General features: G+C 34.1%; 4 protein-coding genes and 1 pseudogene across 14 annotated transcripts; 3 read left to right on the top strand and 2 right to left on the bottom strand.

Annotated features, from left to right (window-relative positions):
* Positions 1 to 7,049: 7,049 nt before the first annotated feature.
* LOC120068045 (uncharacterized) lies at positions 7,050 to 7,727 on the bottom strand. Its single transcript, XM_039019715.2, has 2 exons — positions 7,427 to 7,727; positions 7,050 to 7,227 (listed from the first exon to the last, which is right to left on the bottom strand). The coding sequence occupies exons 1-2, from the start codon at positions 7,647 to 7,649 to the stop codon at positions 7,202 to 7,204; spliced, it is 249 nt and encodes an 82-aa protein (XP_038875643.1). The 5' UTR covers positions 7,650 to 7,727; the 3' UTR covers positions 7,050 to 7,201.
* Positions 7,728 to 12,719: 4,992 nt separating this feature from the next.
* On the bottom strand, positions 12,720 to 16,586 carry LOC120067630 (putative pentatricopeptide repeat-containing protein At3g05240). 2 transcript variants are annotated; one of them, XM_090307905.1, is made up of 3 exons: positions 14,081 to 16,586; positions 13,171 to 13,272; positions 12,720 to 13,082 (listed from the first exon to the last, which is right to left on the bottom strand). In XM_090307905.1, exon 1 carries the CDS (start codon positions 16,457 to 16,459, stop codon positions 14,183 to 14,185), a length of 2,277 nt encoding a protein of 758 aa, XP_090164031.1. In that variant the 5' UTR covers positions 16,460 to 16,586; the 3' UTR covers positions 12,720 to 13,082; positions 13,171 to 13,272; positions 14,081 to 14,182. The 2 variants fall into 2 exon arrangements, with proteins under 2 accessions (XP_090164031.1, XP_090164030.1); XM_090307904.1 differs by having other exon boundaries at positions 13,171 to 16,586.
* A 2,667-nt stretch (positions 16,587 to 19,253) lies between these two features.
* LOC120068043 (pentatricopeptide repeat-containing protein At4g01570 pseudogene) lies at positions 19,254 to 22,383 on the top strand (annotated as a pseudogene). The gene has a single exon (XR_016525054.1). The product of XR_016525054.1 is annotated as a pentatricopeptide repeat-containing protein At4g01570 pseudogene (transcript).
* Positions 22,027 to 26,812, top strand: LOC150032210 (uncharacterized). 2 transcript variants are annotated; one of them, XM_090307776.1, is made up of 8 exons: positions 22,027 to 22,165; positions 23,464 to 24,195; positions 24,275 to 24,424; positions 24,502 to 25,116; positions 25,194 to 25,520; positions 25,595 to 25,888; positions 25,964 to 26,059; positions 26,150 to 26,812. In XM_090307776.1, the coding sequence occupies exons 2-8, from the start codon at positions 23,476 to 23,478 to the stop codon at positions 26,684 to 26,686; spliced, it is 2,739 nt and encodes a 912-aa protein (XP_090163902.1). In that variant the 5' UTR covers positions 22,027 to 22,165; positions 23,464 to 23,475; the 3' UTR covers positions 26,687 to 26,812. The 2 variants fall into 2 exon arrangements, with proteins under 2 accessions (XP_090163902.1, XP_090163901.1); XM_090307775.1 differs by lacking the exon at positions 22,027 to 22,165 and adding an exon at positions 22,899 to 23,003.
* A 975-nt stretch (positions 26,813 to 27,787) lies between these two features.
* LOC120067622 (pentatricopeptide repeat-containing protein At4g01570-like) lies at positions 27,788 to 35,784 on the top strand. Of its 8 annotated transcripts, XM_090307781.1 has the most exons (4): positions 27,788 to 31,308; positions 32,649 to 32,914; positions 34,065 to 34,237; positions 34,411 to 34,825. In XM_090307781.1, exon 1 carries the CDS (start codon positions 28,529 to 28,531, stop codon positions 30,926 to 30,928), a length of 2,400 nt encoding a protein of 799 aa, XP_090163907.1. In that variant the 5' UTR covers positions 27,788 to 28,528; the 3' UTR covers positions 30,929 to 31,308; positions 32,649 to 32,914; positions 34,065 to 34,237; positions 34,411 to 34,825. The 8 variants fall into 8 exon arrangements, with proteins under 8 accessions (XP_090163907.1, XP_090163910.1, XP_090163908.1 ...); XM_090307784.1 differs by lacking the exons at positions 34,065 to 34,237; positions 34,411 to 34,825 and adding an exon at positions 35,246 to 35,784; XM_090307782.1 differs by lacking the exons at positions 34,065 to 34,237; positions 34,411 to 34,825 and adding an exon at positions 35,236 to 35,784.
* The last annotated feature ends 15,904 nt before the right edge of the window (positions 35,785 to 51,688 follow it).

Genomic DNA, 51,688 nt, shown 5'->3' with positions numbered 1-51,688 from the left:
GTATAGATCCTATTGATAGATACATCTCATTACTCCATGATCTTCCTCTTTCATATGGATATTAACTATTCGTGAAAAGTTAGGCCGAAAATTGTTATGGTCAAGTCTTGAAGGACCATCATAATTTGAGTAACAACAATTATCTTGACTATAGTTTTATTGTGTATTACTACTACTTATGACCATAGTTTTTTAAGGATTTCTTAAAAATGAAAGCTTTGGATGGTAAAAAAAATAATTAAAACTTACATCAATTCAATTTTTGAGGTGAAATAATGTGAAAATTCAATAAAAAATTATTTGAATGAAGTTAACAATAAGTATATATTATTATTATTCTCAATTTTTGTTTCTTGAAAATGAAAGGTAAAAAACTAAAACTTACATCAATTCAAGTTTTGAGATAAAATGATGTGAAAATTCAATAGAAAAAATGTTTGAATAAAGTTTAAAATAAATATATGTTATTATTTCTCTCAATTTTGGTTTTTTGGAAATGAAAGATTTGGAGGGTAAAATACAAAACTTACATCAATTCAAGTTTGAGGTGAAATTATACATTGATGTATGAAACTATACAATTTGTGTAAACAAGATAAGTCTATAAACTTTAAAAACTTCCATTAAGCCTAATTTTTTTAAAAAAAAATCAAAATTTCCATCGAAATTTCGAGTTACTCCCATACTAAAATTTCAAGTTGGTCGAAATCTCAAAATTTCTATTGAAACTTCGAGAATTCAACCGAAATGGGCCTAGGTCTATGAGTTTTTTGTAATAGGTACATATGATTCTTGAGTTTTCTAAATCTATCATTTTAGTAGAAAATATAATAACGAAAATTTGAAAACAATAGACTCAACGAAAACAAAGTTGTATTTTCATATTTAAGTCTTCAAATATGTGTTTGCCGTAGATTCTAATTTAAATATTTGTTTATAATGTGTTTGATACTAAATATTTATAAATCATAAAATATAATTGATAATAGTCTGTTATTAATTGATTCATGAATATGATTTATGTTAAAAAAATTATATCGTTATTATTTTGTAATGTTATATAATTTATAATACATTATGTAATACATATTATATCTTTTTTTTATAAATGAATTGAATTTATAATCTAACATATTATATTTTTAAATGTTTTTATCTTTATTTAATATAATTATGAATTATGAATTCTAAAATTTAAAATTTAAAATTTGAATATTTTGAAAAAAAATAATATATATATATATATATATATATATATATATATATATATTATTTTCAGATTTGTATTGTTTGGATCATAGGGTTCGAAAATAGTTTTTAGAAATAAATTTCAAGTTGTCTTGTCAAACACATACCTATTGAAGTCAATAAATCTAAAAACATAAAACATAATTCATATTCCCTATCAAACATTCTAAATTGTTTAGGATTAAAAGGTCTGAAGTAACTTTCTTTATCATTTTAAATAAATTATATGACATTTTGAATTATAAAAATAAATTTAAAAAATAATTTTAGAGAGACAGAGATAGGTTTTCTTAAATTATTTTCTAATTTAAAATAATAAAAATATTTAATATTGAGACCTTTTAAACCTATTTTTAAAACTTAGAGACTAAAAAGATATATTTTGAAAACTTAGAAACTAAATACACATATTCTAAAAAACTGGAGGATTAAAAATGTATAGTTTGAAAACTTAGGTACCAAATACATATATATTCTTCATAACTCGGGACTAAACATATAAATTTCGTAAATATTAAATTTGGTCTCTTACTAATTTATTAGAAAAATTATTTCAAACGGTAAAACTGTTGAAAATATTTATAAGATAAAAGTAAAATTTTAGAACATATCTATTTTCTTTTCTCTATCTCTCCCTCGGTTAACACAATTCCGTAGAATAGATGAACTCTGATAAAAAGAAAAAAAGAAAAGAAAAGAAAAAAATGAACGTCACATCAGACGAATGACTCGAAAATCCAGATTCGAAAGAGATAAATGATTTGTTCATGTGGACTCAAATCGCAATTGCAACCCGAGAGCAAAAATAAGTAAAAGGAAGCAGAAAAAGAAAAAGCTTCTACAAAAATACGTGCAGAAAAAGAAAAAGCTTCTACAAAAATACGTACATTTATTTGAAATATTCAGACAAGTTGAATGAAAAAATTATCATAAGATGCAATTGGTCAAAAACCAAAAAAAAAAAAAAAAGAAAAAAAAAGAAAAAAGGATTATTTGAGTTTTGTACTCAAATCTAAATTGAAATGTTTCCTACTTTCTTTTTCTCTTCTTGAGTGCAATCTATGGAGTCTGGGGACTATATGTTTCCAATGATTCCACTTTGGTTTCTTTCCATTCCAATTTTCATCCAATTGAAACACACTTGCCAAAACTATTTGTAATTGGACAAAATCAATGCAAAATCAAATTGTGAACCCAATTCATATTTTGATAAGTTAAAATGAAATCATTGCTCAAAGCATAAAATGTTTTCGAAATTCATTCACACATGAATATGCATAAATTTCGAAAATGAGCATTTGTTGGAAAAGAAATTTCGTCCAATCACAAAATATCACGTATCGTCCATTTGGTCATCTGATCACAATAATAGGCTCATCAACTTCAAAAGTGGTAAAGTCTAGACCAATAAATTTGCTGAACAATGACTGGTTAGGCTTTAAATCATAAATGGATCCAAAATTCGACTCAATTCAAATCCACGGTGGAAAATTTGGACCAAAGAAAAGTGACTAGGCTCAAACCTAACTTTGGCTTAGATCTAGAAAGTAGTTGGGCCCAAGTCCAAAAGCAAATGAGGTCCAAATCCACTTAAAATCCACAGAAATCCTCTACAAATAGAGATCTTTCCCTTTCATTTGGAGGGGAAGTTCGGAAGTTTGAAAGCTCTGAAGATCAAAAGCTATGAAGATTGAAGTTCTACAGAATTGAAGTCTGAAGCTTTCAAGTTCTCAAGCTTCAAAGGACTGAAAAAGTTCTCAAGCTCGAAAGACCAAAGCTCTTAAACTCTCAAGTTTTGAAGACTAAAGCTCCCAAGCCCTAAAGATCTAAAAATCGAAGACTTGGAAGACTAAGGCTCCAAGCTCCTAAAGACTTCATAACTGAACTTGTAAGAAGATTTAAATTTATTGTAACGTTTTAGAGAAAGAATCAAAGGAATATATATAATAGATATTGTACTTTTATATACCAAAAATCAATACAAATACAAAGTTCGAATTCAACGAATTGAATTTCTCTGGAAAACTGTCGAACACTAACTTCCAACCTTAAGTGAAGGTGCACATGATAATTTTACTTTAGCCTATTTGAGATATTTTAATATACACATGTATATGAATGCTTAACTTTTTATTCAACTTGTTTTGGTAGGTTTTTTAGCTTAAATATTTTGAATTTTTTAAGGAAGTGAACAACAACAAACTACAAAATAACTTCACGAGACCCAAAAGATCGAACAACTCATGGTATGTATGGAGATAGGAAAAGAATACGAACATGCTTTCCAACGCGTTTCCTCTCATTTTCCTTCCTTGATTTGTGCTAGTTTATTTTGTTTTGTTTTTCATTGATAATACATGTTTTCCAATTCGTAATTAAAATCAATGTAATTATGGTGAGTTTCTATTGATAAATCAATAATAATGGACCTCAATCGTGTAAGTGTAAATGGATAGCTTTTGGTCGCATTACAAACTTAACATGATTACGATTGAGACCCTTTACATTATATTTGAAAGAGAATGAACAATGTAATATTACTAAACGACCTTCTAGGTTTAAAACAATTACGAGAATTGTCATAACATTGTAAAATTGACATTAGAATGATTATGTGCGCATATGGTATTAAACTTTTTTTTTTTTTTTTTGAAAAAAGAGAATATTTTAAGGTAGGTTGAACAACTCTGTACATTTTTAGTATAAATTTTAAAATTTATTTTCTTAAATGTGTTCAGAGTGTGTAAATATAATAAAAATATTTTCACATCACAAAACCAACTCCTTCATTTTTAGTTCCACGTGGGAACTAAAATCATTATTAACTGAAATAACCTCTCTATTTAGTGACATAAAATGCATAAATTTCAAACGACCAAGATTCTCTATCATAACTAGCTTCCTTCGTTTTAGTTCCACGTGGGAAGAGTTTTTCAGTGTCTCACCGGTAGAGACTATCGATACTCAAGGACATGCCATTATATATATTATAAATTATAGATTTTCGACATCTTTAAATTACCATGTTTGTTTGATAAGAATATTTTTTTTTGTAGATATTTAAAAATATTTTGATAACTACATCTGTTTCGTATGATTTCTACGGGAATAACTTAAATTTATATAAAGTTCAAAAAATGTCTTTACGACTATTTATTACTTTATTATTAATTTGATATAATTTGAACTTATATGACATTTTTTTAACGATTTAAATTTCTTTTAAAATTAATCCAATTTATATTATTTTTATATATTATTTTTCTCAACAAAATAATATATCATAATTTAAGATTTTTTTAATAAAATAAATATTAATCTAAATTTAAATTTGAATAGTTGTTAAAAAATAATAAGAATTATGATATAACTAAAAGTATATGATATACATGGTTGACAGTATTTATTTTAATTATATAATGCAGATGAAGATTAGTGTATGTGTGTGTCACGCGCGCGCGCGCGTGCGTGCGTGTGTGTACGCCCATGTTTAGGAGAGATGTCCTCCTTCCGGGCATCTAATCTTCAGATGTTGAGGTATTTCACAATATCGCAAAACAAACACCATAATCCATATGCCCACTCCATAGAAATCTAGAATGTTTGTGAAATAAACGACCTTTAAGGAGTTTATCGTTACAGTTATGAACCACATGTATCGGTAAACAGAAATACAATCTCTTGTATATTTCTAATTCTCAAAACTTTGAAAAGTATACCTCCTGTACATGGGTTTTTGCCCTTTATAAACTACAGGTAGGTGACTAAATTACAACAAATCATACCGTTGATACAAAAGAGTATCAAAGGAAAAAGAATGTAGAGGTCTACAATTGGTTCATAAGGTACCTCTAGAAAAGGAAAGGATGTGAAAATGGCTCACCATGAATAAAAGTGGAAAGTAAAAAGGCTAAAATAAATATTTTTTTAAATACAAAAAAAAAAAGCCAAACAAAAAAGTACAATAACCTAAGTAGTATTTAGTAACTAATCAATTTTAGATTAAAATTAAAAAAAATACTCTTAAAGTTTGTACTTCATTTCAAAATCCCTATACTTTCAAAAGAAAATTATTAATACTCTTAAATTTGAAAAAAAAAAAGTTAAAAAATACTACTAAAGTTAAATTTTGGTCGAAAGCACTACTAGTACATTAGAAAAACTATTATTGAACTTTCAAAAGGTTTATTAATATATTTAAATTTAAGAAAAGTTTAAAAAAATGGTTATTTATATGTGTTATTCAAATAAATTACAAGTATAACATTTCTTAAAATAATTACAAATATAGTATAAATTTCTTTATAATTCATAAACTGTTGCTTTATTTAAGCAATGCAAACTAATATATTAATTTTATTTTAGAGACATTTAAATTACTAAAAAAAACAATATAAATTCTTAAAATTTTACAAAAAAATAGCATAATCTAAGTGAAACTCAAATTCAAAATACAATGTTAAACACAACAAAAAAAAAGTAACTTATTCTCTTAACTTTTTCTAACAAATAAAGATAAGGTGTGAAATTTTAGCTATCTACTGAAATTTTCTTTATATGCTCACTACAAAAATGATCAAACTCTAATTTTTATCATCGATTTGTATACACTTCAAAAAAATAATTTTGAAGCAAAAAACATATTTTTTTAGTACAAATTAGGGGCAGGAGATTTGAACATAATATATATAAATGTCAATTGAACTAAGCTCTTATTAGCAAAAAAAAAAAAAAAAAAATGTAGTTTTTAACCTAACAAGGTTTGATATTTTGCTATTGTGGTCTAATGAAAATAGACAATAACAAATTTTGCTATATCATATAAATATTTTAGTTCATTTTGTTATATTTGAGAATGGATTTTTCTTTATTAAAAAAAGTTAAAAGAGAATTAGGGTTGAGAAGTGATAATGAAAAGTTTGAAATTAAAGTGTTGGAAAGAAAATTAAATTTCATAAATTGATTATAAAAGTAGCGCACGTGAAGCTACATATTATAGTAATATAGTTTAGGTTCCACTTAAAAAGTCTTGCTTCAATATTATTATTATTTTTTTCCTGTTAGTATTAGCCTGTCAACAAGTCACGAGCAAACCTTAATTCTTTTTTCTTTTTGTTTTCTTTTTTACGAGTATAAGTCACAAGCAAGCTATTATAAAATATATTTTATCATTTTTAATTTAATTTTTCATTTACATATATTGGGTCACAATCAAGATCATTTAGGTAGAATGGAGAATCGAATAACTAACTTTGAGATTAATAATATATATTTAATGTAGTTGAATTAATTATGTTATTGCGAGGCCACTTTAAAATGTATCATATATTTTCAAGTATATCATTATAGTATTAGTATTATATTCAAAGTTCAATTATTTCAAGTCCAACATCAATGTATTTATAGTTGATTACAATGATTACCAACTTGATTATTGAGATGATAATATACTTAAAAATAATAATTTTTTTTAAAAAAAAATGAACAAGCAAAATTTTATTGTTCATCTGCGATAAGTATAATAGTTCACGATAGACTACTATTAGTCTAGGTCAACAATTTTATCATTTAAAATAATTTCTAATTTTTCTTTTTTTTTTATTCGGGGTGTAATTACTTTTTTATTTATGGATTAAATATTTTTTTCTTTTTTCTTATGATGCTATGTAGATTATTTACACACCCTATTTTTAGAATTATTGTTAGAAATAGTTGGGAAAAATGACCCTATTTTTGTGTATGTTTTTTTTTCTAAAATTACATTACTTTAAAAAATTCACGAATGACACCAATAGAGGAACTTCATGAACTGAAATTTTCAAATCATATAATAAAATTTATATTGAAAGGAGGCTTATCAAACTCCCTTTCACAAGCTTGATTTTAATAAAGTAATACATATTACTACTTGATCCTCCTCAAGAGCTTCTTCTTTCCTTTAGTTTCTCATTATTCAATGTAATTCGATGTGTAGCTTATCTGTAAACACAAATACACAACAATTTAAATTAATATGTGAAAATAAAATTATACTCTATTAGAAACAAGATTTTCAAAAATATGTAAAAGTGTTTAAATTCGCAAAAAACACCATATTTCAAGAATAGATTTTGTAATTTGCCTTAAATAATTTGACATTGTAGATGTTAGAAGAAAGATAGAGATCAGAAAGTCGTACCAGCTTTTTCTTTTTCATCACAATCTTCATCACATTTAACTTCACAAAAGGTTTGACCACTGCCATTTTCAAGACATTCCTTCTCACAAGTTTCATAGCAAGACTTGTATTTGGCATCAAATTTAGCCTCATATTTGTCCACCTCTTCATTGGCAGTGGCAAATTGCAAAGCAGCCATCACCACAATGCACATAAAAAACACTGCAATCATCTTCTTGGCCATTTTCTTTTTATGTCACTTTTTTTTTTGCCTTTGATGACGCTTTATAATCTCTTTGGATTTAGCGTCTTTTTAAGTGCTCCTTTTATGAGTGGATGAATATTTGAGATGATGAGAAATTCTTTTATAGATTTCTTGTAAAGTTATAAATAGATTGTTTACTTAGAAATTATGGCCGACCTAATAGGTTAACTAACCAAAGAAAAATTATATACCACTCATTTTATAACAAACATTATACATGATATGATCTAGTAATAGTAAAACATATATATATTAGGCAAAACAAAATTTTCTTTTCTCAAATTCTATCTAAGTGCTACTAATTATGATTAAGTATAGGTATCTATTAATAACTTTGAAATTTCAAGGATTAAAAGAGAAATTAATCCAAATATGTTGGTGAAGTGTGTTGATTTTTCAAACTTAAGTGACGAAATTGAAATCAAATTCAAATTTTAAGTACTAAAAATGTAATTTGCTCAAAAGTGTATCAAAATAAACAACTTTCTGTGTTAAATCAGTAGACTTTTTTTTTTTTTTTATAACAAAAATAACATATAGAGTGAGAGAATTTAATTTTTGACCTCGAAATTGCTAAATCAAAAGATTGCATAAGAGTTATAAAGACGAATGAAATAAGGAGAGAAATGTCGTGGAAATTTTTGTTATATTCCTTCATATATTTTGTTAAGGAAATGGTACAATATATAGGCATTGTCCCTGGATTGGGGAGAAAGAATTTGAGAGAATACAAATAATTATAATACAGGTGTACACACATTATTGGTTAGCCAGAATATTCCTTCTAATCGATTTGACTTCTAGAGGAGAAGTGATTGGGCAAATGTTGGTGCTGACTTGTAGGTCCTCTCTGTATACGTGGACTGCTTATTGGACTGCTGACTTGGTGGTTTTCTTTAACATCCCTCCTCAAACGAGAGGGTACATCAAGTACTCCGAATTTGGAGTGAAGAGACTGAAAATGAGAGTGTGTAAGGGGTTTTGTAAGACAGACAGCTAGTTGACTGAATGAGGGAACATATGGAACTTCCAAGGTCTCACGAAGAACATGATCTCTCACAAAATGAGCATCAATCTCTATATGTTTGGTTCTGGCATGAAACACAGAATTGGTGGCAATGGTACCTACACTTAAGTTATCACACCAGATTATAGGTTTGATAGAGGATAGCATCCCAAGCTCCACTAGCAGTTGGTTGAGCCAGATGACTTCAGAGGCAGTATGTGTTAAGGCTCTGTATTCAGACTCGGTGCTTGATCGTGCCACAACTGTCTGCTTCTTAGATGACCAAGAGACGAGATTACTTCCAATAAACACACAATATGCTGCCACAGACTTGCAGTCGTCGATGTTAGATGCCCAATCCGCATCAGAATATGCAGATATTGATAGATCGGAGCTGGGTTGGAACAACAGTCTAAAGTTTTTGGTTGTACTGACATATTGAATAACGCGTTTGATGACCTGCAAGTGAACATCTATGGGTTTTTGAAGAAATTGGCTGAGATGATTTACAATGTATGCAATGTCGGGCCTTGTTATCGTGAGATATTGTAGCGCACCTACTGTGCTTCTGTAAATGAAAGGATCATCAAGTGGAGATCCATCATCATTGGATAGATGTTTGCCAAGAACACTTGGTGAGGGGGAAGGTTTTAGATTGGTAAGCTATAATCTTTGTAGGAGATCATCAACGTATTTCTTCGATCTAAATTTCTGTATAACCCTCAAATGAGCTAAGAATGTCCTATTTATACTTGATAACTACGAAGAAATAGATACAAAATTTTGAAGGATTCAACACACTCTATAGTATAAAACAATAATTCTAGAACATGTGAAGGACTAGGGGCATGGTAAATAACTTGTTCAATTCATTATGTATCTTTTTAATTTTCAATTCTTTTTATATAACCTAAATGTATATATCCTAGACACCCAAAAACTCCTCAACTTCCTGAATTAACAATTCCACGTGTAATCTTCTTAAAGCAACACATCATATTATCAATTTAACTCATCAAAATTCCTTTAACAAGACAATCAGATTATTCACTTATTCTTCACTTTCTCTCTTTCAGACATGCAGAATAGAGGAAGATAAATGAAAATGAAATTCTCACCTTCCTTTTCTGTTACGAGTTATTTATATCAAGACTACAACTAACATCCACGTCAGCGTATAAGGTTTAGTAAGCATCCCGTTAACTCGAAGTTAAGTTAGAAACCATTTAGAAGCATTTAGCAAGTATCTGTTTTGGAACTTCGGAGACCAAATAGACTGAACTTCCAACTTTAGGGATCAAAAATGTATTTAGCCCTTCCTTCACACGTGTAGTAACCATAAATTCTCAAGGTTGTTATTTTTTTTTATAATTTATCTAAAACTAATTATTTATTTTTAATTATTAATAATCATTTATTATTATTATTATTATTATTTTAGTCTTTCATTCCACAATTTTCTTTCTTTTCTTATAAAGTCTGTGGTTCAAATCCACCACCCCTAATTTATATTAAAAAAGAAATCTCTTTCTTTTCTCATAAAGTTTATTTTCCTTTTTTTTAATACTCTTATCAACCAAATTTAATTTCCCACTTGAACGTATAAAAGGAAAGAAGAAATTTAGGTGTTTACATATACTTTCAATAAATCTTAAATATAGTCTACGATCCTAATTTATCGTTGATTTTTTATATAAAGAAAACATTTTTTTATCTACTAGCATTTTTACTATAACTTTTGAAAATATATTAAAAGTACAGAAATCAGTATTGAACAAACTTTAAAATATATGGACCAAAATGAGATTTAAACCTTTATTATACTTTTGATCACTATCCTCTTGGTGTTCTCTATCCAAATTATTTGTTACTCTATTCAAGATATTAATTTAAATTGAAATGTATTTATTTATTCTTAATCTTCTTAATCAAGTTTGACTGGTTCGGTATTGTTTTGGTCTAGTTTTGTTATTGTATTGTTACTTATTAAGATCATTTTTATTTCAATTCTTGTACTTTGAACATTATACTCGTTTCATTATTTCAATGAAAAAGTCTTGTTCCCATAAAAAAAAAAATCACTAAACTATAAAATAAATGGTTATTGAGGCTAAAGTCGCATATGAAGGAAAATACACATACGGGCGACGTATACGGCCAAATGAAATTCAGTTCCGCATGAGTTTAGTTCGGTTGAGGATGGAATAACCTCGCCTAAGATCCGATGAAGCTTCAAAGAGTAAAACAAAAAGTGAATTGGGACTTGAGCATCTCTTAAGGCTGACCATGAACATAGGTGAATCATGGTATCGCACGGTTGAAGAAATAACGACCGTGACATTTGATTGATATCGTGCCAGTTTTGTTCCATTGTTTAGCTTTGTGAGTTAATTAACAAGTGTAATAATTAAGCACAAGTTCAAAGTGATAGGGGGAAAGATGGAAATGAATTTCCATTGACCTTGTTTTCCAACAGAAAACTAATTCCATTTGGTTGGTTAAGAAGCCATAAGCAAATGGGCAGATGATGAGTTCCATCAACATTTTGCAAAGAACACTTTTTCTTTACCTAACAGCTTCCCTTTGGAAACAAGCTGCCTCAACCTTAAGCCTCACATTTATCTCACACCCACCCTTTACTCCAATAAAATTACCAATTATTTATTACCTTCTTTTTATGACATTTTACACTATAAATAAATTTTCAAATTTATAATAATCATGTTTATTTTAATAAACTCTAGCATTACAAAAATAAATTGTATAACAACAAACATAAAACTATTGTAGCCATTCTTTTCTATCTTACGAATTTTGATATTCAAATAATAAAATAACATCAAAGTTAATATAACTCAATTGACATCATTAATTATACTTTATTAGATTAAGAATAAACATATTTAGAGTATATCTTTATTCATCGTTATTCGTGTTGCAAAGTCGAAAGATCGTCATATTTACTCATACTTTTAGTCCTATTGAAAGTTGTTTTAGATTTTTAAACAATTTTATTTTCACATATTTATGTTTAAAATAATTTGAAAATGTCAAAAAAGAAAAGGTGAAAAAAAAAAGACACAGAAGAACTCATTAATTATCTTTGTTTAACCAGTATTAATATGTATTGAGGATCGAGAGATTTGTAGTTCAAATCCTTCTTTCTATTTGTACTTTAAAAAAATTGTTTTTGGCTTAAACCTATCTTTCTCAAATCTTATAACACAATCGCATTTTTCTTACTAAATTTCTCACTATATAAACTTTCGATACTTTGGTTTTTAACTAATCTCTTCCTATAACACATTTTTCTTTTATATACTTTTTCAACTAGCTTCATTTATGCATCTCTCTCTTCATCTCTCCATCCACACTTTCTCTCATTTATTTATTTATTCAATGAAAATTTTATGCCATGTTTGGTAACCATTTTATTTTTAAAAATTAAGTCTATTTTCTAGTAATTTTTTAGAGTAATTTGCATATTTCTTAAATATAAGAGTTGAATTCTTAGCAAGTTTCAAAAATAAAAAACAAATTTTTAAAAACTAACTTTTAAGTTTTCAAAATTTTGGCTAGCGTGAGTGCGAGGGAGTGACAAGGACAAAGAAAGTTCAGTATCATAATTTTATCAGAACACCTGTCTACTGCTCTTTTCATTGTATAATTGAATTTTATCAGTATCAGAACAAAGCACATCCAAAACCAATTATACAACACATCCAGTTGAAAGAACATTCATTGTATAATCTTTGTTTGTTATCCATTTTGTTTCAAGTATGTGTTCTGTAAAAACATTCATTGTATAATTGGTTTTGGATGTGTTCTGCTACTGCTTTTATCAGTATTAGAATTTTATCAGAACATGTAAGTTCAAAGTTCAAAGTTCAATATCAGAATTTTATCAGAACATGCATAATTGAGCTTAGAACATTATATGGTTCAAGGTTCAAAGTTCAAAGATCGAGAGAGTGAGATTATGAGAGAGAGCGAGATTGTAAGAGAGAGCGAATTTGAGAGCAAGATTGTAAGAGAGAGCGAGATTGAGAGAGTATGAATTATCCATTTTGTTACAAGTATGAGGATTGAGAGAGTATGAAGTCATTGTAACAAAATATGGATGTAGTTTGGAAGCTTCTCAAGGAGATTTGCTCGTGATTCTCAAAGCCATCCTAAACACATCATAATTTTAACATCCTACCTATTGTGACATTCAAGTTGATTGAAAACAAAATAATGATCAGAAAACAGACATGAAAGTTTTGATCGGGCAGGTAATAGCTTTACCCCATGAAGTCTCGAATGAATAACACTCGTGGAAGCACAAGACCATTTCCAATCAGGGCAAGAAGCATTGTGAGAGCTGATAAGCCTTTAATGTTCTCAGGATTCAGATAATTAATCCACTGAACAAATAGCATATGATGGTTAGTGGTAAAATAAAGATGAAGATATATACTTTTATCATTCTAAGAGTTCAAACAGGATAAATACCATTTTTGAAACCGGCATCCACATAAAGAGGAGGGTTGTTGTCCATCCTGATAATGCTCCGACAACTTTCACACCTTTCTCAGGAAGTTTTCCTGCTCGTGCCTGTAAATCTTACAAGGACACTTTTAAGGGATGTTGAACTAGATCGGAGTGATAACTTTTTTAGCAACACCATGAGGAAAGATAGTAATCTTGGTTTCAGATCTCAATTTCACACTATCCCATTTAATAACTATATACATCTAAGAAAAGTCGTTGTCCAGAAGAATTTGGTCCAATTTTTACACTGTGAGTTTACCTCCAATGGGTGGTCCCTCCTGTTTAGAACCTTTGGACTTGATTTTTGCCTCCCTAACAAAATTGACGATTGGATGGTTGATGGCCTCGAGTGTAGAGCCTTTGTTGTTGGAGGGAAGGTCATTTGGAGTTGCGCCTTCTAGTTCCCTCTTGTGGTGTATTTGGAAAGAGAGGAATAATAGAAGTTTCGAAGATAAGTCTATTTCTTTTGATTTTTTTTGGACGGTTGTTCAACACACAACTTCTTGGTGGTGCACAAATTACACCAAATTCTTTTGTAATTACAGCCTTTCTATGATTTTTAACAATTGGGAGACCCTTATATCCTAGCTCTTTGGGTGGGGGAACCTCTACCCCTGCCCTAGGTTGTTCTTTTTTTATCTCCACTGTTTGAATATAAGTTTATGTTTCTTATTAAAAAAAATATTTACCACTGAGGAGAAAAATATGTTCATCTGCTAAAGGGATCCTATCTATAGATACTACATACTAGCACGTGCACTTTTTCCTCAGTATCGAGTAACATCAGGCAACCCCATGTCAAGGAATAAGGCCATAAAATGGCTTGAAATCAGCTTGTAAGCAAGTAAGGATCGATTAATCTTTTACTTACCTTCCAAAGATCCAAGAAAGAAACCTCCATGTGGCACGCATCACTGCGCTCAGTTGTAGGAGTTTTTCCGAGCTATTGATTCCACCAAGTGGAAGTCCCCAGTTAACAATGAATTTTTTCCTCAATTAAACTGTGACCAATTTCTCTTATCACTTTTTTTGTCAATGCAATTTCTCTAAGTTTCTTTGAAGTTTCAAAATCTCCAATATCAGAATAGAAGTTTGAAGCCTGCAAAAGAATGGCAGGATCTTCAGCTTCAAGGTCCACCAACGACTTTGCAATTTTCCTTCCGATTGTTTCATTTCCATGGATTCTACAACTTCTTAACATGGAGCTCCAGATTACACCGTTGACCCTTTCAGGCACCTTTTGAATCAACTTTTCAGCCTCATCCAGCAGACCTACACGACCAAGAAGATCGACCATGCATGAATAATGTTTCCATTCTGGTTCAATTCCGTGAAGGGTTTTCATCGACTCAAACACAAATCTTCCTTCTTCGACAAGTCCTGAATGGTTGCACCCTATCAATGCACACAAGAAAGTCACTTTGTCAGGTTTCAGGCCTTTCTGGATCATCGTCTTGAGCATTTCAACACCCTCCTTCCCCAGTCCATTTCGGGCATATCCATTGATGATTGAGGTGAAACAAATGACACCGGGGGAATGGATTTCCTCAAAAATTTTGCAAGAGAGCTCAACTTGACCACACTTTGAATAAGAATCCATTAAAGAACAAGAAACCACGGAATTATATTCAAAGCCTGATTTTATGGCACAACAGTGGAGCAATCTACATCTGGTCAAGTCTGATGGAGAAGACATTGATAGTGCTTTTAATGTCGTGGACAAAGTAACCTCATCAAGTCCAATTCTCTCGTCAACCATCAATCCAAACATCTCGATCGCATCTTCAATGGCACCACAGTGTAGCAAAGATGTCATTAAAGAGTTGCAACACTCCAAAGTTCTCACAGAAATACTTTCATACACGGCCACTGAACTCTCAATATCAAGGCATTTGCCATACATATTTATCAAGGCCGATTGAAGGTGGCTACTCTCATGAGCAAAACCCAGTTTCAGAGCACAAGATTGAATCTGTTTCCCCAACTGGATATTCCTTGTCCGACTAGATAAATTCAAAAGAGCCATTAACGACCGAATTGAGGGCCTTTTCCCCCAAAACTGCATCCGAGAAAACAACTCAAGTGATTCTGACAAGAAACCAGTGTCTGCATAAACTGCAACAATCGAATTCCAGGAAATAACATCGTCTAATGGTATACATTCAAATGCTTTTTTTGCTTCTGTTAAACTTCTGCAACCAGAGTAGAAATCCACCAAAGCATTTGGAACAAAGATATTTGATTCAATAAATCCGATCTTAACAGCACGGGTATGTAGTTGCTTCCCTTCGTCTAAGAGCCTCTCGCTACCAAATCCTCGAAGCAAATAGCAAAACGTAAGACCATTTGGCTCTACGCCTTCCAATTGCATTTTCGAGAAAAAACCCAGAAGCTTTTCGAATTGGCTCAGTTCACAGTACCGACAAAGCAACAAGTTCCAAACAGCTATATTTCGTTGCGGCAACTCATCAAACAGCTTCAAAGCTACAATATCAAGACCCAGTCTCATATAGAAATCAATTAGAGAGCTGGCAATAAACAAATTCAAGGTAAACCCAAAAAAAACAACCCTGCAGTGAATTTGACTCCCTTCTTTGAAAAAATCCATGTTGCTACAAGTACCCAAGACTGAAGTAAATGTTGACGCACTTTCTCTAATCCCTCGTAAAACCATTTGGCTGTATAGACCAAATGCGCGCTCCGGATGCCCATTGCGAAGACACCCAGAAATCAGCAAATTGTAAGTAACGACGTCATGAAGAGGCATTTCATCGAACAACTTAATGGCAGAGTTAAGATGGCCCAGTTTTATAAGTTTATTGATTTCTCGATTCTTAAGGTAAATGACATCACGAGCATGCACACCCAAATGCGAGTATGGCCGTGGTAAATGGATTGGTGATGTCGTGGCTAGAAATTCGGATGTTGCAGTTGTAATAGTTCGGACGAAGGAGGCGAATTTCCTTACCTTTTGCATCACAGTTTCAGCTTCTCCGATCCCCGAACAAGGGCTCCCTAGCTTTACAACTTGGAGAGGTTTGATCGAAAGTGACAAAAAAACATACGGATGACCCAAAAATTGGGCCCAAAATGTCAAATGACCCTTTTTTAAAAAGGGAAATTTGTACGGATGACCCAAAAATTGGGCCCAAAATGTCAAATGAGAGAGAGCGTCACCAGCGAGAGCCATACGAGCGAGAGCAATTCCAGCGAGAGCCATTCTAGCGAGAGCGATACCAGCGAGATCCATTCTAGCGAGATTTGATCAGAATGTTTTTTTACATTTTCTTTTCTGAAGGAGTTTACTGATTGAATTTTTTAATAAATGCAGGAGTGATTTAAGATGGCTACACGTTTCAGAATAGCTGAAGGTGACAGATTTCCCGGTCAAGTAACTAGCTTGGCCCACATTGCCAATGCAAACAAGATTGTCAAAGAGAAGCTCAAGAAAACAGTTTTTGGGCGATTTGTTGACGTTGATATGGTGTTCAACAGCCCAATTATCCATCACATGTTGCTCAGAGAAGAGAAGAGGACAATTATATTTTTTAATCTTTGTAAAAACATTCATTTATTTTTTATGTATGTAAAAACATTCATATATTTTTTGTGTATTTAAAAACATTCATTGTATAATTGAACATATATTTTTTATGAAAGTTCAAAGTTCAAAGTTCAAAGTTCAGTATCAGAATTTTTTAAGAACACCTGGCTGCTGCTCTTTTCATTGTATAATTGAATTTTATCAGTATCAGAACAGAGCACATCCAAAACCAATTATACAACACATCCAATTGAAAGAACATTCATTGTATAATCTTTGTTTGTTATCCATTTTGTTTCAAGTATGTGTTCTGTAAAAACATTCATTGTATAATTGGTTTTGGATGTGTTCTGCTACTGCTCTTATCAGTATCAGAATTTTATCAGAACATGTAAGTTCAAAGTTCAAAGTTCAACATCAGAATTTTATCAGAACATGCATAATTGAGCTTAGAACATTATATGGTTCAAGGTTCAAAGTTCAAAGATTGAGAGAGCGAGATGTTGAGAGAGAGCGAGATTATGAGAGAGAGCGAGATTGTAAGAGAGAGCAAGATCGTAAGAGAGAGCGAGATCATAAGAGAGAGCGAGATCGTAAGAGAGAGCGAGATCGAGAGAGCGAGATTGTGAGAGCGAGATTTAGAGAGCGAGATGTTCAGCGAGAGCGAGATTGAGAGAGTATGAATTATCCATTTTGTTACAAGTATGAGGATTGAGAGAGTATGAAGTCATTGTTTTTACACGTATGAAGATTGAGATATGTGTAACAACATATATAGTTTTTGCCCAGCTTGCAATAGCAGGGTCAATGCCCCTGCCATATTTTGCAGCCACGTCGGCTGTTGTGGCTTCTAGTCTTCTTATAAACTTTATGAATTACTTTAATGTTCTTCCTGTACAAATCTTGAAATTTTGGGAAGACTTTATCACTGTTGGTGGATTTTTTATTCTCCCCCAGGTAATCTCTCTTCTAGCCCCAGCTTCATTCAAGAGATGATAACATTTAATAGTAAAATTTGTCTCAAAGAGATGGAATTTTGGTTTTGCAATTTTTTCTTTTTTTGCAGGTTATGTGGTCTACTTTTGTTCCATTCATACCGAATAGTATCTTGCCTGGAGTAACTGCTTTGGTTGCAGCACTGCCAGCAGTTGCTTTGGTAGATTTTTTCTTGCCTATATTTTGTTTTTTTCTTGCATTTGCTAATCTTTTAATGAAATATGTCAGCACAGTAATCTCATGTTTTGAGGATTGAATCTCTTTCAATGTTTTTACATACATAAAAAATAAATGAATGTTTTTACAAAGATTAAAAAATACAATTGTCCTCTTCACTTCTCTGAGCAACATGTGATGGACAATTGGGCTGTTGAACACCATATCAACGTCAACAAATCGCCCAAAAACTGTTCTCTTTGACAATCTTGTTTGCATTGGCAATGTGGGCCAAGCTAGTTACTTGACCGGGAAATCTGTCACCTTCAGCTATTCTGAAACGTGTAGCCATCTTAAATCACTCCTGCATTTATTAAAAAATTCAATCAGTAAACTCCTTCAGAAAAAAAAAAATGTAAAAAACATTCTGATTAAATCTCGCTAGAATGGATCTCGCTGGCATCGCTCTCGCTGGTGTCGCTCTCTCTCACAATCTCGCTCTCTCCGGTGTCGCTCTCCCTTATCTCCCTCACATTCTCTCTTTTTACTCGTCTTCAACCACATAACACATCGAAAACCAGAAAAACAAACAAAAAAATCATAGGTTCACTTGTCTCTCCAGTGTCGCTCTCTCCGGCATCGCTCTACCGATTTCACTCTCACTTATCTCGCTCACAAACTCTTTCTACTCGTCTTCAACCACAGAACACATCCAAAACCAAAGAGACAAACAAAAAAAAAACCATATTGAAAGAAAGATTTATCGATAAGATTCGATTGAAAGCTGGAAGTAGAATCGTTTGCAAGCCGGAAATAGTTTTTTTTTTCGTTTATGAGCAATACAGCCGTTAGCCTTGGAAAATTTGAATGAATAATAGTTTAGTTTTGGTGGGTTTTCTCGGTAAAAAGGTAAGAACACGAAGTAAGGGCAAATTAAGTAATTTGGTAGGGCGATGCCGTCAGCAGAAGGTCAATTGACATTATTTTTTAAAAAATGGTCATTTAACATTTTGGGCCCAATTTTTGGGTCATCCTTACAAATTTCCCTAGTTTTTTACAATTTTATCGTTAGTATATAGATGAAAATAGTAAGTGTTTTGTTTCAACTCTATATCTCAAAAGTTACATTAATACTAAATCTTTAAAAAAAAGTGAAAAAAATATAACCACCATTAATATATGATTCAAAATCAATTGTTTCTCTAAACACCATCACCTTCCTCTTCAAAAATACCCCAAGGAAAATAAATTTATTTCCAAATTTAATTTAAAGTTTTACATGGGAGTTGAATTAAGCTAGAGTAAATGCGTGTGTAAAAGGATCATTTGTACAAATAATTAAATAAAAAGGGAAAGAAATGTTAAAACCCTAAAACCCCAACCAAGATGAACCCAATTTCATCTCTTCCAATTGCTCGTCTTCTTGATTCATTTATACAACTTTCAGAGGATTTCTGAATCTTCCATTAGAAATGCAAATGCAATGCGCCATGGAAGAGCTGGTTTCCTCGCAATGGAATCAAGGGCAACTTCAACTCTCTCTCAGTTGGCCGACCTCCTCCTCGTGGCTTCCATTACCAAAACCCTTTCTGAATCAGGTACTCGAACCCTCCAACACCATTCTCTTCCAATATCAGAGCCTCTCCTTCTCCAAATCCTCCATTCCAGATCTATTCATCCTTCCCACAAGCTCGATTTCTTCAAATGGTGTTCTCTCTCCCCCAATTTCAACCATTCACCCTCCACATATTCCCAAATCTTCCATATCCTCTGCCGCTCTGGATACCTCCACGAGGTTCCACTTTTACTCTCCTCCATGAAGCGAGACGGTGTCAATGTTGATTCCCACACTTTCAAGGTTCTTCTCGACGCGTTTATCAGGTCTGGCAAATTCGATGCTGCCCTTGAAATTTTAGACCATATGGAAGATTTGGGAACTAGCTTGGATCTCAACACCTACAACTCTGTTCTTGTCGCTCTGCTCGGGAAAAACCAGGTGGGTTTGGCTTTGTCAATATTCTTTAAGCTGTTAGATGGTTTTAGTAATGGAGGGCAAGAAGGTACTGCTGCAACTAGTTTTCCTTTCTTGCCTAATTCACTTGCTTGTAATGTATTGCTGGTTGCTCTCAGGAAATCAGACATGAGGGTTGAGTTTAAATGGGTTTTTGACAAGCTTAGAGAAATTAGAACCTTTGAGTTTAATGTATGTGGTTATAATATATGTATTCATGCTTTTGGATGTTGGGGTTATCTGGATACTTCTCTTGCCCTGTTCAAAGAAATGAAGCAAAAGAGCTTCGTTTTGGAGTCGTTCGGTCCGGATTTGTGTACATATAATAGCCTTATTCACGTGCTCTGTTTGGTAGGGAAGGTTAAGGATGCACTTATTGTGTGGGAGGAACTTAAAGGGTCAGGCCATGAGCCTGATGCCTTCACCTACCGTATCATAATTCAGGGTTGCTGTAAATCTTACCGAATGGGTGATAACCATGATTTTTAATGAAATGGAGTACAATGGATTTATCCCAGATACCATTGTGTATAATTCTCTCCTCAACGGCCTATTTAAGGCTCGGAAAGTTACTGAAGCATGTCAACTTTTTGATAAAATGGTGCAAGAAGGTATAAGAGCTTCTCCTTGGACGTACAATATTCTAATTGATGGATTGTTTAGGAATGGAAGAGCTGAAGCTAGCTACTCTTTATTCTGTGATATGAAGAAAAAGGGTCAATTTGTGGATGGTGTTACTTACAGCATCATTGTATTGCAACTGTGTAAAGAGGGATTGCTTGAGGAAGCACTACAATTGGTTGATGAAATGGAAGCGAGAGGCTTGTTGTCGATCTTATTACTGTAACATCTCTTTTAATTGCAATGCACAAGCAACGCCAGTGGGAAGGGTTAGAGAGGCTCATGAAGCACATTAGAGAAGGTAACTTGGTCCCCAATGTTCTCAAATGGAAGGCTAACATGGAAGATTCAATCAAATATCAGCAAAATAAAAGAAAAGACTACACATTCCTGTTCCCCCCAAAGGAGGATTTGAGTGAGATTATTAGTTCAAGAGCTTCTTCTGCTGCGGAAGTTAATGTTGACGATATTATCGAAAACACAGAAGAAACAGATGCTGACAGTTGGTCATCATCCCCACATGTCGATCTTTTAGCTGATCTTGCAAAGTCTAATGGTGATTTTTTGCAACCATTCTCTCTAGGTCAGGGGCGACGAATCCAAGCAAAAGGGGACAACTCATTCGATATCAATATGGTCAATACATTTTTGTCTATTTTTCTAGCAAAAGGAAAATTGAGCTTAGCTTGTAAGTTGTTTGAGATCTTCAGTGATATGGGTGTCAACCCGGTGAGGTATACCTACAATTCAATGCTGAGTTCATTTGTGAAGAAGGGATACTTTCACCAGGCATGGGGTATATTTAACGAAATGGGCGAGAAGGTATGTCCAGCTGATATAGCCACATACAATGTGATAATTCAAGGACTCGGGAAGATGGGTAGAGCGGATCTTGCAAGTTCTGTTCTGGAAAAGCTAATGGAGCAGGGTGGCTATCTCGATATCGTAATGTACAACACATTGATTAATGCGCTGGGGAAGGCAGGTCAAATGGATGACGTAAATAAGCTTTTTGAGCAGATGAGGAACAGTGGGATAAACCCAGATGTTGTCACTTTTAATACACTTATCGAAGTTCATAGCAAAGCTGGTCGGTTTAATGATGCTTACAAATTCCTGAAAATGATGCTGGATTCAGGCTGTTCCCCGAATCATGTTACAGATACAACTTTGGATTTTCTGGGGAGAGAGATTGAGAAAGTGAGGTATGAAAAAGCTTCAATCATACGTGACAAAAACAGTTCTTGAATGTTTCAATTCTATTACAATTTGGTAGTCTTTCTGTAAGAATGGAGAACCAAGGATTTGCTGGGCATTCTGGGTCCATAACCAAATGAAACATTCATGGGTTTCCTGGCCAAATTTAGGCTCTGTGAAGCATGGACATATTAATTGATAGTACCGTAACGTTTGGTCCCTGCTTTCTTTGAAGAAGCATCTTTCTCAATACGAAAGAAAAAGCTTGCAGGTGGTTTGAGAATGATGCTAGGTCCTTTTTTCCGACAACAGATCGGAGAACCGACTTTCTCAATGTTTCTGTATCGCAGCAGGGAAGCGATTTCATTTATGATATCCGTGAAGGAAATGTTTCAAGATCCAGACCTTTGTGCTTGAGCAGCACTCCCAATGTAAGCATTTTGAATCTGATTTGCTTGTGAATGAGAAAGTATTTAATAGTCGGTCTAATTTATTTGATCGAGTAATTTTCCGTGGTGGTTAGTTTTCTTATCTTTTCCATAAGAGATTTTTAACATGTTTCAATTAATTGGATGTAAAAAGATTTGAATAATAGACCTTGTGGTCACTAACATTTTATATGCTAATTGAGTTATACACACTTGACTTATTTTTCAATTACATAATTCAATCTAATATTAATATCTTACAAAGTAACTATTTACAATCACCATTTCTATTACAATAACTATATGATAATTTTCTTTGTCAATTGGCATGCCCACGTGCTATGATTTGCATGGTAGAGCGGATCTTTTATCACATTCATTTCTCAAAGATTTAGATCAACGCCACCTTCACAAGAAAATAATTAAGAATAAGTAAGAATACTTACATGTAATTTATGAATCAATGGAAATATGAATGTTTTTCTTGATGTCAAATAGGAATGGACTGAAATCTAAATAGGAGTTAGACATGTATCAAAATCTCGCTCCCTCTCAGAATCTCGCTCTCTCATAATCTCGCTCTCTCTCATAATGACCCAAAAATTGGGCCCAAAATGTCAAATGACCCTTTTTTAAATAATAATAGTCAATTTATCCTCTGCTGACGTCATCGCCCTACCAAATTACTGTTCTTACCTTTTTACTGAGAAAACCTACCAAAATTAAACTATTATTCATTCAAATTTTCCAAGGCTAACGGCTGTATTGCTCGCATAAACGAAAAAAAACTATTTCCGGCTTGCAAACGATTCTACTTCCGGCTTTCAATCGAATCTTATCGGTAAATCTTTCTTTCAATATGGTTTTTTTTGTTTGTTTTTTTGGTTTTGGATGTGTTTCTGTGGTTGAAGACGAGTAGAAAGAGTTTGTGAGCGAGATAAGTGAGAGCGAAATCGGTAGAGCGACGCCGGAGAGAGCGACACCGGAGAGACAAGTGAACCTATGGTTTTTTTGTTTGTTTTTCTGGTTTTCGATGTGTTATGTGGTTGAAGAGGAGTGAAAAGAGAGAATGTGAGGGAGATAAGGGAGAGCGACACCGGAGAGAGCGAGATTGTGAGAGAGAGCGAGATTGTGAGAGAGCGACACCAGCGCGAGCGATTCTAGCGAGAGCGCTGCCAGCGAGAGCCATTTAAGCGAGAGCGATGCCAGCGAGATCCATTTTAGCGAGATTTAAACAGAATGTTTTTTTACATTTTTTTTTTCTAAAGGAGTTTACTGATTAAATTCTTTAATAAATACAGGAGTGATTTAAGATGGCTACACGTTTCAGAATAGCTGAAGGTGACAGATTTCCCGGTCAAGTAACCAGCTTGGCCCACATTGCCAATGCAAACAAGATTGTCAAAGAGAAGCTCACGCCAACGCAGTTGGCCATGTTCAAGAGAACAGTTTTTGGGCGATTTGTTGACGTTGATATGGTGTTCAACAGCCCAATTGTCCATCACATGTTGCTCAGAGAAGTGAAGAGGACAAAATCAGACTCAATGACATTCGCTGTCTGTGGGAAGCTTGTCACCTTTACGAAGGATGACTTTTTGGTGATGACTGGTTTGTGGCAATCCCCATCACGAGTTGATCGGAACCAGCGGTCCTCATATGAACTTGCCATCAAGTATTTTGGCAATCGAGTGACGAAGGACACTTTACACCTCCGTGAACTCGAAGAAAAATACAAGGACTTAGAGTTTGAAAACGATGATGATGCTGTGAAGATCAGCCTAGTTTACTACACTGAGGTCGCAATGATGGGGAAAAACAAGCAGAAAAATGCAGTCGACCTCAAACGTTTCAAGGACGTTCAGAGCTTGGAGTACTACAATAGTCTTGATTGGGGTACCATTATCTGGGAGAGGACATTGGATGCCCTAAAGACTGCCTTGAATGATAAGTTCAGTCTTTACAAGACGAGGGTCAAATCAAATAAAAACTATGTTGTGAAGTACTCCTTACGTGGATTTCCACAAGCGTTCCAGGTAAATTTGATTAACATAATAATCGTGTTATTTGATCTAACATTACTATTGTTCTTAATATATTTTAAATTTTATTTAGGTATGGACGTACGAGATCCTAGCTTCATCGATAGCTGGGAACATTGCGGAGCGAAGGAGCAAGGTGGCTTTGCCCCGCATATTACGATGGTCATGCTCCCACTCAGTGTCCTTCAAAGTACTCGAGAGGAAGATATTCGAGTCTAACAATGTAAGTTTACTCTATGCATAACATGTTTATCTGGTTGTTAAATTGACACCGACCAGTTTACTGGGTTGTTAATGCAGATAAAGGTTAAAGAGGGCACTGTGATGTCAAATGCTGAAAGGGAGTTTCGGGATACCCTGGTGGAACGACGACCTATATTTGAGCTAGGTGCGGATGATGATAGTTCTGAAAGTGGCTCAAGGTCGACGAGTGAGGGGGGTAGTCCCGAGAGTGAAAGTGACGGTTATGACCATCGTGGAGATGCCAATGATGAGGTTGTCAGGGTGGAGGGAGGGGATGATCCCGAGCATTCTGAGCACGAGGATGCTGAATATGGAAGGGTGGAAGGAAGGGTGGAAGGAGGGACATACACACGTAGTGATGATATGTTTGATGATATGATGGGGAACGTACGCGAGGAGGACGAGTTGAACCAAGTTGATGTCATTCATGCGGACTCCGGTACAGAGCGTCCTGTGGATGAGGAGTGTCCTAAGTGTGCTGCCCGTCGCAGGGAGGGAGCCAATGCAGACGAGTCTACTTATTCGTACCTGCGGTCCATTGACGGTGCACTATCGAGGTTCGATGGCCGTATATTGGGTTTAGATAGTCGTGTCTCCAGTATGGAGGAAAACATGACTGAAATGAAAGGGCAATTGTCGGCCATCCTTTCATTGTTGCAGTCTATGCACAAGGTTTGCATCCTTTTATTTCTTTATGTGTTTAGCTTTTACGTGTTCGTGAACTCACCATTTTCCTTTACTAATGGAAGGGTTCCACGGTGAATGAGGAGACGACCAGGTCACCCATCCCATCTCGGGAGCCCGATACGACTGCGACTGCCTCTGACACTCCCATCCCCATCCCCCCTCTACAGCCCGATACCACCCCTTCACCTACTCCCAACCCCCCTGTACAGCCCGATACCACCATTACCACATCATCACCGATTGACGTCGAACCTATACAGGTCGACGTCCCACAGACAGAGCCCGACATGTCTGCCTTACTCACCATGCCACCTACAGAGGCTGACATGTCTGGCATCCCAGAGGCAGCCACTTCTGGGATTGTTATGACCACAGAAGGAGTTCCACTGGTGAGTAATTTATTGATCCGTAATCTTTGTTTATATTTTCTTGATGAGTAACGTTTTGTTATCTGTTTATGTAGGATTCTCGAAGAATTAGTCGTAAGAGAAAACCAGTTGACAAATATACACCCCCAGCCCAAGCAAAGAAGAAAAGTGTGGCTAAACATCCTCTCCCAGGTGTAGCTACGTCAACATTCAGATCGATCGTCACATATAATGTAGCACACCCCATTCCACACAATATCATGACAGAAATGATGGGCTGGATCTCGGACAACAATACAAACAACGAGGTTCGAGAGAACTCCTTCAAACCACTCGACAAGCAATTCTTCAAGGAATTGATTACCCCGAATTCGTTGGTCGAGTGCGATGTAAGTGTCCTAGTCTTTACGTCTTTACATGTTGGCTATCGTGTACTTTTACTGACATATTCTTTTTTCGTGCAGACCATAAACACACTATTTTATTTTATGAAAGATAAATTTTATACCCGGCCCAACATGTGCATGCATAAGTTCACCATCTTGCCAATTGGTGTAACGGTAAATTTTGATATTTCGTTTCTTAACTTCTCATTTCGTTAAGTTTCCTGGTCTTTACTTCTTTACTTAACTTCTCATTTTATTTGACAGAGTCACCTCAATGCTCGTGGCGGGGTATTTAAAAGAATAAAGAATAAGTCACTCCTGGAGGCTGCCCTAGCTTGGGAAGATGAAGACACGTACAAGGACTACGTCACCGGTAAATTCGATGTCAAATGGGCAGATGTGGATTTCGTTTACACGGCGATGAATATCAGTGAGCACTGGATGGTCCTTGCCATGGACATTAACAGAGGCCACATATTCGTGTTCGATTCACTTCCGTCATACACACCAATGACAAAGCTGGTGAATTGGCTAGAGCCATTGACGGTCACAGTACCATCCCTACTTCACTACTGTGATGTGGATCGATCGAAGCCGGACCTGTCCACAGCCCGTTGGAAAATCTCGCGACCTAAGAACGTCGACATACAACACGGGTCGCTTGATTGTGGCATCTTCGCAATAAAACTTCTGGAACACCTGGTGACTGGTGCTGATCCATCCGTAATCACTCAGGAGAAGATGAGTGAATATAGGATGCAATTAGCGTGTCAGCTATGGGCAAACACTCCATATTTTTGATATGTAACATTGTATTTTTTATTCTTTGTAAAAACATTCATTTATTTTTTATGTATGTAAAAACATTCATTGTATAATTGAACATATATTTTTTATGAAAGTTCAAAGTTCAAAGTTCAAAGTTCAGTATCAGAATTTTTTATGAACACCTGGCTGCTGCTCTTTTCATTGTATAATTGAATTTTATCAGTATCAGAACAGAGCACATCCAAAACCAATTATACAACACATCCAATTGAAAGAACATTCATTGTATAATCTTTGTTTGTTATCCATTTTGTTTCAAGTATGTGTTCTGTAAAAACATTCATTGTATAATTGGTTTTGGATGTGTTCTGCTACTGCTCTTATCAGTATCAGAATTTTATCAGAACATGTAAGTTCAAAGTTCAAAGTTCAACATCAGAATTTTATCAGAACATGCATAATTGAGCTTAGAACATTATATGGTTCAAGGTTCAAAGTTCAAAGATTGAGAGAGCGAGATGTTGAGAGAGAGCGAGATTATGAGCGAGATTATGAGCGAGAGCGAGATTGTAAGAGAGAGCGAGATTGTAGGAGAGAGTGAGATTATGAGCGAGAGCGAGATTGTAAGAGAGAGCGAGATTGTAGGAGAGAGCGAGATGTTCAGAGAGAGCGAGATTGAGAGAGCGAGATGTTGAGAGTGAGCGAGATTGAGAGAGAGCGAGATTGTAAGAGAGAGCGAGATTGAGAGAGCGAGATGTTGAGAGTGAGCGAGATTGAGAGAGCGAGATGTTGAGAGTGAGCGAGATTGTGAGAGAGAGCGAGATTGAGAGAGTATTTGTTATCCATTTTGTTACAAGTATGAGGATTGAGAGAGTATGAAGTCATTGTTTTTACACGTATGAAGATTGAGATATGTATTTGTTATGTGTATGAAGTCATTGTTTTTGGTTACACGTATGAAGATTGAGAGAGTATTTGTTATCCACTTTTGTTACAAGTATGAAGATTGATAGAGTATGAAGTTATTGTTTTTTGTTTTCAGTATGATCCATTTTTGTTACAAGTATGAAGACTGAGAGAGTATGACGATGGAGAGAGTATGAAGATTGAGAGAGTATGAATATTGCTATTATATAAATACTCCAGCTTGTTATTGTTTTTTGTTTACAAGATGAAAGTACGAAGTATCAAGTGTTACAAGTATGAAGTATGAAAAACAATGAAGTATGTTACAAGTATGAAAAAGTATAAAGTATGTTACAAGTATGACATGAAAAAATGGTCAATGGTATTTATAACTAAACTGGATGAGGGGTGTTTTTGTCTCGGTCTCTAGCATTTTCGGCACGTCGCACGGTTGTAAATTTCTCGCTCTCGCTCAACATCTCGCTCTCGCTCTCTCAAATCTCGCTCTCTCTCAAACTCTCGCTCTCTCTTGCTTTTGCTAATTCGAATTGAAGGGTTTTTTCTTTTCTTTTCTTTTCTTTTCTTTTTTTTTTTTCTTTTTTAATTCTTTTTCTAATTCTTTTTTTAATTTTTTACAAATGACTTATTCCCAGAGTCCTTTATAATTAATGACCCGCCTCTTACAAACGTATGAATTCTAACCTTCTGTTTACGTTGCACTACCGCAATTTATATAACCTATCTCGTTAAAGATGATTAAGTCTATACTATAATAGTCCCATCAAGAGTAAATGCGTGTGTAAAAGGATCATTTGTACAAATAACTAAATAAAAAGGGAAAGAAATGTTAGAACCCTAAAACCCCAACCAAGATGAACCCAATTTCATCTCTTCCAATTGCTCGTCTTCTTGATTCATTTATACAACTTTCAGAGGATTTCTGAATCTTCCATTAGAAATGCAAATGCAATGCGCCATGGAAGAGCTGGTTTCCTCGCAATGGAATCAAGGGCAACTTCAACTCTCTCTCAGTTGGCCGACCTCCTCCTCGTGGCTTCCATTACCAAAACCCTTTCTGAATCAGGTACTCGAACCCTCCAACACCATTCTCTTCCAATATCAGAGCCTCTCCTTCTCCAAATCCTCCATTCCAGATCTATTCATCCTTCCCACAAGCTCGATTTCTTCAAATGGTGTTCTCTCTCCCCCAATTTCAACCATTCACCCTCCACATATTCCCAAATCTTCCATATCCTCTGCCGCTCTGGATACCTCCACGAGGTTCCACTTTTACTCTCCTCCATGAAGCGAGACGGTGTCAATGTTGATTCCCACACTTTCAAGGTTCTTCTCGACGCGTTTATCAGGTCTGGCAAATTCGATGCTGCCCTTGAAATTTTAGACCATATGGAAGATTTGGGAACTAGCTTGGATCTCAACACCTACAACTCTGTTCTTGTCGCTCTGCTCGGGAAAAACCAGGTGGGTTTGGCTTTGTCAATATTCTTTAAGCTGTTAGATGGTTTTAGTAATGGAGGGCAAGAAGGTACTGCTGCAACTAGTTTTCCTTTCTTGCCTAATTCACTTGCTTGTAATGTATTGCTGGTTGCTCTCAGGAAATCAGACATGAGGGTTGAGTTTAAAAGGGTTTTTGACAAGCTTAGAGAAATTAGAACCTTTGAGTTTAATGTATGTGGTTATAATATATGTATTCATGCTTTTGGATGTTGGGGTTATCTGGATACTTCTCTTGCCCTGTTCAAAGAAATGAAGCAAAAGAGCTTCGTTTTGGAGTCGTTCGGTCCGGATTTGTGTACATATAATAGCCTTATTCACGTGCTCTGTTTGGTAGGGAAGGTTAAGGATGCACTTATTGTGTGGGAGGAACTTAAAGGGTCAGGCCATGAGCCTGATGCCTTCACCTACCGTATCATAATTCAGGGTTGCTGTAAATCTTACCGAATGGGTGATGCAACCATGATTTTTAATGAAATGGAGTACAATGGATTTATCCCAGATACCATTGTGTATAATTCTCTCCTCAACGGCCTATTTAAGGCTCGGAAAGTTACTGAAGCATGTCAACTTTTTGATAAAATGGTGCAAGAAGGTATAAGAGCTTCTCCTTGGACGTACAATATTCTAATTGATGGATTGTTTAGGAATGGAAGAGCTGAAGCTAGCTACTCTTTATTCTGTGATATGAAGAAAAAGGGTCAATTTGTGGATGGTGTTACTTACAGCATCATTGTATTGCAACTGTGTAAAGAGGGATTGCTTGAGGAAGCACTACAATTGGTTGATGAAATGGAAGCGAGAGGCTTCGTTGTCGATCTTATTACTGTAACATCTCTTTTAATTGCAATGCACAAGCAACGCCAGTGGGAAGGGTTAGAGAGGCTCATGAAGCACATTAGAGAAGGTAACTTGGTCCCCAATGTTCTCAAATGGAAGGCTAACATGGAAGATTCAATCAAATATCAGCAAAATAAAAGAAAAGACTACACATTCCTGTTCCCCCCAAAGGAGGATTTGAGTGAGATTATTAGTTCAAGAGCTTCTTCTGCTGCGGAAGTTAATGTTGACGATATTATCGAAAACACAGAAGAAACAGATGCTGACAGTTGGTCATCATCCCCACATGTCGATCTTTTAGCTGATCTTGCAAAGTCTAATGGTGATTTTTTGCAACCATTCTCTCTAGGTCAGGGGCGACGAATCCAAGCAAAAGGGGACAACTCATTCGATATCAATATGGTCAATACATTTTTGTCTATTTTTCTAGCAAAAGGAAAATTGAGCTTAGCTTGTAAGTTGTTTGAGATCTTCAGTGATATGGGTGTCAACCCGGTGAGGTATACCTACAATTCAATGCTGAGTTCATTTGTGAAGAAGGGATACTTTCACCAGGCATGGGGTATATTTAACGAAATGGGCGAGAAGGTATGTCCAGCTGATATAGCCACATACAATGTGATAATTCAAGGACTCGGGAAGATGGGTAGAGCGGATCTTGCAAGTTCTGTTCTGGAAAAGCTAATGGAGCAGGGTGGCTATCTCGATATCGTAATGTACAACACATTGATTAATGCGCTGGGGAAGGCAGGTCAAATGGATGACGTAAATAAGCTTTTTGAGCAGATGAGGAACAGTGGGATAAACCCAGATGTTGTCACTTTTAATACACTTATCGAAGTTCATAGCAAAGCTGGTCGGTTTAATGATGCTTACAAATTCCTGAAAATGATGCTGGATTCAGGCTGTTCCCCGAATCATGTTACAGATACAACTTTGGATTTTCTGGGGAGAGAGATTGAGAAAGTGAGGTATGAAAAAGCTTCAATCATACGTGACAAAAACAGTTCTTGAATGTTTCAATTCTATTACAATTTGGTAGTCTTTCTGTAAGAATGGAGAACCAAGGATTTGCTGGGCATTCTGGGTCCATAACCAAATGAAACATTCATGGGTTTCCTGGCCAAATTTAGGCTCTGTGAAGCATGGACATATTAATTGATAGTACCGTAACGTTTGGTCCCTGCTTTCTTTGAAGAAGCATCTTTCTCAATACGAAAGAAAAAGCTTGCAGGTGGTTTGAGAATGATGCTAGGTCCTTTTTTCCGACAACAGATCGGAGAACCGACTTTCTCAATGTTTCTGTATCGCAGCAGGGAAGCGATTTCATTTATGATATCCGTGAAGGAAATGTTTCAAGATCCAGACCTTTGTGCTTGAGCAGCACTCCCAATGTAAGCATTTTGAATCTGATTTGCTTGTGAATGAGAAAGTATTTAATAGTCGGTCTAATTTATTTGATCGAGTAATTTTCCGTGGTGGTTAGTTTTCTTATCTTTTCCATATGAGATTTTTAACATGTTTCAATTAATTGGATGTAAAAAGATTTGAATAATAGACCTTGTGGTCACTAACATTTTATATGCTAATTGAGTTATACACACTTGAATTATTTCTCAATTATATAATTCAATCTAATATAATATCTTACAAAGTAATTACTATTTACAATCACACAGTAAAATGTGGGAAGAGTTCAAATTATCCATTTAATAAGTTTTGATCTAATAATGTTTATATTTTCGACCTCAAGATTAGAGGTTCAATTCCTCTATCCATATAAAACAACCAAAGGAACGGATCATTTTTATTACAATGACTATATGATAATTTTCTTTGTCAATTGGCATGCCGACGTGCTATGATTCGCATGGTAGAGTGAATCTTTTATCATATTCATTTCTCAAAGATTTAGATCGACACCACCTTCACAAGAAAATAGCTAAGAATAAGTAAGAATATTTACATGTAATTTATGAATCAAAGGAAATATGAACGTTTTTCTTGATGTCTATCAGGAATGGACTGAAATCTAAATAGGAATTAGACATGTATCATCTTATTTAATATTTTACAATAATAAGTACTTCTGGAGGTTGTTTCTTCTTAGGGAACAACTGTATTTCGTGGTTCAGCAAGAAAGAAAATTGTGTTTCCTTATCTACGTTTGAAGTAGAATATGGTGTTGCAAGGAGTAGTTGTACTCAATTACTTTGGATGAAGTAGATGTTAATGGAGTATGATGTCTCACGAGATGTTATGACTCTTTTCTATGACAAATATGAGTGCGATTAATATATCCAAAAACATAGTTGAACACAATCGTACTAAGCATATAGACATGAAATATCACTTTATTCATGACTTTGTTGAAAGCAAATAGATTGTGTTTGAACATGTTAACACAAAAAATCAAATAGCTGACATTTTTACCAAGGCTCTTGATGCTAATCGTCTTGAAAGTTTAAGAGCTTCCTTAGAACTCTGCATCTTAAAAGATTAGCAATTAATGTTTTGGGCCAGTCTTTGAACTTTATGGGCCTAACAAATGCTGAATGCAAAGCGATTGTTTAAAAATAAAATCGTATTAATGCGATTGATACTCAAATCAGGGAGACTAAATGGTTCTTAATCTTGAACTGTTTTCCAAATCTATGTTTTCCACAGGTTGATTGTGTCTGTTATCTTCACAAAATCGTGATTGGTTTCTTTTTCCATTTGTTCTTGTGTGAAGGTCTACTTATATTCAGAGTATTTCATTCTCTGAGGGTGAACATAAGAATCGGTGCTCATACGTCTGGGAGTAAAATGGTGAGGTATAAGGAAAAAGCAAATAAAAAGCAGGCAGTTGAAGATGTGTCCCCGGTTGCTACAAACAAGTATGGTGTTCGTGTTTATGGAATGTCTATTACAAAGAAAGAGGTTGATGTTCTTCCCTCTTCGGCGAAACAAAGACGGTCTGGTGAAAGCCAACCAGTGAAAACAAAAGGAAAAGAGAAAGTAAGTTCTTAATCTCTTACTTTGACTGATTTAGTAGGAAAAGGAGTTAAAATATATCCTGAAAAGAGTAAGTCTTCGTCTGAAGGTTCATCGAGTAGCATGCATGACTTTGTAATTGTATCTAGAAACCCTAAAGATGTCTCTAGTATTTCTTATCAGGATTATCTGAAGCCAAGGTTTCTGATGAACATTTTGTGAAGATACTAATACTACAACTGATTCTATTTTGAAAACTATTCTTTAGGAGTTTATTCCTACTGATAAAGTTGGCTTTATTTCGATAGAGTCAGAGAATGTCTTATTGCCTGACTCAAATGTGCATGCATTGAATGATTTTGTTAACAAAGTTGTGTCTGAAGCTTTGACCTCCGTTGCATCTTTTACCTATTCATACTAATTCTGAAGTTTATGCTAATACTATTATTCAAGAAGTTAAAACCCCTAGTAATCTTGAAGAAGGGGTTAAGGTTCCTCCTGTGGAAGCTGTTGGGAATGATGCAAATGTTGTGGAAGTTGAAGGTCATTCTAAAGGTTTTCATAAGAATAAAGATGCACAGAATGTTGATAGTGAAGATTCTGATAGTAATGTTCCTCCGTCTGAACGTTCTAATAAAAATCTACAGATGTCAAAAGTGTTGATAGTTTGTCATCAGAGACATCTGATTCTGAATTTGGTCAAGATGAGCCTAAGGATGTATCTGATTCCTCTGAAGGCAGTGAGTTGAAAACCTCCACTGATCCTGACAAGCCTTCTCCTAATTGGGTTACTAGAGCATCTGTTAAAACTCGAGGGAAGAAAGCAACTACTCCTCTGCATGTTTCTTCTATTCCTTTAGATGGAGTATCTTTTTACAGTGAACAAGGTGACAACACGTAGAAATATGTAGTACACAGGAAGATTGTTGATGAGAAGGAATTGTCTGACTGGACTCAAGAATGTTTTAATCTTGTTAATATGATTTTATAAGCCTAGCTGAGCAAAACGATGTTGAATTTAGGCTATTTTATCCTCAATTAGTGCGAGAATTTATTGTTAATCTTTCCTCTGAGTTTGATAATCCTAATAGTCCAGATTTCCAAAAAATGCATGTGTGTCGCCATGCGTTTATCTCCAACGCTGATTTAATTAATAAGTTTTTTAATCGAATAGTGTCTGTAGAGACTCTTGAGAAGCGACCATCTTAAGGAGCTGGCTTTTGAGTTAACTGGTGGGGCTCGTTCGTCCAGGCCCAAGAAAGAGCAATTATCTACTGCAATCTTGAGCTCGAAATATATTGTTGTTCACAAGATTGACATATTCAACTGGTGTCCGTCTTCCCATAAGTATGGTTTATCTATCTCCCTGGCTACTCTGTCATTTCAAATTCATATTGGTACTTCTTTTGGTTTTGGTGCTTTTGTTACGAATCAAATCAAACGTCATATTAGTTTTTAGGCTTTAAAGCTTCCAATTTATTATCCCTAGTTGATTTTGGTGCTTCCAATTTATTTTCAAGCTTAAGAACCAGACATTACTACAGACGCTTCTATTGATGGTATCTATAACGGGTTTATTGAATCCTCTTTCGAAAATCGTGTTCTGCACCATCTATCATCAACTCCAAAGGCTTCAGGAGCGTAAAGATATTGTGCTTGGTTTGCTGGCAACAATGCGTGCAACTTTGGCCTAATCTGCTAGAACATCCTCTTCCGGTGCTTAATTTTTTATGACAGAAAGGGGAGAAGTAGTGAGTGTGTGGTTGATGTTTGGATCGTGGTGGCTGTTGTTCCTTTTGTTGTCATCTTGGTGTTCTATTGTGCTTTTCTGAAGACTTTGTTTCTTTCTAGTTGGTTTGTGCTAATTCTATTGATGTAACTACTTTTGTGAAGACTTCTTTAATGACATTTAGTCATGTTTGACTTTTGTGGTTATTATTGTTCACCAAATGGGAAGTTTGTTGGAGATATGTTGATTAGCTTTATAATTTTCTCTAAGGAAGTGGTTTTGATGTCTCAGAGAAAGTATTAACATCAGGTTTTGACAACAAATTTGTTTCTCTACGAAATACTTTCCTTATCTGGAAATATCCAACTGTGATATTTTCCTTTATTGTAGCATGACTTATTTTCTCCTTTTTGGGAGATGTTTCCTTTTCTGGATTCATTTATAAAAGGAGTGTCTTGGTTTCCTTTCGGTGACCAGTTTTATTACGTTGATTTGTGTTTTTTAAAGCAAGATATTTGCAGTACTCTGACCAAATTGTTCTACATTGTGTTATTGCTTGTTGCTCACTTTATTCCACTTTGTAAGTTCTTCACTCGTTGATTGCAACACTTTGAAGATTATCACAGCTTAGGGGGGAGCCTAAGCCATAATTGCCAGAGAAGGGATTCTCAGTCTTAGGGGGAGCCTAAGACTCAGCTCTAGAGGAGGAATTCTCTATCTTAGGGAGATCCTAAGATCCATCAGTGAAGGGAGTTTGTTGTCTGGAGGAAAGATATCATTGTGAGAAGGAATCTCACACATTATCGGGTGCTGAAATGTCAGACACTAATATTAACATACTTAGGGGGAGCCTAAGTTCAATTGAGAGAGACTCTCACATCTAGGGGGAGTCTAAGTGTCGTGTGAGTTAAGCTCTACATGAGACATTGTAGTAGTCGATGCATTATAGATAATTATACATTATAAATTGTTTGACACTTTAATATCAGTGGATTATCTTTCCTGAGCTTTCTACCCCCAGACTTAAGTGTTTATCAGCGAATTGGGTTACAAACTACTATGTGCCTTTGTTTGTTTATTTGTTATTGGTATTTTTATTGTTACAATTGTTGACAGTACTTTTTGTTTAACATCAGTATATTGATCACCTTAGCACTTTTCAATACTTAATGCCTTTATTTTCTTGGCCAAACAATAATTGTTTTTTCTTTTAATTTTAATTTCAGCTCGAGAGAGTATAATTTACACTAAAACAATGAATGTATGACTATTTGTCAAATCTTGCATGAGAGTGAAAGATTCCCGTAGAAGTCATTAAAAGAAGGATCATAATGTTGTGCTTGTTCTTAAAAAAGAGACGGACACGTTAGATTTTATTTCTAGACAAGAGAGTTAATTGAACTCGAGTGAGTCAGTTAAATAATTTTACCTTCTTCACTTATGATTGTATACATGATTAAATTGAGTTGTTTAATTGGATAAACATTGTTCCAAGTAAATGAAGTCACTACTTTAAGGTACCTTCTGTAATGGTCTCCCTTTGGGTAGATTTTACTTTAGCTAAGTTTTAGATAAGTTTTCCTCTATTTTTAGCTTATGTAGATCAAACTAGACAATTAGTCCTAAGAATGACACTTGAACTCTTACCACTATATTAAAACTTGAAATTGTACTCGGGTGGTATTGCAGGTATAAAAAAATCATGTAACGTTAGGTTAGAAACAATAGGAAAAAAAAATATATCTTTACATGCATGCTATAATGAAAAAGAAAGAAAAAGAAAATAACTTTGTGGTGTCATTTACTCTTTTTTTCTTAGGTAGTGGTCTCATTTATTTACGAGAAGGAAAAATGATAAGAAAACAAAATGAACCAATAGAATAACAATATAATCTAAAATATCATAGTGTACCTATGATGTTTGGTTGTTTTCAAATATAGAAAAATGAATCAAAATATTTACTCATAATAGCAAAATATCACAGTCTATCTGTGATAGACAATGATAGACTATTATCTGTGTCATATAACACAGATAGTAGTCTATCATTGTCTATTGCAGTCTATCATAGATAAACTATGATATTTTGCTATTATTTATAAATATTTTTAATAGTTTTGTCATTTAAAATAATTTTCCTAGATATTTTAGATCGACGTTCAACTAGTGGCTTTATTCCCTTTCTTGGTTCCAATCCTATTTCTTGGTTTCAAAAATGTAAGAAACTTATCTCTAGATCTTCTACCAAGGTTTAGTATCACTAATCTCGACCTTCCAGCAAGTAAATTAAAAGCCAATGAGCTTATGTATTTATATATTTAAAAAAATAGTTTGATGTATTTAACTTGAAATTTATTATTTTTTTCATATGTGTGTCTACTTAGTATACTTAACAAGTGTTTGATTCATGTTAAATAAATGTTGGTCTTACTTCAATTGTGTAGGACTAACTAGTATCTAACACATCTATTATACTAACAAGTGTCTAATACACATGTTAACAAGTGTCTAAGTCTCAATTCTATAACGTTTCAAAGTGGGGTAAAAAAATGTTCTCCCCTCTCTCCTCCTTTTCTCCCTTCCCCCACGCCCCCCTTCCGACCACCCCATCGGAGCTCACTATGCCCTCCCTAAACTTCCCTCTTTCTGACCGCCTCCCTCCTTCTCCCTCCAACCTCCTTCCGGCTTCTATCATTCCTCCCTCACTCTGTTTCTGCCCTGTTTCCAGCCATGGCTTCGTTCTCGTGCCGTATCCTTGACCACGCATTCCATTTGGAGCAAGAAGGATCGAACTTCCTTTTAAAAGACATAAAAAAAAAGACAGTCCATTCTTCTCTCCTTAACCTCAACTAATTGGCTTCTTGAGAGCTTTCGCAGACTACTGTATGGTTCCACCTTTGAGTTTTTCCTTCTAAAGGAAAGAGTTGATCAAAGCTTCATGAGGCTTGCCAAATTTTGTGCAAAGGAGAGTTGGTTTGTTGAATATGCTGTATGGCCAATCATAGGAGGAAGAAGGAACATCCACATCCCATTCGGCAACAAAAAAGCAGGCTGACAAGACTTCAAGGAGATGATCGATAGTTGCATCCAATACTTCAGAAAATCTCCTGTTCTCCAAGTTGGTTCTTCTTCATCTTCTCCCTCTACTAAGCTTAATCTAGCCGATCGTACCAGCCTTACTCCACCTCCCTGTGAGAACTCTACCCTCCCATCCTTCCCTACTTCAGTTGTGAAGAAGTAGAGCAACCCTGCTATCTGGTTAAAGAAGAATGATGATGTATTGCCTGAAAATTTTAGTAACCTCTGGATTATCTTAAGACTTATGGCATCAAATGGATGGAAGGAAATTGCGATAGAACTAAACAAGTGTCTAGGCACCAATGTCATCATCAATCCTCTGTTTGCAGACAAAGCCCTCATCAAACTAAGCCAAGGAAACCTCAACGAAAAAGTGCCAATTCAAGGTAAATGGACTAAGTTCGGAAATTTTCATTTTCATCTGGAAAAATGGAATTCAGTCAGTCATGGAAGGCCCTTAGTGATGCAAGGTTATGGGGGTTGGATCACAATAAAAAAACCTTCCCTTAGATTATTGGTGTAGGAAAACTTTTAAAGCAATTGGGGCTTATTTTGGTGGATTAATTGCTATTGCTTTAGAAAATCTTAATCTCATCAACTGTTTAGAAACAAAAATTCAAGTTAGGAAAAATTTATGTGGATTTATGCTAGCCACCATTGAAGTTAAGGATGATATTCGTGGAAGATTTTACTTAATCTTTAATGATATTGCTTGCTACCATCAACTTTAAAAAATACTCACTAAAGTCTTGCTTAAAGACTTCTCCAACCCAATAGACCTAGTTCGGTTGCAAGATGCCCTAAAGGATGAAGATGCCTCATCCCAATCTGATGTAATTGATTTATCCAATTGGTCTTTCCTATTGTCAAATAAATCTAAGCCTAAGTTCTCACGAAGTCCAAGTGCAAAAGCAGGAAAGTTGAAAGAAATCCAAAAGCCACAGACTTCAATCATCAATCTGGGAGAAATAAGGGAAGTCAAAAAGCCATCTTGCATTTTTAATGAGGCTGACGAAGTAAATCACCTAAATATGGAAGCTGAAAAGCCCACCACCCCCCTCCCCCCCCCCCCCCCCCCCCCCCCCCCCTCCCCCCACAGCCGCAGCCCTCTGAAAAGGTCTTTTTTAATTCAAAGGAAGCCGATAAGTCCTCCTTGCAACTGCAGTCATTCGAAACATCTAGCATATTAAAGGAAACAGAAAAGTCCTCTATTTTATTTGTTGTTTCAGATAAGGCTCCTCGTGTTCCATGGATAGATATTAATTCATCTGCTTCCATTAAGATGAAAGAGAAAGAAGTCGAAAAGCCATCAGTGCCAAAAAGAAAAAAGAAATTTTATGTCCCCTGCTATGTGGTGCTTCCCTCAGTCTCTTCCTCGTTTGAGCAGGTCTTAGCCAAGCCCGAAGCCCAAGCTCCTCACCAACCTTCCTCTTCCCCTGTTCTATATCTCAATTCCTCTCCTCTGCTCTCCCCTCTTTTTTTAGATCACTCGACCTCCCTGCTTTCTCTACCCTTAAACAGCATGTTCCTTCCTTACCCTACTCTCCCCTACCCTAACAGAACAATCTTTTCCTCTGTCTCTGCTTCCCCTAAGCCTCATTTTCCTCCCTGAAACATTAAACAACCCTTAAATCTAGCAAAACAAACTAGAAACTGCTAAACAGAGCCCGCCACCCCTCTTACCTCTTCAAAATCTTTCCCAAACACTTTATCAGAAGAAAGCATCTGAGGGAACACTCCAAAAGCCTCGGACTCACCCTCAGCTTAGTCTCCTCCCAGCCCCAAGAAGCCAGAATTCCTTCTTTTCCAAAGCAGCCTTTTATTTCCAGGTCAGATTATTCATCTTCTTTTTCCCCTTACAACCCAGCTGGACCACCACCAAAAGAAATCCCTATTTCCACCCCTAAAATCAATCATTGAGAAAGATTGCCCTCCTGACTACCCCTTTAGTATCAATTTAGAGGAAAACGATTGGCTTATCAATTCAGAAGATCAAGATGAGCCAAATTCGGAAGAAACCCTGTTTGCTGACCTAAACACCCTATTTCAAATAGGGGAGGACCCTACTGCCGAGATTAAAATCCCCAACCTTGCCCTTCCAGCCCTCCCTTCAACCCTTCTGACCTCCCAGTACACCTTCTGAGCTTAGTCACTGAATGCAGCCTATTATTGGACTAACCATTGGTTGACATTGATAACTGTTCTTGAAAAGATGAAGGAAGTATCCTAGAACACCAGAGGTCTCAAAGACATTAATAAAAGATTGGCCCTTAAATGATTCTTAAAGAAAATTAACCCTTCAATTGTGTTAATTCAAGAATCCAAGAAGGAAAATTTTGATGCAAGTTTCATTAAATCTTTATGGAGTTCTAAAGATGTTGATTGGGAATTCGTTGAATCTTTTGGTGCTTCGAGTGGGCTGTTAACAATGTGGGACACAAGCTTAATTTCAGTAATAGAAACCCTCAAAGGTGGTTACTCTCTCAATTAAATGCAACACTAATTGTAAAAAGATTTGTTGGGTTACTAATGTATATGGGCCAACCGATTACAAAGAAAGAAAATTTGTGTGGGAAGAACTTGTGTCCTTGGCAGCTTATTGTGAAGACGCATGGTGTATGGGTGGCGATTTTAATATAACAAGATGGGCACATGAAAGATTTCCCTTGGGTAGAAGCACTAGAGGCATGAGAAAGTTTAATAAGTTCATTGAGCAAGCAAAACTCATAGAAATCCAGTTGAGTAATGGGAAATTTACATGGTCAAGGGAAGGCATCACTGTTTCAAGATCTTTACTAGACCGCTTTTTCATATCAAAAGGTTGGGACGAGTTATTTGAAAACTCTAGAACCAATAGACAAGCCTGAATTTTTTCAGACCACTACCCAATTTTATTAGAAGCCGAATCATTTAGTTGGGGTCCTTCACCATTCAGGTTTTGCAATAGTTGGCTACTTAACAAAGATTGCATCCAAATTATAGAAAAAGCATGGTTTGACAGCAAAATACACGGTTGGGATGTTTTGTATTAAATCAGAAATTGAAAGATGTGAAAACAACAGTAAAACAATAGCATCACAACAATAAGGAAGAATTAAAACAGAAAGAGAAAAGGTTGCTAGCAGAAATAGAAAATTGGGGTACACTTGCTGACAATTCCCCGCTGTCCAGCACTGATTATGCAACTTTGTCTTCTTCAAAATCAGAACTAATGGTCTTATATAGATTGGAAGAAATTAACCAAATCCAGAAGAGTAAACTAAACTGGCTTAAGCAAGAAGGTGAGAATACAAGTTTTTTTCACAGATTCCTAGTAGCAAAAAAGAGGAGAAATTTTATAAACGAGTTAGTTGATGAACAAGGGCCCCAACAAAGTCGAGTGCAGAAATTGAAAGCCTAATACTCAACTTTTATAGCAGCCTTTATCTAAAATCTCTAGGGTAGAGGCATCCCCCTGTGAGAGCAAAATTAAAAAGAAAATTGAAAAATAATTACAAAATAATATCAAATATTGGTAACTAATTGCAAAATTAAAGGACATGAAATGTTTGCATAAAATAATGTTGCAAATTATTTATTATAAAACCTACATGTCTAATACCAAAAATATGACTTTGGAGCATCTAATTCAAAATCTTGATAATTCTAGTAGAAACTAGAATATTCCTATATTGAAAATGTTGAAAATAGTTATATAAATGAAAATGATAGGACTTGTATGGCCAACATATAGACCTTATTGGTAGATACATCTCATTACTCGTGAAAAGTTAGGCTGAAAATTGTTATGGCCAAGTCTTGAAGGACCATCATAATTTGAGTAACAACAATTATCTTGACTATAGTTTTATCGTGTATTACTACTACTACTTATGACCATAGTTTTCTAAGTCTTTTTCTTGGAAATAAAAATTTTGGATGGTAAAAGAAGCAAAACTCATATCAATTCAATTTTGAGGTGAAAATTCAATGGAAAAAGATTTGAATGAAATTAAAAATAAATATGTGTTACTTTTATCAATTTTGATTTCTTAAAAATGAAAGCTTGGATGGTAAAAAAATTTAAATTTGCATCAATTCAATTTTTGAGGTTGAAATAATGTGAAAATTCAATAGAAAATGGTTTGAATGAAGTTAATAATAGATATATATTATTATTATTCTCATTTTGGTTTCTTGAAAATGAAAAGTAAAAACTATTACATCAATTCAAGTTTTGAGATAAAACGATGTGAAAATTCAATGGAAAAAATGTTACCAAGCAAATATTTAAAAATTCTTTTAACGGCATGTAAGAACTACCAAGAAATTGACAAGTCCCACTAGTACTCTTACGGTCAAGTAAACTACCCACAAAATCCGCATCGGAATATCCTACCAAATTAAATTCAACATTTCTAGGATACCATAAGCCTAAATCAATAGTACCAAGCAAATATTTAAAAATTCTTTTAACGGCATGTAAATGTGATTCCTTAGGACAAGATTGAAATCTAGCACAAAGACATACACTAAACATAATATCAGGTCCACTAGCAGTTAAATAAAATAAAGATCCAATCATACCTCTATAAGTTTTTATATCCACACACTTACCTTTTTCATCCTTGTCAAGCTTAGTGGATGTGCTCATAGGAATATTTGCAATCTTACCTTCATTGAATTTGAACCTTTTGAGCAAATCCCTTGTATATTTTTCTTGACTTATGAAAATACCATCCTTGAGTTGTTTGATTTAGAGTCCAAGGAAGAAGTTAAGTTCTCCCATCATACTCATCTAAAATTAACTATGCATACACTTAGAAAATTCTTCACACAAAGATGGATTAGTAGAACCAAAAATAATATCATCCACATATATTTGTACTAAAAGCATATAATTTTCTTTAGTCTTGATAAAAAAAGTAGTATCAATTTTACCCATTTTAAATCCATTCTCAAGCAAGAAATTACTAAGTCTATCATACCAAGCTCTTGGAGCTTGTTTTAAGCCATAAAGAGCTTTTTTCAACTTACAGACATGATTAGGAAAAATCAAAACTTTCAAACCCCGGAGGTTGTTCTACATAAACTTCCTCCATGATATAACCATTTAAAAATGCACTTTTCACATCCATTTGATACAAAATGAAATTCTTATAAGAAGCAAAAGCAAGCAACATTCTAATAGCTTCTAATCTAGCAATGGGTGCAAAAGCTTCTTCATAATCTATTCCTTCCTCTTGACAATAACCTTGAGCTACAAGTCTAGCTTTATTTCTAATGATATTTCCATTTTCATCCATTTTATTTCTAAAGACCCATTTAGTTCCAATTATAGAAGCATGAGAGGGCCTAGGGACTAACTCCCAACTTTATTCCTTTCAAATTGATTTAATTCTTCTTGCATAGCTAAAATCCAAAATTCATCATTTTCGGCATCTTTAAAACTTTTTGGTTCAATTTGAGAAACAAAAGCAAGATTATTAAACATATTAAGAGAGGAACGAGTTTTCACACCTTGTTCGGGATCACCAAGAATTAATTCTTTGGGATGGGAAGGAGCATACCTCCACTCTTTAGGCATGGATGAAGAACCAACTTCGTTCTTTTCGATTAAGCTCACCTCTTGCTTACTTGAAACAATTTCCTTGCCTTTGTCATTAACAAGTAAATCTCCAAAATTTTCTTCTAAAACATCACTATAAATAGGCTCATTAGAAATAACATTGCAAGATTCATCAAATACTACATGCATAGATTCCTCAATTACTAAAGTTCTTTTATTGAAAACTCTATAAGCTTTACTAGTAGAGGAATAGCCAAGGAAAATACCAACATCCGTCTTAGAATCAAAATTTCCAAGTTTTTTTTTTTTTGTTATTCAAAATAAAACATTTGCAACCAAAAACTTTGAAATACCCAATATTTGGAATTTTGTTATGCCAAAGTTCATAAGGAGTTTTATCCAAAGAAGGTCTAATTAAAACTCTATTTAAAACATAACAAGCGGTGTTAACGGCTTCCGCCCAAAAGTATGTAGGTAAACTATACTCATGCAACATTGATCTAGCAAATTCTTGCAAAGTACGATTTTTCCTTTCAACTACACCGTTTTGTTGAGGAGTTCTTGGAGCGGAGAAATTATGAGAAAAACCATTTTCTTCACAAAAAGTTTCAAAAGCATTGCTATAAAATTCTCCTCCATGATCACTCCTAATTTTAGAAATCAAAAAACCTTTTTTATTTTGAACTCTTTTTGCAAAACTAGAAAAGCTTTTCAAAGCATCATCCTTATGTTTTAGCATCAAAACCCAAGTAAATCTTGAAAAATCATCAACTATCACAAAGCATAATAGTTCCCTCCAAAACTAGCAATTCTAGAAGGGCCTAATAAGCCCATGTGTAATAGTTGAAGAGGTCTAGTTGTAGAGATTACATTTTTAGATTTGAAAGAGGACTTAGTTTTCCTACCAATTTGACAAGCATCACAGACTTTGCTTTTTTAAATTTAAATTTGGGAAGACCTCTAACCAAAGAATTCTTGGAAATATTTGAAATTAAGTGCAGCTAGCATGTCCGAGTCTTCTATGCTATAACCAAGAATCATTATGCAAAGTCGATAAATATTTATCATTAATAGGACAATCATCTATTTCTAACAAATAACTTTTCTATCACTAGCATTTTCAATGATGCAATTCTTTTTATCAAACACAACTCTAAAGCTTGGGAATCCCGTCATGTGCCTCGAGCAACCACTATCCAAGTACCACTTGTTTTTCTTAGAGGCTTTCAAACAAACCTACAAACACAAATGTTCAAGTTTGATTCTTTGGAATCCACACTTGTTTGGGTCCTAGATGGTTAGCATTGACAAACTTGGGAATCCATTTCATTTTTGCATAGACATTTAAGGCATTGGATTTAGACAAGTAACAAGAATAAGTTGTATGTCCAAACTTGCCACATGAGAAACAAACAACATTATGCAAAGATTTATCTCTTACAACAAATTTATGCACTCTACTTTTCTTGGAGAAATTATTTCTTGGAGCATTGTGAAACTTTGCCCTTTGAGAAAAATTTCTTCTTGGAGAAGTAGTATGAGCATATTTCAATTTAAAACACTTAGGTCTAATATGGCCTTCAACGCCACAATAATGACATATAGGCACAAAGTTAGATTTAACATGCTTAGACACAACCTTAGGCATATTAACTTAGGCATATTATGAGAAGCTTTAACAAAGGTAGTTTTAGAACTTGAAGGAGTAGAACATTCATCAATATAGCCTAAACCTCTTTTATCACCAAAAGGCTTGCCTACTTCAATTATTTTGTCTAATCTTTGAGCACCTATTGTCAACTTTTTAATAGATTTTTTAGCCTTATCAAGTTCTTACAAAGCACTAAATTCCTTTTCTTTGAGTAATTTAATCAAATTATCTTTTTCATAGCTATCATGCTCAAGAAATTTAACTTTGTCAAGCAAGACATTTTTCTCATCACAATCAAAAGCATGCTTGTCACAAGAGATATTCATTTCATTAATATGCATAGCATCATGCTCATTCTCTTTTAAGCAAGCAATTTCTTCAAGTAAAGACTTATTTTTACTGGATAAAACATTGTATTTCTTTTTAAGTACAACATACTTAGAACTAAGTTTTTCTAAATCATTTTGCATATTTTCAAAAGCTTTGAACAATTCATTATAAGAAAGAGGTTCTAGAGTCACCTCATCACTTTGTTCATCCTCTTTGTTACTATGAGCCATGAAACAAAAATTGGCCACTTCTTCATTATCACTCCCACTTTTGCTTTCATCGCAATCATCCCAAGTAGCTTTCATTGCTTTCTTCTTGGATTTCTTGGATGATTTGAGAAAAGGACAAAATCGGTTCTAATATGACCCGACTTCTTGCATTCATAGCATATTACCTCATCCTTTTTGCTCTTTTCACCTTTTGACTCTTTTTGGTTGGAGAGATGCTTCTTGAATTGCTTCTTTCTCTTGATGAAGTTTTTATACTTACGTGAAAGATAGGCAACATCATCTTCATCAAGGTCATCTTCATCTTGGGAGTCAACTTCTAAAGAGATGGTCTTTAAAGCTATACTCTTTTCTTTCTTTTTCTTCTAATCCTCCATGTTTTTCTTGACTTTATCTCATACGTCAACAACGAGCCCATGAGTTCATCAATGGAGAGAGATTTGAGATCCTTTGCCTCTTGAATGACGGTGACTTTAGGCTCCCATTGTTTAGGTAAAGACCACAATAGCTTCTTTATCTTCTCAAGATTTGAGTACTTTTACCCAAGTCCTTCTAAAGCATTGACAATGTTAGTAAATCTAATAAACATATCGGAAATAGCTTCATTTTCATCAATTTTAAACATTTCATATTGATGAACTAACATGTCAATCTTTGTTTCTTTTACTTGACTAGTTCCTTCATGAGTAATTTCTAATTTATCCCATATCTCTTTAGCGGTTTTGCAAATAGACACTCTATTATACTCAACTTCATTCAAAGCACAAAATAAGCAATTAATAGCTTTGACATTTAAAGAGCATGTTTTCATTTCATTTATTGACCATTCTCCCTTAGGTTTTATAGTGTTAACACCATCAACATCTTTTGTTGGAATTTTAAAACCTTCCTCAACAATATCCCATAAATCATAATCAATAGAAAGCAAGAAAAATCTCATTCTATTTTTTCAATAACTATAATTAGTACCATTAAAGAAAGAATGCTTTGTAATAGATTGACTATCGGTAAAAAGGACAAAACCTAAAGTTGCCATAGCTCAAAAACAATTAAGTTTATCAAGAAATAAATATTTCAAGAAGAGCAACCCGCTCTGATACCAATTGTTGGATCGATATGGTAACCCTAGAGGGGGTGAATAGGATTTAATAAACTTTTTTTCTAAATTAACCAAATTAAACTAATTAATACACTTTTTATAAATAATAAGAAAAATTCAATTTATGCAACAAATAAGATGACAAAAAATTTGATAATTTAATTCTATCAAAATTTAACAAATAAATAAAAACAAACTAAAACATACAATAAATTGCTTAAATTAATTGCAAAAATAAAAAGAAAAGAGTTAGAGAAGAAGACACCGTAATTTTTATAGTGGTTCAGTCAAATTGTCTTCATTTTAGCTCTGATTTGAGTGATTCAAGAGGTGTTGGAATCGTTGTTCCGAGCTCTACGCTATGAGTTTGTTATCATCAAAACATTGATTAATTAATTAATTAAAATTAATTAATTTTAGATTAAGGACCAAAAAGCCAACAACATTTGCTTTAGCCTATTTGAGATATTTTAATATACACATGTATATGAATACACACATGTATATGAATACTTAACTTTTTACGGAAGTGAACAACAACAACAAACTACAAAATAACTTCATGAGACCCAAAAGATCGAACAACTCATGGTATGTATGGAGATAGGAAAAGAATACAAACATGCTCTCCAAAGCGTTTCCTCTCATTTTTCTTCCTTGATTTGTGCTAGTTTACTTTGTTTTGTTTTTCATTGATAATGCATGTTTTCCAATTCGTAATCAAAATCAGTGTAATTGTAGTGAGTTTCTACTAATAAATCAATAATAATGGACCTCAATCGTGTAAATGTAAATGGATAGCTTGTGATCACATTGAAAACTTAACATGATTACGATTGAGACCCTTTACATTATATTTATAAGGGAAAGAACAATGTAATATTACTAAACGATCTTCTAGGTTTAAAACAATTACGAGAATGGTCATAACATTGTAAAATTGACATTAGAATGATTATGTGCGCATATGGTATTAAACATTTTTTTTCTTGAAAAAAGAGAATATTTTAAGGTATGTTGAACAACTCTGTACATTTTTAGTATAAATTTTAAAATTTATTTTCTTAAATGTGTTAAGAGTGAATCATGCATTTGTAAATATAATAAAAATATTTTCACACCACACAACTAACTCCATTTTTAGTTCCACATGGAACTAAAATCATAATTAACTGACATAACCTCTCTATTTAGTGACATAAATGTAAGGGTATTTATGGGTTGGATTGGGTTGAAAGACTTTTTCGACCCAACCCAATTATTTGGGTTGTAAATTTTTTCAACCCAAATAATTCTTATTAAAAAAATTATTAAAAAAGTGAACCCAACCCAACCCAACCATGGAATATTTGGGTTGGGTTAGTCGGGTTAATTGAGTCATTTATTTAAAATTTTATTCTAAAAAGAAGCAAAATGTAAATATGTAAAAATCTAATTTAATTATTTTGATTAATAACTTAATTTCAATTTATATAGCGAAAAATTTCTTTCTAAAGTGAAAAAAAACTACTTTTAAGAGTTGTTGAAGAATAAATTATTAAAAAAATATTGAAATTAAATAAAATTAAAATTAATATATGTATAAATAATTGTGTTATAAGTAATAAAAAATATATTTTGTAAAGTTAATAATAAATTCGGGTTGGTTTGGGTTATATTAGGTGAACACAACCCAACCCAACCCATAAAATTTTCATTTATTTGAACCTAACCCAACCCAAATGAGTTATAACAACCCAAACTGCATGGATTGGGTTGGGTTAGGTTGATCGATTTTTTTTGGCCCATCGGGTTTTTTGAACACCCTTAATAAAATGCACAAATTTCTGAAATTATATATATTAGAAATTATAGACGTCCGACATCTTTAGATTACCATGTTTGTTTGGTAAGAATATTTTTTTTTTGCAGATATCTGAAAATATTTTGATAACTACATTTGTTTCGTAGGATTTCTACTCGAGAATAACTAAAATTTACACAAAGTTCCTAAAATGTCTTTACGACTATTTATTACTTTATAATTAATTTGATATAATTTAAACTTATATAACATATTTATTTTTATCAATTTAATTTCTTTTAAAATTAATACAATTTATATTATTTTTATATGTTATTTTTCTCAACAAAATAATATATCATGATTTAAGATTTTTTTGTAAAATAAATATTAATTTAAATTTAAATTTGAATATATTGTTATAAAATAATAAGAATTATGATATAACTAAAAGTATATGATATACATGGTTGACAGTATTTATATTAATTAAATAATGCAAATGAAGATTAATATATATATATATGTAAAATAAAATAAAAAGGAAGGACCAAAAAGTAAAATAGGGATGCCCTCAACTCAAGAGACTGGAAAACCCATGTTTCAGGAGTCTCCAGATGCCCCCCGTTTGGGCATCTAATCTTCAGATGTCGAGGCATCTCACAATACCGCAAAACAAATACGATAATCTAGATGGCCACTCCATAAAAATCTAAGATGTCTGTGAAATAAACTGTCCTTAAGTGAACAATTTCAAATCATAACATTATTTAACAATTAAAAAAAGGGGTTTATCGTTACAGTTATGAACCACATGTATCGGTGAATAGAAATACAATCTCTTGTATATTTTTAATTCTCAAAACTTTGAAAAGTATACCTCCTGTACATGGGTTTCTGCCCTTTCTAAACTACAGGTAGGTGATTAAATTACAACAAATCATACCTTTGATACAAAAGAGTATAAAAGGAAAAAGAATGTAGATGTCTACAATTGGTTCATAAGGTACCTCTAGAAAAGGAAAGGATGTGAAAATGGCTCACCATGAATAAAAGTGAAAAGTAAAAGGGCTAGTTGCATAAATAGAATTCAAGCCCAAAATAATCACATATATAAATCAAAAAAAGGTAAAAGACTAAAAAACCCATGCCTAGTCACCATTTTGTTTGCTTCTTCCTGATTTTCTCAAATTAAAAGCTATCAGTGATAGCAACTATCAGTGATAACCACTGATACTGATAGCAGCTATTAGTGATAACCACTGATAGTAGCTATCAGTGATAATACTGATAGTTGCTATCAGCTGCTATCGCTGATAGCTTCTATCAATTGTTATCGATGATAGTTGCTATCAGCGATAGCTTTCAATTTGAGAAAAATTAATACAATCTTGAAATATTAACTTTTAATTTGCTATCAATTATTAGTAGCTATCATTGATTCACTTTCATCAATTAGAATAAACATTGAAATATTACTACTTAAGGCTATCAGTAGCTATCAATGATAGATTTATAAATAGTGATCAACTTTGAAAGAAAACCAACAACTTTGATTACCATAGTAGTTATCACTAATAATCTTTTATCATCGCTATCAATGATAGCAACTATTAGTCGTTATCACTGATAGACTTTCATCAATTAGAATCAACCTTGAAATATTAACACTTAAGGCTGTCAATGATAGACTTCTATAACAGGTTATCATCTTTGAAAGAAACTCAATATATAGATATCACCTAAGTTTTATCACTGATATCGCTAACATTACTCATATTGTGGTTATCAGTGATAGCTTCTTTCACTAGTAACATCATTAATAAGATGCTATCAATGATCTCACTGATATCATACTATTAGTGATAGTTCTCTATCACCGATAACGTACTATCAGTGGTAGCTTCTATTACCGATAACGTTCTATCGGATAGCTTTTATCATCAATAACATGCTATTAATATTAGCTTCTATCATTGGTAACATGCTATCAGTAGTAGCTTCTATCAATCATAGCCACCGAACACCTTTTTTCCCCTTTCTTGTCCTTCCCAAACATTTGTAAGTCCCTTTTCTTTTCGATGATAGCTTCTATCACTAATAAACATGCTATTAGTGATAACTTCTAGGCATTCCACTTATATTTTAGTTTGAGATTCAACTTTATTAATTAAATTCACAAAGTTAGCTATCAATGATAGATTTCTATAAGTGGCTATTAACTATGAAAATATAATCAAAGATTAAGCTACCAATGATAGAAAATATTAGTGGCTATTGTTCGCACGAGATTTCAAGAGAAATTTATTTCGTGGAACTTGAACTTTGTATTTGTATTAATTTTGTAGAAAGTGAGTACAATCTCTAATACACAGTATTTTGATGCTTTCAAAATAAATTTATTTCGTGGAACTTGAACTTTGTATTTGTATTAATTTTGTAGAAAGTGAGTACAATCTCTAATACACAGTATTTTGATGCTTTCAAAATAAACTATAAACTTTAAGCTAGTTGATCTTTTTGAACGATCGGCCTTTGAGCTTGTTGATCTTCTTGGGTGATCGGCCTTTGGACTTGTTGATCTTCTTGGGTGATCGGCCTTTGAGCTTGTTAATCTTCTTGGATGATCAACCTTTGGGCTTGATGATCTTCTTGGATGATCGACCTTTAGGCTTGTTGATCTTCTTAGAGGATCAGTCTTTGAACTTGTTGATTTTCTTGGATGATCGACCTTTGGGCTTGTTGATCTCTTGGATGATCGGCCTTAGGGTTTGTTGATCTTCTTGGAGGATTAGTGTTCGCACGAGGCTTTCGAAGAAACTTGTTTCGTGGAGTTGAACTTGAGTTGGTATTGATGTTGAGGTTGATTTGATGTGATATGGTTCGATCTCTAGTACTTGATCCTCTGATTCTCTCTCGGTTGGGTGGATGCGCTTGACTTGAAGAAGGAAAGCACTGAACGTTCTTGTAGTAGTCTTGGAAGAGTGTTTGTGTCTTCAAGGGTCTTCTGTCTTCTAGAAGTGCAGCTTTAGGAGTTTTGAGAGTCTTCTACTTGTTGATGAATTCTCTCTGGGCTCTCTGAATGTAGAATTACTTGTATCTTCAAAAGGACTTCAGTCTTCAAGCATGGTCAGAATGATTGTATTTTCAAAGAACTTCAGTCTTCAGGATGCTTGCATCTTCAAAGGACTTCAGTATTCAGAATGCTTGTATCTTCGAAGGACTTCAGTCTTCAGACGTGGTCAGCTTCAGGAGTGAAGAAGTCTTCTGACTGTAGAGAATTCCCTATAAGCTCTCTGGAATATAGAATTGCTGACTTCCACAAATGAGGAGAACTCCTTTATTTATAGAG

The sequence above is a fragment of the Benincasa hispida genome, chromosome 12 (assembly GCF_027475165.1).
Source record: "Benincasa hispida cultivar pf3 chromosome 12, pf3_genome.v1.1, whole genome shotgun sequence".
Taxonomy (NCBI): Eukaryota; Viridiplantae; Streptophyta; class Magnoliopsida; order Cucurbitales; family Cucurbitaceae; genus Benincasa; species Benincasa hispida.
Note: the sequence above shows the minus strand (reverse complement) of the source record. Positions and strands in the feature narration are given on the sequence as shown.

Bases quoted from the DNA above. Each gene is read 5' to 3' on its own strand.
- LOC120068045 (XM_039019715.2), bottom strand. From the start codon at position 7,649: ATGGCCAAGAAGATGATTGCAGTGTTTTTTATGTGCATTGTGGTGATG. The intron at 7,228-7,426 runs GTACGACTTTCT...TTGTGTTTACAG, and splicing joins TGATGAAAAAGAAAAAGCTG to ATAAGCTACACATCGAATTA.
- LOC120067630 (XM_090307904.1), bottom strand. From the start codon at position 16,459: ATGGATCTCGCTGGTATCGCTCTCGCTAGAATGGCTCTCGCTGGAATT.
- LOC150032210 (XM_090307776.1), top strand. From the start codon at position 23,476: ATGGCTACACGTTTCAGAATAGCTGAAGGTGACAGATTTCCCGGTCAA. The intron at 25,117-25,193 runs GTTTGCATCCTT...TACTAATGGAAG, and splicing joins TGTTGCAGTCTATGCACAAG to GGTTCCACGGTGAATGAGGA. The intron at 25,889-25,963 runs GTAAGTGTCCTA...TTTTTCGTGCAG, and splicing joins ATTCGTTGGTCGAGTGCGAT to ACCATAAACACACTATTTTA.
- LOC120067622 (XM_090307784.1), top strand. From the start codon at position 28,529: ATGCGCCATGGAAGAGCTGGTTTCCTCGCAATGGAATCAAGGGCAACT.